General features: G+C 37.1%; 1 protein-coding gene across 1 annotated transcript; it reads right to left on the bottom strand.

Moving 5' to 3' along the window:
* Nucleotides 1-13816: 13816 nt before the first annotated feature.
* On the bottom strand, nt 13817-47125 carry LOC114256477 (beta-glucosidase 12). Its single transcript, XM_028196135.2, has 13 exons — nt 46849-47125; nt 46215-46284; nt 39278-39336; nt 33406-33481; nt 32869-32946; nt 32514-32601; nt 15418-15673; nt 15140-15255; nt 14819-15036; nt 14703-14734; nt 14501-14603; nt 14264-14372; nt 13817-14142 (listed from the first exon to the last, which is right to left on the bottom strand). The coding sequence occupies exons 1-13, from the start codon at nt 47026-47028 to the stop codon at nt 13965-13967; spliced, it is 1563 nt and encodes a 520-aa protein (XP_028051936.2). The 5' UTR covers nt 47029-47125; the 3' UTR covers nt 13817-13964.
* Nucleotides 47126-72089: the final 24964 nt, after the last annotated feature.

Raw genomic sequence — 72089 nt, 5'->3', positions numbered from 1 at the left:
AAATCCAAATCATTTTGAATCTCAAACTTACAAAGAGGCAGTTGTTTCCTCTGCTTGGGAAATTGCTATGGTTGATGAGTATGAAGCTCTTCAAAGGTAGGGTACTTGGTCTCAAGTTCCTTTACCACCTGAAAAAATGGTTATTGGGTGTAAATGGGTCTTTAGGCTCACAAAGAACTCAGATGGCTCTCTAGCTAGGCATAAGGCCAGGTTAGTGACTAAGGGATTTCTTCAAATAGAAGGTGTTGACTATCACGAAACCTTCAATCCTGTAGCCAAGCAACCTACCATTCATATTCTTCTTTGCCTTGCTCTCAATTTTAATTGGCATATCAAGTAGCTTGAATGCATTCTTGCATAGGGTTCTTGAAGAAGAAGTTTATATGTAGCAACCTCAGGGTTTTGTTCATCCTGCTCAATCTTCTCTTATCTGCAAACTTCATAAAGCTCTTTATGGCTTGAAGGAAGCTCTTAGAGCTTGGTTTTCCACATTTTCTAATTTTCTCTTGTCACAAAATTTATTCCTAGTAAATGTGATTCTTCTTTGTTTGTAAACAAGTCTTCTAGCTCCATCACTATCCTTCTCATTTATGTGGATGGCATCCTTCTTACTGGTAGTGATCCTCTTTATATTCAATCCCTCATTCAACAAATGCATTCTACCTTCTCCATGAAGCAGTTAGATTTCATTAACTATTTTCTTGGTGTTTCTGTTACTTTGTCTCCATTCGGATGTATGCTCTCCCAACACAAATATGCCAGAGAAATCTTAGCCAAAGCGGGCATGAGTGATTGTAAATCTTATTCCGCACCTATGGCTGTCAAACTTTCTCTTTCTCCCACAGATAATTGTCCATTTTCTAACCCCTCTCTTTACCGAAGCTTGGTTGATGCTCTCCAATATGTCACTATCACTCGCCAAATCTGGCATTTGTAGTTAATCATGCTTGTCAACTTATGCAAGCACCCTCCAATGGTTATTTTGTTGCTGTCAAGTGATTGCTTCATTATCTCAAAGGTATCTTAGCCCATGGTCTTCATTTCTTTCTTGGTACTCTTCACCTTACTATTTTTTCAGACTCTGATTGGGTAGGCAATGTTCTTGGCCGAAGATCCACAACAGGGTCCTATGTCTTCTTTGGCCCAATTTTGATTTCTTGGACTGCTAAAAAGCAACCTACTATTTCTCGATCTTACTCAGAAGCAAAATATCAAGCTCTTGCTCAGAACTCTGTCAAGCTCAGTTGGATTAACATGTTGTCAAATGAGATGCATATTTCTATCCATGTTCCCACTTTGTGGTGTGATAATTTGCCTGTCATAGCCATAACCAACAACCCTATTTTCCATGCTCGAACCAAGCATAGCAAGGTCGACTATCATTATGTTCGTGAACGGGTGGCTAACAAGAAGCTTCACATTTGTCATATTTCCTCCACAGATCAAATTGCTGATATCTTTACCAAGCTCTTGTCTATGTCCTGGTTTCAATATCTTCAAGGCAAATTTTTAGTCATTTCCAATCCTACAAGTTTGAAGGGAAATGACAGGCAAGTTAAGCAAAAGCCACAACAACATGAGCTAAAGCCACAATAACATGAGCCAAAGAAAGAATCTCAGCTTAAGCAACTCAGGCTGCAGCCAGACACAGGGCAGCCAAGGCTTAAGGTGGAGCAGACAAGGCCGCACCCTCAGCTGCAATCTCAACTATGTAATCTTTATACTAGAGATATTTTAGAGAGATTACACAACAGTTGTAACTAAGTGGTTAGGTTGTTAGAACTAAACCATGGTTAGGATAACAAGTTAGTTCTGGTTACGTTAGATGGATTGATAAGTCTTGTATAAAAATTGGAATGTAAATTTGTAATCATTCATTTGATTGAATACAATCATTAGATTCAAAATCTCTTTAGTTATATCTTTTCTATTCTTTCTTTACATCTCATCGTGTTATAAAAAAATAAAAAAACCCAAATCAAATACTTTTAGCTAAGAAACATTTTTAACTTAATTTTTAAAATTTTAATCTACTTACTAATTTAATCACATATAAAATTATGAATTTTTCACATACATATACAATTTTATATACACATGTTATATATATATATATGAACAAGGTATCAAATTTATGTATATATAAATATATATAGATATACTTGTGTATATATTAAGAATGGATGGTCAATTTTAATTGTTATTCACAATTTCTAACCTTTTAATCTAATTATCTTTTAGATCAAAATTAATCTTAAATATTTAATTATTTTTTGTAATTCCTAACATTTTAATTTTATTTTATTTTAAATCAATCCTTAATTATTATTCATCTTATGTGTTAATTTAATTATTTTTTAAATTAATTCTTAATTATATTTTATTTTTTAAATCAATTATTGATCATATTTTATATTTTGGCCGCTAAGTCTTGTATTCCACTCTTAGGAGTGGAACAGAAGAGAAGATTTAAGTGCTTGCAACTTGCAAGGAGTGGGTGAGAGTTCAACTCTCCTAACATCTAGTTACTAACTTTGGCTGATAAAAATATGTATATATATTTATTTATATATCTTTTTACATAGTTAGTTTTGAGGGAAACAATGATATCTCACATGCATGTCAAAATATGTCAAGTTGGACGAAATTGCTAACGGCATCAGTTTAGTCCGAACTACAGGAGGGGTAAGTATTTTTAATTGATAGGGGGTAAAGTACAACAAGCCTAAACCACAAGGGGTAAAGAGGACAATTAAAAAATCAAATTTACATGAAATTAAATTCAAACATAAGCCATGTGAAGCATGGGCAAAAAAGTAGCGTTACCCTATGTTTTGGGGACGAATTACAAATTATAAGAAATACATTATTGCAAAAATACATAGGGCACAAGAAAGAAATTTCTAATAATGGCTTGTCTTTGATCAGATCGGGCAGCGAATTAGTCAAGTTGCGTATAAGCTGTTCCGAACACCCCTTACCATTGAACGAAAATGTATATAAAGAGGTTTAAGTGGATTTATACTTTGGTACAAACAAAAATTATGGCCTTATTTACATCACAGAATAGATCCTTACTTGTACCTTCATATTTTTGCAAAGAATCTACCATTTTGGTCCATGAACTATTTGGCTTTTGCATTTTGATCCAATTATCAATGACAGCAATGATTAAAGGACAATTTTGATATATGAAAATTTTGGTATTTCAAAGAAAAGTTTTCGCCACAAACCTAAACCCAAAGCAACCCGACTCAACCCAAACTCACCATCTACATCCCTTACTCAAAAGCACACACATGCACACATAAATCATCATCATCATTTTTGGTTCTCATCATATTATTCTTCCCCTAACCCTTCTAATACCACCCTTCGACACTACCGACCTCCCACCCCACCCTAATACCATCCCTAAAACCCCACCCTCAATCTAATTCCTACCTTTACACTCTCCACCCCCACTTTATGTCACTAAACCCATCTAATCCCTACCTTCTCCCTAATTACATCTCCGTTCAGACAAAAGACAATGACAATAGTAATTTAGTGGGATATCAGCAAGCTAGAGTTAGGAGCCCAGGAATGTTCACCGTTTTTGTAGATAATTTACCAGAATCAATGGAACCAAGAGATTTGTTCAATCTATTTACCAACTATGGAGTGGTGAAGGATGTTTTTATTCCGAAGAAGAGAATGAATGTTTTGAGAACAAGATTTGGGTTTGTTAGGTATGATTGTCAGGTTGTAGCAAGTATGGTAGTTCAAAAAGCTGAAGGGTTGTGGTGTGATGATAAGGCACTGAAGGTACGGCTAGCAGTGTATGAAAGTCAAGATCATAATTTGAAGATGCAAGAGTCAAGAAAGGTGAATACCAGTCTTATCAAACAGAGGTTGCATTGGCAACCAACAGAGAGGGAAAAAGGCCACAGATTTTATACAGATGCAGTACGAGGGTTAAATAGAGATGTCAACAAGCTTTCTGTTCAAGCTAAAGAGGTTGGTAATGGTTGGCTTTATGAGAGTTTAGTAGTACAGGCTAAAGCATTTTTTACTTTTGTTGATTTTAAAAAGGAATGTCGGGAAAGAGGGTTAAAGGATGTGAATGTCAGAGATGGGGGGGTAGAATTGCACTGCTAACATTCAAGTCTATGGAACACATGAAGGAATGGAAAGTAAGATTGGAGGAATGGGAAAATGTGAGAATGGTTGAAAGTGAAATGTGTGTTTGGTTATTTTGTTTTGGCATACCTTTTAATCTATGGAATAGAAGAACTTTTAATGACATTAGGAGAGTTTGGGGCAACATAGTTCTGCTGGATGAGGATATAAGCAACCCAATTTCTTTTTAATGGGGTAAAGTAAGGATAATCACAAAGCAAAGAGTTTATTAACAAAGTGGTAACACTCGAATGCAAAGGGAATTACTCTCCAATTCGAGTGTTTGAAAAGATAAGTTCCCATTAGGGATAAACACAGGGTTGGACAATACTCAGTTTAATGAGGTTATGAATTCACATTCCGACAGTAGGCAGGATATGGTATTCGACACCATTATAGGGCGAAAGGGAACAGCAAAGGAAGGTGAAGGTGGTGATGATGTGTCACTTAGTGCTGAAGTGGCAAGCAAGGTTAAGGACATATTGGAGATGGGAACATCCGAGCTGGAAAGAAGGAGCAACATGGGGGGCAGCAGCATCATTAGGGCATTTAGACGAAGGCTTGGGAAACTCAACAGGTAGGGGCTTTGGTAGTGATGGTATAATGAAGATTGTGGAAAATTCAAGAGAGAAGGTGGTTGGGAGCATTCAAAATGTTGATGCCAATATGTTCAGATCAAGGTCTATGAAGAGCTTGAGAGGGCCTGAAATGGGTAGGCCTAATATTAATTTAGAAGTAGTGCTGCAGGGAGCCCAGAGTAAAGCCAATCAAAGTAGGCCCAATGGACATTCGTGGTCAAATTTGAGTGATTGTGTAGCCCAGACAGACACAATTCAATCAAGTAGGCTCACAAGTAGCCCAAAAGGATGGAGAGAGCAGTTGTGCACTAGTTTGAAGAAGGGTTCTCAGTAGAGAAAAGGGAAATAAGGGGAGTGATAGAGGAGTTAGGTTTAAAGGTAAGACAATGCCCTTACATAGAGGAAGAGTGCTTCTACAAAGCTTTAATAAGGGTGCTATTTTCATAGCCACTGCGGTGACTTTGTTGAATTCCCTATCAATGAATACTGAGTCCAATAGAAGAAGCAGAAGGTCGATTATGGAAGCTAAGGGAATAGTCCAGATGGGGCAGTTACTTGGCATAAATTTTGAAGGAAAAAAAGAAGAAGCTATAGACAAAATTATTCAGATGGAAAGACAAGATTTGGAAATGATTGAAGGCAGGGGAATGGTTGTTGAAGCTTAAGTAGCTAATGCATGGGGGGAGGTGTAATATTTGGTTCCTTGTGAAGATAATGACATGGAATGTTAGAGGTCTAACAAGACCACACAAAAAAAAATGAGGAAAATAAAGGTAATGATAAAATAGGGAAGAATGGATGTAGTGCTAGTACAAGAAACAAAAAGGAGTAACATGGAGGAAGAGTTCATTAAGCAGATGTGGCCATTTGAAAAGATGGAGTTCATGGGGGTGGATGCAGAAGGTACTGCAGGAGGTTTGTTATGCATTTGGACCAGATAGATTAAGACTTAAGAAGTGCTGCAGTTCAAGAAATTTGTTATGCTTTCAAGAATTGTTGGAGTGGCTTTTGAATGCACTATAGTCAATATATATGCCCCAAATGATGTAATTAAAAGGACGCAATTATGGGATGCTCTAGGTAGATTAAAAACCCATTACACTAATCCTTGGTGTATGGATGGAGATTTTAATGAGACTAGGTATATTAGTGAAAGAAAGGGACGCTCAAGAAGGGTGAAAGGCATGACTGATTTTAATGGGTTAATTGATCAGTTAAGTCTAGTGGACTTGCCTATGTTAGGAAGAAGTTTCACATGGTGTAATGCTCAAGATGTGGAGAGGTGGAGCAGGATAGATAGGTTCCTCTTGAATAGTAGATGGCTTGAGGAATACTCATTTAAGCAATGGGGATTGCCCAAAAGTATATCTGATCATTGCCCAGTATTGTTAAAGAAAGATGGTAGAAATTGGGGTTCAAAACCTTTTAGGTTTATTAATGTTTGGTTACTCCATTCTAAGTTCAAAGTTGAAGTGAAGCAGTCTTAGGAGGAAGTTGCTGATCCAAGATGGGCTGGATTTAGATTAAAGAGGAAGTTAGCTAATCTGAGGACCCATCTCAAAAGATGGAATTCTGAGGTTTTTGGAAATGTGGATGTTCAATTAAAGAGGGCAGAGGAAGAGTATCATGAACTTGATTTGGTAGCTGAATCAAGGACTCTATCTAAATCTGAAATGATCAGGAGGGTAGAAAGAAGTCTAGTATGGAATTTGAGTAGGAGAAAAAAGAGCTTATGGCATCGAAAATCTAGAATGGTGTGGGCTAAATGTGGTGATAAGAATACAAGATTTTTCCATATGATGGCAAGTTCTAGGCAAAGGACAAATATGATGGATTTAGTTGTGGAGGGGGAGAGTGAGGTTAGTGGAACCAGATGGAGTTAAACAGACAGTGCTTAATTACTTTGTAAGAAGATTTACTGAGGAGTGGTGTTCAAGACCTAAACTTTCTGGCATATTTTCATCTATTGACTATATATAGAATGATAATATGGTAGCAGTATTCACAAAGCAAGATATTTGGGAAGCTATACATGATTGTGATGGGAATAAAGCTTCTGGGCCAAATGGGTTTAACATGGCTTGTATTCAAAAGTGCTGGAAGATAATGAAGAGTGAGATTCTGCAGTTCATGACTGAATTTCATGAGAATGGGAAGCTAGTCTCAGGTTTGAATAGTTCTTTTAGCACTTTGATACCAAAGAAAGAGAACCCAAGTGATTTAGGTGATTACAGACCAATCAGCCTTGTTAATTCAGTCTATAAAATTTTAGCTAAAGTCTTGTCTAGAAGGTTAAAGAAAGTAATGTCATCAATTATTACTGAAGTTCAGTCAACATTTGAGGGGGAAGGTTTATTCTAGATGGCATATTAATTGCTAATGAAGTGGTGGATTGGTGGAAATCATCTAGAACGAAAGGAATTATTCTAAAATTAGACTTTGAAAAGGCTTATGATTCAATAAATTAGGAATTTCTTTTTTCAATGATGATGAATTTTGGTTTTAGGAAAAATGGGTGAAGTGGATCAAAAGATACATATCATCAGCTAAGATGTCTATATTGGTAAATGATTCTCCATCTGCTGAATTTATACCTCAAAAAGGGCTTAGGCAGGGTGATCCATTATCACCATTCTTGTTCAACATTATTGCTAAAGGTTTGAATTTGATGATTGAAAGGGAAACGGAGTTGGGTAATTTAAGAGGGGCAACTATAGGGCCTAATGAGTTAAAGGTTTCTCGTTTGCAATTTGCAGATGATACTGTTATTTTCTGTGCGGCAAATAGGGTGGAATTGGTTACTATAAAGAGAATCTTGAGATGTTTTGAGTTAATGTCTAGGTTAAAAATTAACTTCCACAAGAGTGTGTTGAGTGGGGTTGGCGTTAATGAGGAGGATATCAAAGATTTTGTCTCAATTCTGCACTGTCATAGCGAAAGCTTCCTATTACTTATTTGGGCATACCTCTTGGGGCGAATTCAAGAAGAAAAACACTTGGAAACCAGTGATTAAGAAAGTCAAGAAGAAATTGGCTTCATGGAAAGGAAAAATACTCTCTTTTGCTGGTAGAATCACACTGATTAAGGCAGTTCTATCCAGTTTACCATCATATTTCCTATCAATTTTTAAACTACCTGTGGGTGTGGCTAAGCAGTTAGAGAGGATTCAGGCAGCATTTTTGTGAGGAGATTCTGATACAAAGAAAAAACTTCACATGGTCAACTGGAGGGAGATATCAGTAAGCATTGAGCAAAGGGGCTTGGGGCTTAGAAATCTTGGAGAGGTCAATGATGTTCTTTTGCTTAAATGGTGGTGGCTGTTTAGGTTAGAGGACAGAGCCCTGTGGAAACGGATTATGTGCTGTAAGTATGGTGTAGTGGGGGACAGGTGGGTCCCATTTAGTTCTACTACTGTTTCAATGTCCAAGTGTAGACACCCCATTTTTGACCGCCCTTAAGACTTAGGCGCTTTATTCCAAACACCCTATAATGAAAGTTACACTATGTAATCTTTTGAATCCTCAGTGAAAAAATTTGGATTCAACCTCTAATCCCAAACCTTACACCCTATTTTGGCCAAACTATTTTAGACCTTAAAACCTTCATTTCAAAATATTTTTTTAAATGCTTCTACGGTGTTCCAAGGCTCGCATTTCAATTAAACTATTGCACTTTTTGGTAAACCAAGTAAGGACAAAGTGGAGATACATGGAAGGGAGGTGAAATCTTTGAAAAATCTTTAAAAACATCTTCTTTTTTTTGGTTTGGAGTTGAATAAAATTGGAGGGGAGGAAAGAAAACTAGTTAGGGAGAGGGTTGAGCATCAAACCGTTGAGAAAGAATGAGTAGCCTTCACTAAATTAGGCATATCTCTCTGACCACTTAGAATCTAGATGTGAGGCTTCCACCATTGGAAAAATATGTTGAGTCCAGATGAGGGAGATATATCCATTTGAAGTTGGGCCTGAATGCGGATTTTTAGACCCGGCCGAGTCCATTTAGAACTGGTCGTGCCTCATTGAGGCCAGGCTGGAACTCAATGAAAACTTTTCCAGACTTACTTTTTAGGCCCGGTCGTGGGTTTTTAGGCCTGGCTGGGTCTCAATGGCGCCAGACAGACAGCTGGCGGGAATTGAACAAATATTTTTGTTTGAAGATATTTTTTACCATTTTGGCTCAAATTCTATAAATTGGACCTCCCACTTCATATTTTAAGGTTAGAAAACCTTCCAAGAGGCTTAGGCATTGATAGAACATCCATCTTTCTTCCAAAGCCTTCCTTGACCTCATATCACCTTTTAGCTATACATACATAATACATACATCATTAGAGCTTGTTCTTGGAGCTTTTTGTTGAGATTTCAACCTAATTTTCACAAACTTGAGGGTGTTTAGGATCAAGTTTGTTTAACTACAAGCATCATCTCTTTCAAGAGGTATAACTTTTGCATCTTCTTCCTTACTTCTCTCTCACTCTTTTCCTCTATTTTCCTTGCTTTATACATTATTTTTGGATTGGTTTGAGGGGCTGAAATATGTGATTAAAAGTTACAAAGAATGAGGGGGTTAGCCACCCCTCCTTAGGCTTTATTCCATAACTTTTTCTCTTACTTTTGCCACTATTTTCTTGGCTTACAAACTTATTTTCAAAGTTCAATAAAGGTTAAAAAACATGCTTTGAGGTTCCAAAAAATGGAGAGGTTAACCACATCTCGTTGCTTTTGTTTACTAGCATTCACTTTGCCTTATTCCTTTCTATTTTTTTTCATGTTCTTATCATAATTTTTGGCCACTGTTTTAGCCTATTAGGGGATGTTTTAGGGATATCCTAATTTATTTAATTAATTTATGCTTTGATTAATTTGCTTGTTGTCTCACAAGTCCTTATGCATAGCTTGTTGTATTTTGTTCTAAGCTTTTCTTTGTCTAATTTCCATGTTTAAGAACCTCATTTTAATAATCAACTTACCATTCATCTCTTTCATTTGAGAGTTGTTTCAATCGGTTGACAATTATCCAAAACATGAACTAGAGATCTATATTTAATGGTTTAATCTTTACGGAGGTTCATTGTCAACAGCGTAGTCACTTTTTCATGTTGAGAATCATCTGCCGTTTGACATGTTTCTCAATTAGTGGACGTAATCTTTAGTGAACGTAACAATCATCTTGGACTTAATGGATTAAAGGATGGCAAAGACTAATGAATTGATTTAAAATGAACCAACCCACATAAAGAAAATGATTCATATTGCTTAGGTTCGGCCGGACATTATGTCGAATCCATTGTGTCAAGGGTTGTCTTACATTAATTCATGATGTTTTGATGAACCTTGAAGCGTCTCTACCTCCCTCTTTGAGTTAACTCTATGATAGGATGGAGGGGTGGTTGTTGTTCATTGCATTTATTGAATTTTGTCCAAATTGTATTTAGAATCATCAACCAATCAACTTGCTCATTGATGGTTTTAGAAACGATTCCAACCTTCTCTTGAGGCTTTCCCATGACAGAGAAGCGTAAGAGGGACAAACAGATTTCAGAATAACTTTGTCTGCACTATTTTCACTTCAGAGCACAAAACAAAATTTTGCATAAAATTAAGGCACGACCGACCTTATTTAGGCCCGGCCGGGCTTCATTGACGGTCGGCCAGCCATCAATGTTTGGTTAGTAGTATGTTTTGCAGAAAACAGAGGGTAGTGGCTAAAGGTGAAACAGAGAAGGCCTAGGCAGACAGAGTTGTTCTTAGACATTATGCATGCAACCCTTATGCATCCTTGCTTACATCAATGTTGTAGATTAATGCTCCGAGTGTTGTTATTTTTATTATTATTGTTATAATTAGTCCTATTAGTGTTGTAATTATCATTATTGTTTATTTGTAATTGTTATAGCTAATTAACCTAGATAGTTACTTTACTTCTCATTATTATCCTTGTTGTAATAGAGTAGTTAGCTAGTTAATTCTTTACTTATTTATTCATTTGGTTTTGTAATAATTAGTTTAATTTGGACTTTCAGACTTTAATTCTCACCCTCTTGCAAGAGGGCAATTATGTAATAAGTTGTATATCTTCTAACCCCACGTCTTTCTCCTTTTTACTTACTCGCTTACGATGGTTAGTATAGGAACATCATTTTTCAAATTAGCATTCTTATGCGTTGCATTCATTGTCTTGCATGCATACAAGGTTCGGCTCATCATACTAACCCAATATCAATGTTCAAATTCATTACTTGACTACATGCTTTATCATATGTCTTAAATGGAATCATATGCCATGCTCATAGCTGAGCTTATAAATTACATAATGTATGCGTTGCATTAGTCATATTGCATTAATTAGGAGCATGCATATTTTTCTAATTATTTTGCTTTGTTTGGCTCGGAGTACTAGGTGAGTACTTTTGTGTTTTAGCATCTTGCATCGAATGCTTGTGTTACCATGTCAAAGCATACTTTCATGAGGCTAATTGCTTAAATGATATGACTGTTTGAATGCCTGTGGATGAAGGTTAGTTGCTTGAATTGGGATAGTTTGATTAATGTCCATTTTAAGCCCATTTTTCAAGTGGCAAATTCACAAAATAATTTCAAATAAAACACGAAATCAAATATTTCAATCCTTGCAAATTAGTCTCTATTTGTATGTGCGTCACATAGTAGAAAATAGCTAATAATCGGAACAAGATCATATAATGTAAATAAAAATCATATCATAATTAGTAGAGGTCGATCTTTGATTGGACGAGTGGGGTGCTCAATTCATGACCTTCCCCTCTCGTACCTAAGTTCCCGAGCCGAGACACTTTGGTGATGATGGACTAATGGCCTTTGGCATGAGTCTTAGGTTTCCTAAATTTTCTGAAAATATTTAGGTGGCGACTCTGAAATCTGGCAAGCAGTCCATTTTTGGCATTTGATTCAAACATCAATTTTCCAAAAGAATTGCCAGATTTGGACTCTTTTCGTGTTTTCACTGTTTCATATTCCACTTGTGAAAACAGATTCAGAACCACAGGAGTCAGAACTGTAAGGATATTCATCTTCTAAAAGGAGCACAAAAAGTCGAGCTACACCAGGGTTTGGAGTGATATCCTCAAACTTGTTGATAGAAGACCTGCTATGGTTTAGTTTTATTTATTAAACCTTAAAATATCAGTACGGAATGGGCGTAGAATTCAGTTTTGGAATGATAAGTAGATGAACAATTTATGCCTAAATGAGGAGTTTCCTAGATTGTATAGCTTGTCAAAGGGGAAAGGTAGCACTGTTCAGCAGATTTACCAGAGGAGGGTTCATTCAAATGAGTGGAACTTAATGTTCAGAAGATCACTGTTATCATGGGAGGAAGAGGAGGTACAAAGATTGTATGAGTTGCTTAGGGTAGCACCTACTCTCTCTTTGGAGTCTGAGGACTATTGTCAGTGGGGAGCTAATCCAGAAGGGTCGTTTACAGTAGCAACGGCATGGGAGTGGTGGATGTCTTCAAAAGGTCCAACTCCCAGTGTTAATAAGGTATTGTGGAAAAATCTTGCTCCTCCCAAGGTAAAATTTTGTGGCTGGTTAGCTTGGAGAGGTAAACTTAAAACTGCCACTGTGTTAAAAAATTTAGGAGTGTTAAATGAGGAATCAGATTCATTGTGCATGTTCTGTAAATCAGAGGCAGAGATAGTTCATCATCTGATGTTGTTTTGCCCATTTGTATGGAAGGTGTGGACTGATATGATGAAGTGGTGGGGTCTGGTGTGGGTTTTACCTGGTTCAATTGAGGATTTACTGCTCTGGTGGACAGGAGTCAAATTCAGTAAGGTGATTCTTAGAATGTGAAAAGTGGTACCTTAGCTGTTTTGTGGTCATTATGGAAAGCAAGGAATGATGGTTTTTTTTATTGGCAAACCAGCAGATTGGATTGAATTAGTAGAGTTGGTGAAGGTAAGAGTAGCACTTTGGAGTAAATTGAATATTGCGAGGATGCAGTATTCAGTGTAGGAAATAGTCACCAATCTTCATCGGATTATGGCTTGTGCTGGAAGTAGCAGGTTGCCCCTTGGTTGATGTCTTGTGTTGAGCTAGAGAATGGTTCGAAGCCTTGCCACCACTACTGTTTTAGGAATGTCTGTGGTGATAGTGTTTCTTCTGGTCTGTGAAGAAAGGTGTATTACAAGGGAGCTTATGTGGTATTGCTACTGCTACTTTGCTAGTTGGGAGCGTTGCTGCCACTGCCCCTGCTGTTCTGGGAGTGTTTGTGGTGATTGTGCTTTCCTTTTGTCTTTGAAAAAAGGAGTTTTACAGGGAAGTTTCTGTTGTATTGCTGTTGCCACTCTGTTGCTTTGCTCTTGTTTTGTTTCGTTTTTCTGTTTCTTTTTGGGCTATTTCAATTGGTTCCTCACCAATCTTTTTGTCCCAGCTTTGTTGTTGTAAGGTGGCATGTTTTTTTCTTTCTTCATCGATAAAGTTTTTTGCTAATCAAAAAAAAAAAAACACAACAATTGTCTCATAGTGAGCCGACCTCAACAAAGATGATGAAAGATTTTGGCCTCTAAAGGGAAATCATGACAGCCATTAAAACCGAAAGAATCCATCATCGTGAGTGAGCTCAATCTAAGGTTTGGAGGTGGTGGGTTATAGATGACGATAGGGAAGTCCTTGGCAATTGGGTGTTATTGATGTCCTTTGTAATGGCGTAGGGTTTCTTTGGCTTGGTTTTTTGCTATAGTATGGTGGCCAATGAGATGGAATGTCATCGAATGGAACTAGCCATATGGGATGTGATGTGGTAAAGGAAACAAAAAACTGAGAGTGGAAAGAAGGGGTTGGTAGTAATGATTGCAGTGAAGTAAAAGACACATGAAGCTTTGAGACAGAGCAAGGGAGTTAGCGTGGAGAACAAAGTATTGAGGGTTTGGCCGTGAAGGGTGTGATGGGGTAGAGGAACCACTAACTAACCACAGCACAACCACCCAACTCAAGCCTAAACAAGTGCATACACCTCGAGAAATGTTCCTGCCAACCACATGTGCACAAAGGAAAATAATACAACTTAAAATTATAAAAGTGACACAATTGCAAAAATTGAAACAAACCGATCATTACACTTCCATTTTCAGAATTCAGCTAAAGAGTCCAGCACCAATGAGTCATGACGACTTGTCACCAAAAATAAAAAACCCAAATTGAAAATTTGGTCATTATTACATCTCGACTTTGATTGCTTAGAACGTTACATATCTCTTTTTTTGAGGAAATTCTTAAACCATTTGGCTGAAAGTTTAGGATATCTTTTCAAACCATTTTTGAAATCTACATAGTTTATGCCAAAACGAACTGTGTAACCTGAGTCCCATTCGAAATTGTCCAATAGTGACCATGCAAAATATCCTTTCACATTAGCGCCATCCCTATATGAAGAATGCAATAAACAACAGAGGTTAGATGCAATATTCTCTTATAATTTTTAAAGGTATAACTTTCGAGCACTCATAGATCTTCTAAATGCAACAATTTTCATTGGGAACTCACTTAATTGCTTGTAGAAGGAAAGAAAGATGGTGGTAATAGTAATGTATCCTCATGTTGTCGACAAGGGCTTCTTCAAGCGATAGTGTGGCATTATTCACTTCATCAATCCCTATAAACAAGAAGTTAGGGATGTTCAGTGTCAACTTAATGTCTAATTACAAATTTTTATATTTTGTATTTCTAAATAAAAATGGTCTTTTGACACTATTGAAAAATCATTAATGAGTTTATTATTACCATTCTCAGTGATGTAAATAAGAGGATTGTTATATTTTTTCTTCGTGTAGAGTAGAACATCGTAAATGCCTCTTGGATAAACAAAGAGCCAACTTGAAGCAGCCTGCATGATCACGTGAAGTTATAGACTTGATCATGAAAATCTCCATCTTTAGGCAAGTTACAACCGATAAGGAGAGCTGATTAAGTTTCTACTTCTTACCTTTGCACCAATTGGAACACCATTTCGCTCAGCTAGCATAACAAAATAATCATGTCTAGTTAGGACAATGCTATGTTAAGTGTGTAATTAATAATGGCACAAGACTATGTACTTACTTGTAAGGTTAACCCATGAATCTGTCAAATAGCTGACAAATACACTATTGGAGTTTGGATCGTATGCTGCATAATTAGCAGTGTAGTAGTTTAATCCAATAAAATCAAATGATCCTTTCAACATCTTGGATTGTTCTTTTGAGAACTTAGGGAGCCGTTTTGCCACAAGAGTTCGCATTGTACGTGGATAGTCACCAGTTGCTAGTGGCTCCATAAACCTGCAATACACACGGAAAAACAAAGTTGGGCCATATTATAAATTGGTAACTCTACTCATACCAATATTATTGACCACAAAAAGGACATATATAAAACACTTACCACCCAAGCGTGAAATCCATGGCCCTTAATGCAGCATTATGGTTGTGCCTTGCTTTCGAGAAAGGTACCATCCACTGTGTAATAAGTGTAATTCCAATCTTGCCCTTTTGAGATGCCTATTTACATTTTAAACATTTAATTCACAACCATCTAATAATATATTTGTATCCAAAATTTGTCTTATTTAGCATATCCTATCCTTAAACGTAAAATTGCTTAAGAACGCTTTGATAATGTGAATTATATATATGCAGTTGCATAGGGGTTTCATGTGCAACCTGATACTTCTGCTTGTACAAATTTACTGCAGCTGCATGAGCAAGAAGTTGGTGGTGTGAAACAATATATGGCTCAGTGCTTGAATCTCCGCCAGTGCAATTTAATTGTAGCCATGAAGAGCATCGCCCTGGTGCCAATTGACCAACTGTATACCCACCTAAGCTGTATGTCCATGGCTCATTTAAGGTTATCCAATGCTTCACCTTATCACCAAATTCTTTAAAGCAAAGTTCTGCAAAACTTTGATAGTCATCCCTGTAAAGTTGATCATTAATGTTGAGATTCAGCAATAATATAATAAAATGTCTTACAACTTAATTTCAAGATGTGATGATCAAACATTCAACTCGATGACTAGTTCCATCTCTAGGTTACCATAGGATGCTCATACATGGAATTCAAATTCATGTCTCATACAGAAATGTTAAGCAAATTTCCATAATATATGTGTTGTTGACACATCTATACTCTAAATTCTCCATCAAATTTTATGATTTTTATTTTTATTTTCATGACAATTAAATTCACCTACAAGGCTTTGTGATGAAAATAAAGCATTTAAATTGTTCGTCATAGTTGTTTGACTAAAATAAACGATTTGGCAAGCACAAAAAATAAAAAACTAAACAAACACACAAAAAAAGATATTGACCATCGCAAACATTTAGATTTATGCCCTTTTTTTATATTTAGTAAATTTTTATTTTATTGTTATTTATTTAATTATTTTGTTAAATTGATAGGAACTCATTTACAATATAATAAGAATTGCGTTTGGATAAACATATTCCAATAACTAAATAAGCCCAACAAAGAGCCCATAACAGAAAAGAAACAATAAACCCAACTGTTTATGTCACATTTTATTTTTCTATCAATTGTCGCCTATTAATTATGGTCAAAGTCGATTATGATATGTCGAAGGAAATCATAAACTATTTTCAAAAAATAATCTTGACCACATTTGTTTTTATTATTATTATTTCTGTCGACAGGCATGCTAACGTGACATGACAGATGTGTTAAGGACATAGCATGATGACATGTTAAATGGAGAGCTAGAAAGTTAGCAATTGTAGCAATTTGAAAGTTAGTTGGTGAGATCAATGAGCCAAGATCAAATCAAGCACGAAATCTGCAAAATGGTTCCTATCAAACATAGGATATGGATAGTGTTAAGGGATTCATGGGCTTGTTGAGGAAATCGTAGGCTTAGATTATCTATTTCTCTCATGTGGTTGAGTTTATAAATAGGTCAAGAGAGATACAAAGGTGAATCAATCATCAACAACTATCAATCACACTCCTGAAGAATTATTTAGAAGTAGTTTTAAATTAGCTATTTTAGGAGTAGATTAAATAATTTTCCAACCCCCACTTCTCTTCTCTTCTCACTGTCGACTGTTGTATTTTTTTTTCATTTCTTTGTTCTTGTTTAAGTTCTTGTAACTAGTAACAAGTGACAATTTAATTGAATAAATACATATTTTATTCTGTTTTGTTCCATTTCTTCTCCATTTAAATTATCTCCAAAGAAATCCTTAATCTATTTAAGACATAGAACTCAACCACAAAACCTAATTTTTATTTGTATTTACTTGAAATTTATTCAAGTCTGTCGATCAATCACTGTCGATTGGACTTGAACTAAATTGTTGCTAACACCAGTCCAACCATCAACCTAAGAAAGTGATAACAAAAGCAGCAGCTCACTCTCTAGTGTCAATGCCATGCTTCTCAACAGTGACAATGTAGACAGGTCTAAGTCTGCCAAGTCTAAGTCTAAGCAACAACAACAGCCCAAGGACTTGTGGTCTACGTCTGCTAAGTCTTAGAAGCAGCAGCTGTGCTAGAGCTCTATAGTGTGTGTAGGTTAAGAGTAGTTTAGTGCATCTTAGTCAAAGAGGTGTGTATGTTAGAAAACCCTCTTAACAACTATTTATTAGATTGTTAAGATGGTTATACTGCTATGTATATAAATCTAGAGATCTGCTCTTGTAAAGAAAGGTTGGATTCATTTTTGTTAAATAATATCTTTTCAATTTTTCTCTCTCTTTCTCTTTTCTCATCATGGTATCAGAGCTCTGAAGCTCTCACGAGCAACAATAGTGATTCAAATTGAGAAGCCATCATTGCCTTCAAATGTTATTCTACTTGTTTCCAGTCTTAACTATTTGATTACAATCAAACTTGAAGCTTCAAATTATTCAATTTAGAGAAGCCAGATTCAAAATTTCTTTGAAGCAACTGAGTTGTTTGGTTTTCTTGATGGATCTACAGTATGTCCATCTACTACAACTAGCGATTCTAGCAGCAACTCGGTCTCCAATCCTGAGTTTCTGCAATGGAAGTTGATCGATTCTTGTCTTCTCAGTTGCATAATTGTAACTCTTACTCCTTCTATTTTTTCTTCCATTCTTCACCTGAAGCATTGCCAAGATGTTTGGTCTGCTCTTGAGAAAAGATTTACATCAATTTCTTGTTCTCATATTCATCAGATCAAGAATCAATTGAGTGCTACTTCAAAGAAATCCAAATCTATGGAAACCTATCTTCAAGAAATTAAAGATCTTATTGAACAACTTGTTTTGGCATCATCTCCAATCTGTGATGAAGATTTAATTCTTCTGGTACTGAATAGCTTACCTGATGAGTATAATGCCTTTAAAACCACCATCGAGCCAAATCAGAGGTGCTTACATTGGATGAACTATGTTCTCTCTTGTGTTCTGAAGCTATACATTTCAAAAATGGTCACAAGCATGGCACTTTTGAGCTCACTGTTGCTTTCTTTGCTAATACGGGTTCTCATTCCACCACAGACAATGCTCCAGCTGCTTCACATGTTCTGTCTGATCAGAATCAGCAGTATTTTGGTCAATCTTCCTCTCATAATTTCTCTTTTCTAAATAGAGGAGGTAATAGATCTCAAGGCTATCAGTCTAGATGTGGTAGGTACAATAACCAAAGAGGCAAAAGATGAGGTAGACCTCAGAGCTATGGCTTGATCTGTCAAATCTGTGAAAAAGAAAATCACCCTGCCTTAGAGTGTAAACATCGATTGAATACCTCATTTCAACTTGTGTTTCCTTCTTATACCATGGGACCTTCACAAATGCCTTCCTTTAATCCTAGAGCCTTTTCTGCTCATGCTCATTTTTCTGCTATGTCCACATCTATGCAGTCTTCTTCAGCACCACGGTATGTTGATTCTGCTACTACTTCACATCTTACAAATGATCTGAACAACCTTCATCTTTATCAACCTTACCAAGGACAAGATCAAGTAATGATTGGTGATAGCAATACTCGTCCAATTCAAAACTCTGGCACTGGTATATTGTCCTCTTATTCTTTTCAATTTAGGCTTAATAATCTTCTTCATGTACCACAAATATCATCTAATTTGTTATTTGTTCATCAGCTTACTTCTGATAATAATTGTAGCATTACTTTTGACAATGAGTCCTTTGTGATTCAGGACAAGCTCACCAACAAGGTACTATGTAGAGGACATCATCACAATGGACTCTGCTAGTTTCCTTCTTCTTTATTTTCTCCTAAAACTTTTTCTGGTACTAGTTCTCTTGCTACTATTTGGCATAAGAGACTAAGGCATCCTTCTTCTACTGTGTTTTATACCATTGCAAATAAAAGTGGCTTGTCTCTTAGTCATAAGGATTGTAATACTTTTTGTCATTCTTACTGTATGTCTAAAAGTCATAGACTTCCTTTTGTACTCTCATCTAATAAAACTCATGCTCCTCTTACTCTAATTCACTCAGATGTTTGGGAGCCTTTCACTAAAGTACATGCTTTCTTTACTTACTATATTGTTTTTATTAATGATTTTAGTCATTTTACCTGGCTCTATCCTCTTTCTTATAAAAGTGAAGTATATTCTAAGTTTTTAGAATTTAAATCCTATGCTGAAAATCAGTTTTCAACCTCTCTTAAAATTTTAAGAACTGATGAGGGAGGAGAATATACTAGTGGGCAATTTGAGGATTTTCTCAAATCTTCTGGAATTGTTCATCAACTTAGTTGTCCTTATACTCTATCTCAAAATGGAGTTGTTGAGAGAAAGCATAGACATCTTATTGAGACAACAATTACACTGCTTGATCAATCATCAGTGCCTCTAAAATTTTGGTTTAAGGCACTTACTACTGCTGCTTATCCGATAAATAGAATGCATTCTCCTCAATTGAATAATCTCAGTCCCTATGAGGTTTTGTTTAAGATGGTACCAGATTATGATTTTCTCAAAAATTTTGGCCACAAATGTTATCCATGGTTAAAGCCTTATACTTCTCACAAATTGCAACCAAGATCCAAGGCTTATGTATTCATTGGTTACCATCCAAGCTACAAGCGATATTGATGTTTGGATCCTAGTTTTGGTATAATCTACATCTCTCGACACGTTGTGTTTGATGAATCTTCTTTTCCTTTTGCTTGTTCTGATTCTTCTTCACCACCTCTTCTCTCCTCCAAACCTGCTATTAAGTCATTCTTTTGGGGTACTACTTCTACTTTGTCTTCTTCTCAGATCCCTATCTCTTCCTCTTCGGTTTCAGCTTCAGATTGACCTCATGTTTATTTTCCATCTTCTCATACACCAAATCATTCTAATTCTGCTTCAATTCTTGTTCCTACCTCTTTACCTTCTGCTTCCAGTCCTGTCGAAAATAATTATGGATTTATCTCCTCTTCTTTATCTTCTTCTCCACCTAGTATTAATCTTACTATTCTTATTCATCCTCCTCCTTCTTCTCACTCTCTCAATTCTCATCTTATGCCACTCGAAGTAAGACATTCGTCTCTTCCCAAGTTGATATGCTTGCTACTTTTCTTGACACTGAGCCTCGAACCTATAAAGATGCTCTACTGTGTCCTCGTTGGCATCAATCTATGCTTGAAGAATTTCAGGCTTTTCAAACTTAAAAGACATGGACTCTTGTTTCTCCTCCTGCTCATCAGCACGTTGTTGGTTGTAAATGGGTCTTTCGAATCAAAAAGAATTTAGATGGCTTTATTGCTAAGTACAAATCCAGACTAGTTGCCAAGGGTTATCTTCAAGAGGCTGGTGTTAATTTCTTAGATACCTTTAGCCCTATAGCCAAGCAACCAACCATCAGACTTTTCCTTTGTGTTGCTCTTCATTTCCATTGGTCTATTAAGCAGTTGGATGTATCTAATGCCTTTCTTCATGGAAAGCTTAAAGAAAAGGTTTTTATGAATCAACCACTTGGTTTTGAAGATCCTCAATTTCCTACTCATGTGTGTAGATTAAACAAGGCTCTTTATGGTCTTAAACAAGCTCCCAGAGCTTGGCTTTCTACTTTTTCCTCTTTTCTGCTTTCACTAAGCTTTGTTACTAGTCATTGTGACAATTCCTTGTTTGTTCAAACTACTGCTACCACTATTACTTATCCCTTGGTCTATGTTGATGATATTCTTGTCACTGGTAGCTCTTCTTCTCATATTCAGTCCTTAATCTCTCAGCTCCATCCTATTTTTTCTCTCAAAGACCTAAGTTCTCTCTCTCTTTCTTTTTGGCTATTTCAGTTATAGCTTCTTCTTTTGGGTTTTTCTTATCCCAAACTCACTATGTTTCTAAGTTCCTTTAGTAAGTGTAGACACGCCATTTTTTACCGTCCTCAAGACTCGGTTATGCTTGCGGGTACATCCAGCCACAAGTTCGATTGCTCATCGGGTATTCGACTTTCATGGCAGAACGTCACAGGTTCGAGCTTTCCAGACCCTGTATCTTTTCTACCCTATTCTTGGACCATGACTTGGTCCTTTCAAAATGTGTTTCTTGGTGCACTGCCAGCCACCTTTTTGCCATGCCGGCCCCCACTTCGTTGCTGCCTACCATTGATTGAGCCTGCCGGCCATAAATGAGCCACTGCCGGCCACTGATGATGGCCGGCAGAACCCCTGTCTCAGCAGGTTTCACTCCAGATCTTTTGAGCCAGCTAAAATCCTTTTATCTCCCCTCCATACACGTGTATGGAGGGATGAAGCTCTTGCTAAGCTTCTTGAAGAAGCTTTGCATTGTTTTCCTTCTATATAAGGAGAGAGCCTCTCTCCTTAAGAGAGGTTGAGCATTTTTGGAGAAGAAATATCTCTATATATATATATTGTTGTTGATTTGTGCCTTGAAGTCCATTTTCCTTGCACTTTTACACTACAACACTTAAAGATACACCACCACCATTGGACTGAGGTTCTTGGGAGGGTTACTTGAGCTCTGAAAGTGAGGCTTTACCCCCTGAAGTTACTGGTTTCGAAATTGATCTTCAAGGGTAAGTATTTTCCCATTTTTAGCACTTTTGTGTACCTCATTTTGGCCATCCTTGCATATTGTTTTAGGCCTTGCTTTCAACTAAAAAAAAGTCTTTTATTTAAGTGCTTTTGGTGGTTGTTTAAGGTCTTTTTGCTGTTAAGGGTCTTCAACCCTCTAGTTTGCCTTGTTTGGCCTTGTTTTGAGCCATGCCTTAAGGCCTCCGAGCTAGCCTTGGTTTGGCCTTCTAACCACTGAAATCTAGTAGATTTTCAGTGGTAGGCATGTGGTTTTGAGGCCTCAAATCAGAGGGGTGACCCCCTCTCTTTTTGTTTTTGTTTGCTTGCATTATTGGCCTTCCAAAGGAGCTTGCATCTCTATGCTTTTAAGGCCTAGTTCAGGCACTTTTTTGTGACTTTTAGGACCAGCCTTAAGTCTGTCCATGGCTGGTTTGGTCACTTTTTGCATGCATCTTGTATGTGTAATGTAATCCCATTTGTGGCTCCTCAAAGTAGCATGTTTGCCTAGCTTATGTTGAGTCTATTTCAGCATGTTTTTGGTGATGTTTTGCTATGTCATGACTCTGTCCATAGCCGGTTTGGTCATCTTTTGCATGCTCCATGTACTTGTAGAACAAATCTTGCTTAGTAACTTTATGTGCATGATGTTTTGACTCATCATCCTAGCATATTTTGGCTTTGCTCCAGCATGATTTTGTTCTTATCTTAGGCGGTTTTTAGACTGTTTTGGGCTGCCATGGCCATATCACTCATGCTTTGTATAGCTATAGTGTAAATGCTTTAGCTAGTCTTGGGTTTTGAGGCCCCTACCATGCCATACATATGATGTTTGCATGCTTTGCCATCATTCTAAATGTTATTTCAGTCCATAAAATGTAGTCATACACTTGCATTTGACATGCTTTTAATGCCTTGGAGGCTTTGTTCTTTATGCCTCAAGAATGAACTTTTGTGCATGCCATTAAGCCTAAGCCTTTGGCTCATCATATCAGTGCATTTTTGGAGTTATTATGCCATGTTGTAACTCTAATTTTTGTCGGTTGAGTCATCCCATGCTTGGTCTTAATAGGTGTAGTGTAATACACCTTATTTGCCTTGTATGCATCATGCCCCATGCTCACCATGCTAGCTTGTTTTGGCTTACTTCCATGCATGTTTTAGTCTTATATTAACATGTACTAGGACTGTTTTGGATTGCCCTTGCCATATCCTTCGTGCTTTGTATAGCTGTAGCATAATTGGCCTTGCTAGCTTTGTGTTTTGATGCTTCATGCATGCTATGTTTAAGCTATTTAGATGATTTGGCATCATTTAATGTTTCATTTCAGAGCATGTAGCATTGTCATATTCCCACTTCAATCATGCTTTGAGTGTCTTTGAGTGTCGTGCATTGTTGCCTAGTTTATGGCTTAGCTTGTATGCTTACATGCCTCGTCTTTTGGTGCCTTTGTTTTGGTCTGATGGCCACTGATTTGGGCCTATTCGAGAGCTATCCATTTTAGTTTAAGTCCATCTTTGCATGTTGTTGCATGCTTGTCGTGCATGTTGTTGCATGCTATTCATGTTTGCATGTTTAGGATTGCATGCCTATTGCATGTCAGTCGCATTGCATCATGCTCATATATATGTTGCATGCTTGAGTTATTGCATTGCATGTTTGCATGCTTAAGTCATATCGCATGTTTGCCACGCTTGTGTTGCATTGTTGTTTGGGTTAAGTATTAATCCGGGCACGAGAAACGAGGAACGTTTCATACTTCAAGTGATGAAACGTGTCTCAATTCTCAGCCGCCGACGCTCTTGATTATCCATGATAGAGTTCTAGGCACTTATGTGTTTATTTGTGCATTCATTTCACATTGATTTGCACAAGTTAGATCTTTGACCACCATGCATCGGGATGCGTGACTGATGGTCGTGGATCTAACTATGCCCTCCCCCTTGATGTTTTGAGGTGATATGGGGTGGCATAGTGCGTACATACCCTTGGGAGACCCTCCATTTTCTCTATTTTGTGCTCTACTGCAGCTTGGTATCCCAGCACATCAGTGGCCGGCAGTGCCTTGTAGATGGCCGACAGTGCCTTGTTGTTGGCCAGCACCCCCTTAATTTTTGGTCAACAGTGGCTCCCCATGGCCGGCAGGCCATTGATGCACTCCCCAGCATGTTTTTGGTAAGGTTCAGCAGGAATTCCTTCAGGACACCCTGCAAACAGAGCCTCTAAAGAGCAACCGGAGAGCATTTCGAGGCGAGAAACCGAATGCGAGCATGCATACCCTTCTACTTCTGTGAACAGAGCTGGAGCAGCTTTATTTGTTGTTCTTCATTTTGTAATTAATTAATTTGTTAATTAATTAAGTTTTGTAATAATTAGTTTTAGCTAGTTATTTATTCGGTTTTGTAATAATTAATTAGCTTGTTAGTTAGTTAATTAGCTGACATGTATTATTTATTCGGATCCTCCGTCGAGAGGGCCAATTTTGTAATAAGTGTATGTGCGTGTGTGCATGTCTTCCAACCTCCATTTCTTTCTCCCTTTTACTTACCTGCTTTTGTTGGTTAGTTTTAGGTCATGTTTCAATTAGCATACTTATACTTTGCATGTTTGCATCCATTCATCTGTCTAGCATCCTTATGCTTTGCATGTTTGCATACATTCATCTATTTTGCATGCACCGGGCTCGGCGCATCATACTAATTGCATTGTAATTCGATTCCAAGTTGAATACATGTATCAATTATTGCATTTCATATGCCATTCTAGAATAGCCGAGCCTATTTTAATTACATTCTCACATGTGTTGCATTAGCCATCTTAACATGAACTAGGATCATGCATTGATTACTAACTAGTTTCTATTTTGGCTTGGAGTACACTGTAAGTGTTTATGCTTTAGCGTCTTGCATGAGTGTGAGTGCTGCCATGAGACTAACTGCTTATGTGATATAACTGCCTGAATGCCTGTGAGTGAAGGTTGGATTACTTGAATTGGAACAATTCATCAAATTCGTATTTTAGCCTACTTACGAGTAGCAAACTCCAAGCCATTTTCCAAACAAACGGATATGTAATGCTTTGTTCCAAATTAGGCGATCTAGTCTATACTTATTTTGCTGTGCACATCATATAGTAAGATTGGCTAATTAACGAGAATAAGAGCGCATGTGTTTTCAAAAATAAGATATCATGTTTAGTAGTGTTCGATCTTTGATCGGGCGAGCGAGGGTGCTCATAGCTGACCTTCCCCAATCGTACCCAAGTTCCCGAGCCGAGGCAACTTTGGTGATGACGGACACGTGGCCTTAGGCACGAGTCAGGGCTTCCTAAATTTTCCCAAAAATAAAATATTTAGGTGGCAACTCTGCATCTGGCAAAGCAGTCCATGTTTGGCACTTCTTTCTAAAAAAATGAGTTTTCCAAAATAATTTGCCAGATTTGGACTCTTTGGTGATTTATCCGTCTCGCATTGCACTTTGCAGGATTAGATTCAGAACCGTGACATTTGAGTCCGAACTGTAGCATGAGGCCCACGGGCGCGTCTACAGTAAGCAAGCATGATTGATTATAAACATGCTCCTTCTTCTCTTAGTCTTCCTTCCTCTTCTTCTATCTCTTCATTCTCTTCCCCAGCTTTTTCCAATCCTTCTCTCCATAGAAGTCTGGTTGGTGGCTTGCAATATTTGACCATCACTCGCCCAGATTTGGCCTTTGCTGTGAATCAGGCTTGTCAACACATGCAAACTCCTTCTCAAGATGATTTTGCTAAAGTTAAACACCTGCTCAGATTTGTTCAAGGGACCCTTCATCATGGTTTGCATTTTTCTTCTAGTTCCTTTGATCTTTATGTTATTTTAGATGCTGATTGGGCTGGTAATCCTTGTGATAGAAGATCTACTTCTAGCTTTTGTCTTTTTCTGGGTTCTAATCTGGTTTTTTGGACTGCTAAGAAGCAGCCCACTGCGGCTAGGTCATCTACTGAAGCTGAATACAAGTCCATGGCTCAAGCTGCAGCTGAGTTATCTTAGCTTCAGATGTTGCTTCATGATATACATATCTCTTTCTCTATTCTTGTGCTTTGGTGTGATGAAGAGAAAAGAAAAAGAGAGAGAAAAACTAAAAAGATATTATTTAACAAAAATGAATCCAACCTATCTTTACAAGAGCAGATCTCTAGATTTATATACACAGCAGTATAATTGTCTTAACAATCTAACAAATAGTTGTTAAGAGGGTTTTCTAACATACACACCTCTTTGACTAAGATGAAAAAACTACTCTTAACCTACACACACTATAGAGCTCTAGCACAGCTGCTACTATTGAGACTTAGCAGACGTAGACCACAAGTCCTTGGGCTGCTGCTGTTTCTTAGACTTAGACTTGGTAGACTTAGACCTGTTTGCATTGTCATTGTTGGGAAGCATGGCATTGACACTAGAGACTGAGCTGCTGCTTTTGTTATCAGCCCCCTCAAGCTGAAAGGAGGAAGATCAACTAGAAGCTTGGATTTGAGGAAAAGAAATCTGCTAATAGGGAGAGCTTTAGTGAACACATCAGCAATCTGATATGAAGAGGAAACATGCCGAATGAGAAGTTATTTAGCAGACACCTTTTCTCTGACAAAATAATAATCAATTTCTATATGTTTTGTTCAGGCACAAAATATAGGATTGGAGGCCAAAGATACTGCAGACAAATTATCACACCAAAGCACAGGAATAGATAAAAAGATATGCATATCATGAAGCAACATCTGAAGCCAAGATACCTCAACTGCAGCTTGAGCCATGGACCTGTATTAAGCTTCAGTAGAGGACCTAGCCACAGTGGGCAGCTTCTTAACAGTCCAAGAAACCATATTTGAACCTAGATTAAGACAGAAGCTAGAAGTAGATCTTCTATCACAAGGACTAGTAGCTCAATCAGCATCTGAAAAAAACATGAAGATCAAAGGAACTGGAAGAAAAATGCAAACCATGATGAAGGGTCCCTTGAATAAATCTGAGCAGGCTTTTAACCTTTGCAAAATCATCTTGAGAAGGAGTTTGCATGTGTTAACAAGCCTGATTCACAGCAAAGGCCAAATCTGGGCGAGTGATGGTCAAATATTGCAAGCCACCAACAAGACTTCTATAGAGAGAAGGATTGGAAAAAGTTGGGGAAGAGAATGAAGAGATAGAAGAAGAATAAAGACTAAGAGGAAAAGGAGCAAGTTTTCAACCAGTCATGCCTCCTTGCTGAAGCAGCTTAGAAGTATAGTGAGACTGGGATAAGAATAACCCATAAAAAGAAGCTATAACTGAAATACCCAAAAAGAAAGAGAGAGAACCCAGATCTTCGAGAGAAAAAAATATAATGAAGCTCAGAGATTAAAGACTGGATATAAGAAGAAGAGTTACCAATGACAAGAATATCATCAACATAGACCAAGAGATAAGTAAGAGCGGTAGCAGTAGTTTGAACAAACAAGGAATTATCACAATGACTAGTAATAAAGCCTAGTGAAAGTAGAAAAGAGGAAAAAGTAGAAAACCAAGCTTTGGGAGCTTGTTTAAGACCATAAAGAGCCTTGTTTAATCTACACACATGAATAGGAAATTGAGGATCCTCAAAACCAAGTGGATGATTCATAAAAACCTCTTCTTCAAGCTTTCCATGAAGAAAGGAATTAGATACATCCAACTACTTAATAGACCAATGGAAATGAAGAGAAACACAAAGGAAAACTCTGATGGTTGGTTGCTTGGCTACAGGGCTAAAGGTATCTTTGAAATCAACACCAGCCTCTTGAAGATAACCCTTGGCAACTAGTCTGGATTTGTACCTAGCAATAGAGCCATCTGAATTCTTTTTTATTCGAAAGACCTATTTACAACCAACAACATGTTGATGAGTAGAAGGAGAAGCAAGAGTCAAAGCCTTCTGAGTTTGAAGAGCCTGAAATTCTCCAAGCATAGATTGATTGCCAATAAGGACACAGTAGAGCAGCTTTATAGGTTTGAGGCTCAGTGTCAAGAAAAGTAGCAAGCAAACCAACTTGGGAAGAGATAGCTATCTTGCTTTGAGTGAGCATAGAATGAGAATTGAGAGAGTGAGAAGAAGGAGGAGGAAGAACAGGAATAGTAAGATTAATACCAGGTAGAGAAGAAGATAAAGGAGAGGAGATAAATCCAGAATTATTTTCGACAGGACTGGAAGCAGAAGGTAAAGAGGTAGGAATAAGAACTGAAGCAGAATCAGAATGATTTGGTGTATGAGAAAATGGAAAAGAAACATGAGAAGAAGTTGAAGCTGAAGTGAAAACAAAAGAGGAAGAGATAGGAATCTGAGAAGAAGACAAAGTAGAAGTAGTACCCCAAAAGAATGACTTAATAGCAAATTTGGAAGAGAGAAGAGGTGGTGAAGAAGAATCAAAACAAGCAAAGGGAAAAGAAGATTCATCAACCACAACATGTCGAGAGATGTAAACTATACCAGAACTAGGATCTAAACATCTATATCCCTTGTAGCTTGGATGGTAACCAATGAATACAAAAGCCTTGGATCTTGGTTGCAATTTGTGAGAAGTATAAGGCTTTAACCATGGATAACATTTGCAACCAAACATTTTGAGAAAATCATAATCTAGAACCATCTGAAACAAAACCTCATAGGGACTAAGATTATCCAATTGAAGAGAATGCATTCTATTTATCAGATAAACAGTAGTAACATGAGCCTTAAACCAGAATTTTAGAGGCACTGATGATTGATCAAGTAATGTAATTGTTGTCTCAATAAGATGTCTTTGCTTTCTCTCAGCAACTCTATTTTGAGATGGAATATGAGGACAACTAAGCTAATGAACAATTCCAGAAAATTTGAGAAAATCCTCAAATTGACCACTAGTATATTCTCCTCTCCCATCAGTTCTTAAAATTTTAAGAGAGGTTGAAAACTGATTTTCAGCATAGGATTTAAATTTTAAGAACTTAGAATATACTTCATTTTTATAAGAAAGAGGATAAAGCCAGGTAAAATGACTAAAATCATCAATAAAAACAACATAGTAAGTAAAGGAAGCAAGCACTTTAGTGAAAGGGCCCCAAACATCTGAGTAAATTAGAGTAAGAGGAGCATGAGTTTTATTAGATGAGAGTACAAAAGGAAGTCTGTAACTCTTAGACACATAGCAAGAATGACAAAAAGTTTTACAATCCTTATGACTAAGAGACAAGGCACTTTTATTTGCAATGGTATGAAACACAGCAGAAGAAGGATGCCCTAGTCTCTTATGCCAAATAGTAGCAAGAGAACTAATACCAGAAAAAGCTTTAGGAGAAAATAAAGAAGAAGGAAACTAGTAGAGGCCATTGTGATGATGTCCTCTACATAGTACCTTGCTAGTGAGCTTGTCCTGAATCACAAGGACTCATTGTCAAAAGTAATGCTACAATTATTATCAGAAGTAAGCTGATGAACAAATAACAATTTGGATGATATTTGTGGTACATGAAGAAGATTATTAATCCTAAATTGAAAAGAATGAAAGGAAAATATACCAATGCTAGAGTTATGAATTGGAAGAGTATTGCCATCACCAATCATTACTTGATCTTGTCCTTGGTAAGGATGATAAAGATGAAGGTTGTTCATATCATTTGTAAGATGTGAAGTAGCAGTAGAATCAACATACCATGGTGTTGAAGAAGACTGCATAGGTGTGGACATAGCAAGAAAAGAAGTATGAGCAAAAAATGCTCTAGGATTAAAAGAAGGCATTTATGAAGGTCCCATGGTATAAGAAGGAAACACAGGTTGAAATGAGGTATTCATTCGATGTCTACACTCTAAGGCAGAGTAATTTCCTATTCCACAGATTTGACAGATCAAGCCATAGCTTTGAGGTCTGCCTCATCTTCTGCCTCTTTGGTTACTGTACCTACCACCTCTGGACTAATAGCCTTGAGATCTATTACCTCCTCTGTTTTGAAAAGAGAAATTACGAGAGGAAGATTGACCAAAATACTGCTGATTCTGATCAGACAGAACAGGTGAAGCAGCTGGAGTATTGTCTGTGGTGGAATGAGAACTAGTATTAGCAGAGAAAGCAACAGTGAGCTTAGAAGTGCCATGTTTGTGACCATTTTCGACATGTACAGCTTCAGAACACAAGAGAGAATAGACTTCATCCATTGTAAACACCTCTGATTTGGCTCGAATGGTGGTCTTAAAGGCATTATACTCATCAGGTAAGCCATTGAGTACCAGAAGAATTAAATCTTGATCACAGATTGGAGATGATGCCAAAGCAAATTCTTCAACAAGATCTTTAATTCCTTGAAGATAGGTTTCCATAGATTTGGATTTCTTTGAAGTAGTACTCAATCGATTCTTGATCTAATGAATATGAGAACGAGAAAGTGATGTAAATATTTTCTCAAGAGCAGACCAAACATCTCGGCAATGCTTCAGGTGAAGAATGAAAGAAAAAATAAAAGGAGTAAGAGTTGCAATTATGCAACTGAGAAGACAAGAATCGATCAACTTCCATTACAGAAACTCAAGATTAGAGATCAAGTTGCTGCTAGAATCGTTAGTTGTAGCAGATGGACATACTGTAGATCCATCAAGAGAGCCAAACAACTTAGTTGCTTCAAAAAAAATTTGAATCTGGCTTCTCCAAATTGAATAATTTGAATCTTTGAGTTTGACTGTAATCAAAGAGTGAAGATTGGAAACAAGTAGAAGAACATTCGAAGGCAATGATGGCTTCTCAGTTTGAATCACCATTGTTGCTCGTGAAAGCTTCAGAGCTCTGATACCATGAAGGGAAAAGAGAAAGAGAGAGAAAAATTGAAAAGATATTATTTAACAAAAATGAATCCAACTTATCTTTACAAGAGTAGATCTCTAGATTTATATACACAACAGTATAATCGTCTTAACAATCTAACAAATAGTTGTTAAGAGGGTTTTCTAACATACACACCTCTTTGACTAAGATGCACTAAACTACTCTTAACCTACACATAGTATAGAGCTCTGGCACAGCTACTGTTGCTGAGACTTAGCAGACGTAGACCACAAGTCCTTGGGCTACTGTTGTTGCTTAGACTTAGACTTGGCAGACTTAGACCTGTCTACATTGTCACTGTTGGAAAGCATAGCATTGACACTAGAGAGTGAGCTGCTGCTTTTGTTATGATTATCATTTTGTCAGAGAAAAGGTGTCTGCTAAACAACTTCTTATTCAGCATGTTGCCTCTTCAGATCAGATTGGTGATGTGTTCACTAAAGCTCTCTCTATTAGCAGATTTTTTTTCCTCAAATCCAAGCTCCTAGTTGATCTTCCTCTTTTCAGCTTGAGGGGGGCTGATAACAAAAGCAGTAGCTCACTCTCCAGTGTCAATGCCATACTTTCCAACAGTGACAATGCAGACAGGTCTAAGTCTGCAAAGTCTAAGTCTAAGCAATAGCAGCAGCCCAAGGACTTGTTGTCTACGTCTTCTAAGTCTCAACAGTAGTAGTTGTGCCATAGCTTTATAGTGTGTGTAGGTTAAGAGTAGTTAAGTGCATCTTAGTCAAAAAGATGTGTATGTTAGAAAACCCTCTTAACAACTATTTGTTAGATTGTTAAGACAATTATACTGCTATGTATATAAATCTAGAGACCTGCTCTTGTAGAGAAAGGTTGGATTCATTTTTGTTAAATAATATCTTTTTAGTTTTTCTCTCTTTCTCTTTTCTCTTCAAAAAGAACCCATAGTAAAGAATAAATAAATAAATAAAACAATGAGCCCTATAATAGGAGAAACATATTAATCTTCACTAAATGCAAGATTGACCTAACCTTCCAAATATAAGTGTACTGGGTGGCCAAATGAGTTAACTTAATTAATTTTATATTCATTATAAACCATCAATTTAGTTTGTCATTAAATGACTCGCGAGCAAAAAATTTAGTATTACCCAACTCGTCCTATGGCCCATCTCAATCCATTTGACTTTTCAGCCCGTCTCATCTCATAGAAGATGATTTAGGGCTTTGAATAAAGGTTTGAAATCCAAGCCCGCCCATGAACCCGACCCGTATAAGCCCACATGGATATATCCAGTCTGACCATCCCATCAACCCAACTCAAATTATCCCATCCAAAAAAATAAATAAATAATATTATTCAAAAAATAACACTGTTAAATTTAATTTTAATCCATTAAAATCAATACTGCTCTATTTTTAAGAGGGAAAAAAAAAAGAAAAAAAAAAGAAGCCTTTATATATTACCCTTATAAATTGTACTTAAAAAATATATATATACAAATCACAATTTGTTAAAATTAAATTTGACAGTGATCGGTAATATCTTTCTAACTCTCAACTTTTTATATATAATATTATCATAATTTGTTAATTTGATGAATTTATTCTTTAATTTGATTGTTTTAATAGTATTAATTAATTTGATCATATGAATTATTTTTTTAAAAAAAAATGTGTAGAACTTAATAACACAAATCTAATAAAAATGTATAATCCAATTCAGTTTGACGTTGGCTTGTAAGATTTGGACTTACAAGTGAGATATGATTTTAATTTTTGTAAATAAATCTGATCCGTACTAATTTATTGACTAATTAAAACTTGAAAAACTCATTAATATTTGAGACGTGAACTCAATAATTATGAGGTGGGTAAGCCTGACCGTCCATTGGTGACCCCTATTTCAAACCAATAATAAGGTGACTTTGATATGATAAAATTTTGGCTAGATAAAAACGTGAATCACTATAGTTCCTTACACAATCTTTTGACTTAAGAAACCACCATACTCATCTTCCAGTGCTTGGGGAGTATCCCAATGGAATAGGGTGACAAATGGCTTTATACCTACAAATGTCAACATAATAACATAAGATAATTTTGAGGATAATAATCTCATACAAATAATGTGGCAAATTCAGGTCATAAATTCAATAATAAAACGAAAAAAAAAATATCATCATTGTGAATTATAATTTTAAAACTGCTATTACTAGATCAATTTGGTCAAGAATTTTATAAAAACTCTAGAAGATCTAAAATTTTCTTTTGAGAAGAACCTTATCCACATCAAACAAGATAATCAATGATGACATGATTGAGAGTTGAATCAACCTTTTTTCAAGAGCTCATCAATAAGGTTGTTGTAGTATTTGATTCCTTCCTTGTTCACACCACCACTTAGCTTTCCACCTAGAAATATTGCACGTATGACCCCAAAAATTAGGCAAATATAGGTAACAAGAATTAAAAAAAAATAATAGTTTCTTTGCCAAATGGTCTCTCTCACTCTCTCAGCAAAAAGAAAATATGTTGATATAAATTGCAGAGTACATAGCACAATACATCAAGTGCATGAAATCAGCTCAATCACTTCTCCCATTGAACATCAACTTGATAATACAATATCAATTTTTTGGGTCAAATGGTTAGGATTACTCAATCAAACCATTATAATCTCATTTTTAGTGTCACTTTCTTTCCTCTTACTTTTTTTTCTTTTTCGTTTACATCTTCATGTGAGAGCCCCCTTTCACTTATTATCTCTTACAATTGTGGGTTCATTTGCTTTGTATTTTTAGAAAGGATCCTTCTTCGTGTATAATGCATGTTTGATGGCATTTAGAGATATTGGATGGTTAATCATCTTACTTGGTAATACTCTAGACCATGAGATTGAGAATCTATAAGCATCTAAACCCATTTCTTTCATGATCGCAACATCTTCCTGTAATATAATTAAAAAAATAAATAAAGAAAATTAGTATCACCGATAAATAGTTACAATATATCAATTCAATCATATAACTACAATTTACTTACAAAAATCTTATTTATTTATTTATTTATTATATTTGTTAGTGTAGCATTATGTTAGTGTATCATTATGTTAGTGTAGTGCATTATGTTAGTGCATCATTATCTTTGTGTAGTGTAGCATTATGTTAGTGTAGCATTATGTTAGTGTATCATTATGTTAGTGTAGTGTAGCATTATGTTAGTGTAGCATTATGTTAGTGTAGTGTTATTTAATTGTTCATAGGCATCCAAGGCATCCTCTATAAATAGAGTGCCTTCTTTGTGTAATTAAGATATACAACATATAGAAACAATTGTGCCTCTCTCTCTCTCTCTCTATTCGCTCATCTCTATCTTCTCTTACTTTCTCCAATTATTATTTCATGGTATCAGAGCACAGTGTTACATTTCTGGCATTTTGCAATTTTGGTGTTTAGTCCCATCCACAGCGGCACTACATCAAACCACTCGGAATTTCCTCACGATTCCAACGGCACCAAGCCCGGCCTCAGAAAACCTTTCACGCGCCCACACGCGCCGCCAGTGTCCACTGCGCGTCACCATTTCTGCCACCACTCTCACACGCGCCCGCACGCGCCATCCGTTGTTTCTCCCTTCCGACACGCGCCTACACGCGCCCACACGACCCGCGGCTGACGTCAGGCCTGCCTCTCCCGTACGCCGCGCCTGCTACTGTGCGTCTCTCGTGCGCCGTTTCACTACTGTGCACCCGCGTGCGCCGAATCCGCTACCGTGCGCCGCGTCTGCGCCTGCCGCTACCGTGCACCGCCGCTTCCTGCTAACGTGTTCCTTCCTTCACTCTGCTAACGTGCGCCGCTGACATATTTGCTGACATCATCTCTGTCCAGCATACCTTTCCTGGCTATTTTCGACCTTCCGGACTCACTGGTACACTCTGTTTTACCTAATTTTGCTCCTACAGGTCTATCATATTACTTTAAACCCTATTCAACTAGTATTATGGATCGTCATGATGCCTCCCATCCTATTTCCGTTATTTTGAATGGTTCAAACTATGTTCTGTGGGCCCAAGCCATGTCCTCCTTCCTAAAAGGAAAGAAGCTCTGGCGAATTGTCACCAGGGATGTGACTAAACCGGTGAAAGACAGTGACACTAATGAAACTACTGTTCCTACTGCTACATTTGAAGACCGACTTGAGGAATGGGACAGTAAGAATTACCAAATCATTACCTGGTTTCGTAATACCTCTGTTACATCTATCAGTCTTCAGTTTGGTCGCTTTCAGCTTGACTCTGTAACTACTCCTGCAAAAGACATCTGGGATTTCTTGAAAGAACGATACCAGACTACTGGTCTTGCCCACCAATATCAACTTCAGAACCAACTTCACCGCATGCGCCAAGAATCCACTCAGTCCATTAATGACTTCCTTTCTCAAATGTATTCTGTTTGGGATCAGCTTGCTCTTTCAGAACCAACTTGGCATACCCCCGAAGATGCTGTTTTATTTACTATCTATCGCAACCAGCAAAGGTTGGTGCATTTTCTTATGGCTCTTACTTCCTCCTTTGAGCCCGTACGTGCCTCTTTGCTTCATCGCCATCCATTGCCCACTCTTGAACAAGCAATTTCTGAGTTGCTATCAGAGGAGACGCGTCTCGGTACTCTTCAAACTCATCATGTGGACTTTGTTCTGGCCACTCCTCCGTACCGGCCATCATTTACCCAACGGACCACTGCTTGCCTCTATTGTCAGAATCGGGGTCTTCCTTCAACCCATCTCCTGGTCAATTGCCCCGTCAGATCCTGCCGCTACTGCAACAAACTTGGTCCTGGTCATCTGCAACAGGATTGTTTTCGCAATCCATCCCGATCATCGTCCAATAGCCACTCCTTTCGCGGTGGCTATGCCCGGGGAAGCTTTCATCGTTCCGGGAATCAGTCTCATCACACTGCTACTACTGCTTCTAGGAATCAGCCTCATCCCACTGCTGCTGCTGCTTCCAGGAATCAGTCTCCCCACACTGATGCTGTCACCTCTGCGGGGTTCTCTGAGTCGTCTGCTCCGTCTACCCCTCGCTTTTCTCCAACGGATGTAGAGGCCATGCTCAAACAACTTCTCTCCCCATCTGGTACACCTCCTCCTACTGCTTTGTCTGTAATCCCAGGTAACTCTTCTTGGTATTTTGACTCTGCCTGTTGTAATCATATGACCTCCAGTTCTACTATCTTTTCTTCCTTCTCTTCATCTCCTCATATTCCCTCAATACATACTGCTGATGGTTCCCTCATGTCTGTCCGTCATGTTGGTACTGTTTCCACCTCTTCTTTATCTATCCCTCAAGTTTATCATATCCCTGCTCTTACCTTAAACCTTATTTCCATTGGTCAATTATGTGAACTTGGTCTAACTGTCACATTTTCTGCTACTGATTGTTTGGTACAGGACCCTCAGACGGGGCAGACTATTGGGATCGGCCGTAAGCATGGACGTCTCTATGAACTCATTCACCTTCATGTTCCTGCCTCTCCTCCGATTGCTGCTCCTACATCTACTTCCTCATTATCTCCCTTTCATCTTTGGCATTGTCGTTTAGGGCATATTTCTGTTAATCGCTTACGGTCTTTGGTTTCTAGTGGACAGTCGGGTCATGTAATTCCCGATAATTTCGATTGTATCCCCTGTCAACTTGCCAAACAACCTGTTTTATCATTTAATAAAAGTACTTCAGTTTCCCTTGCACCTTTTGATCTTATCCATTCCGATATTTGGGGGCCCTCCCCTACTACTACTATGGGGGGATCCCGCTATTTTGTTGTCTTTATTGATGATTTTTCCCGGTTTACTTGGCTTTTTCTCATGAAAACTAGGTCTGAACTTAAACACATTTATTATAGATTTGCCCAAATGGTCCACACCCAATTCTCCAAAACCATCAAAATTTTTCGCTCTGACAATGCTATGGAATATCGGGATTCTGATTTCCTTTCCTTGCTTCAGCATCATGGTACACTGCCTCATCGTTCTTGTGCTGGCACGTCCCAGCAAAATAGTCGTGCTGAACGAAAACATAGGCATATTCTTGACACTACTCGCGCCCTTCTTCTCTCTTCTTCCTGACCTGAAAACTTTTGGGGGGAAGCTGCCCTCACTGCTGTTTACACTATCAACTGTGCTCCTTCTCCTGTCATCCATAATCAAACTCCCTTTGAACGTCTACATGGCACTCCCCCTCCTTACGCCAATCTCCGGGTTTTTGGCTCTACCTGCTTTTTTCTACTTCAATCCCATGAACACACCAAGCTTGAACCTCGTTCTCGTCTTTGTTGCTTTCTTGGGTATGGAATTGAACATAAAGGCTTTCGCTGTTGGGATCCTCTCTCTAAACGTCTTCGTATCTCCCGCCATGTCGTTTTCTGGGAGCACCAAATGTTTTCCTCGCTATCCTCTTTTCACTTACCCGCACTCTCCACTACCGTACTGTTTACTAATCCTTCTGTAGATCTTTTCTCTGCTGATTTTGATACAGGTTCCTCCTCCATCGAGACGCCCTTGCTCACTCCTGATCCTGTCCAGCCTGCTCTCCCTGAAGGTCTACCTCTTATTGCCACACCTCCTTCTCCACCGGTTCTTCCTCCCACCGATCCTCCTACGGGTCGACCACGCCGGGTAACTCAACCTCCTATCCATCTTCATGATTATATTGTTGGATCTGCTGCCTTCTCTACTTATGAACCTACCTCCTATCGTGAGGCTTGTACTAATCCTCTTTGGCAGCAAGCTATGACCGATGAACTACAGGCCTTGGACAAAGCTCATACTTGGGATCTTGTTGATCTTCCTCCTGGCAAGACTGCCATTGGCTGCAAATGGGTTTACAAAATCAAAACACATTCTGATGGCTCTATTGAACGCTACAAAGCTCGTCTTGTTGCCAAGGGTTTCAACCAGGAATATGGTATTGATTATGAGGAGACATTCTCTCCTGTTGCTCGGCTAACCTCTGTTCGCAGTTTACTTGCTGTTGCTGCTGCTCGCCACTGGGGGCTCTTTCAGATGGATGTCAAAAATGCTTTCCTCAATGGTCATCTTATTGAGGAGGTCTACATGCAACCTCCACCTGGGTCCACTTTTCCCCCTCATCAGGTTTGCAAACTACAGCGTGCTCTCTATGGCCTCAAGCAAGCACCTCGTGCTTGGTTTGCTACGTTCAGTTCTACCATTCATGATTTTGGGTTCACCTCTAGCTCCTATGACTCTGCTCTTTTTATCCGGACTACTTCTCATGGTACCACTCTTCTTCTTCTGTATGTGGATGATATGATTATCACTGGTAATGATGAAGCTGGTATTCTCCACCTCAAACAGTTTCTCCACCGCCAGTTTGAGATGAAGGACCTTGGTACTCTTAACTACTTCTTAGGCCTTGAAGTCTCTCATGATTCTACTGGTTCCTATTTGTCCCAGGCCAAATATGCATCCGATCTTCTGGCTCGTGCTGGTCTGACTGATTGCAAAACTACCTCTACTCCAGTCGATCCTCAGATTCGTCTCACTCCTCTCGATGGGACTCTTCTCTCTGATGCTACTCTTTATCGCCAACTCGTCGGCAGCCTTGTCTATCTCACAATAACTCGTCCTGACATTGCCTATGCTGTTCACATTGTCAGTCAGTACATGTCGGCTCCTCGCACTCCCCACTATACTGCTCTACTCCGCATCCTTCGCTACCTCAAAGGCACTCTGTTCCATGGTCTTCACTTCTCTGCTTCCTCCTCTCTTGAACTGCGTGCCTTTTCCGATGCTGATTGGGCTGGGGATCCTACGGATCGACGCTCCACCACGGGATTCTGCTTCTTCTTAGGGGACTCTCTTCTTGCTTGGCGTAGCAAAAAACAATCCCTCACTGCCCGCTCTAGCACCGAAGCTGAATACCGAGCTCTTGCTGATACTACTCAGGAACTTCTCTGGCTTCGCTGGCTCCTTGCTGATATGGGTGTTTCTTCTTCTGATCCTACCCCTCTCTATTGTGACAATCAGAGTGCCATTCAGATTGCTCACAATGATGTTTTTCATGATCGCACCAAACATATTGAGATTGATTGTCATTTCAATCGCCAGCATGTTACCTGTGGTACTGTTCGTCTTTTCCCTATCGCTTCCGTCGATCAACCCGCTGATATCTTCACTAAGGCTCATCCTTCTGGCCGCTTCAATGATCTTGTTTCCAAACTCAACTTGGTTGATGCTTTCCCTCCTTGAGTTTGCGGGGGGATGTTAGTGTAACATTATGTTAGTGTATCATTATGTTAGTGTAGTGCATTATGTTAGTGCATCATTATCTTTGTGTAGTGTAGCATTATGTTAGTGTATCATTATGTTAGTGTAGTGTAGCATTATGTTAGTGTAGTGTTATTTAATTGTTCATAGACATCCAAGGCATCCTCTATAAATAGAGTGCCTTCTTTGTGTAATTAAGATATACAACATATAGAAACAATTGTGCCTCTCTCTCTCTCTATTCGCTCATCTCTATCTTCTCTTACTTTCTCCAATTATTATTTCACATGACATTTTCAAGCAAAAGAAGGGAGTAGAATTAGGCATAGAATACTCAAATAAGTATAGGCACTTCATTTTGATTGGCTCTAATAATTATGATTAATCCATCCTTGAATTATTGTCTAATGACAAGAACTGAAAAGAGTCTAATTTGATAGATGTAAGGATGTACATATACCTTATAACGGTGATAAGAATCAGTGGCTACATCTCCATTGCTCCCGTCTGTTATTTTACCTGTATTCATGCATGGTCCCGGAAACTATTTTTAGAATTGATATGTAAATTTAGAAGAAAATATAATAAAATTTAGTGGTATTTTTAAAAATTTAAGATTGCGTTTGGTAGGACTTTCTGAATATGATTTGAGAGTATGAGTTGTATTTTGAGTTTGTGAGTTTTAGAATTATGATTTGAGTGTGAAAATTTTGTTTGGTGGCTCCGTTTGGGAAGATAGGTTGTGGGCTTTTTTGGCTATTTTAGCCATAAAAGACAAAATATGATATTTTAGCCACAACAAACAAAACATTACATCCAACCCATAATCATTACACTCTTCTCTCACAAAAAAAGTCAAAAAAGTCGAAAATTCAAAAAGTCCTTCCCAAACCAAGCTTTTTAGCCCAGGTTAAAATAGCCAAAAAAAAGTCAAAAAGTCAAAAAGTCAACCCACTTTCTAAACCAACCCTGAAAAGAGTTTTGAATTGAGTGAGGAATTTTTGATGTGACATATGATATTTGATACAAAAATTTACAACTCATAACCAAATATACAACTCAAAATTCTACTAAAGCACATAAAAAATTTAAAAAAAATCGAAAATATTTTTTTCGAATATATAAAAATTAACATATGTCAAAAAAAAATTACACTGTTCCGATCAACTGGCCGTACGATCGGTGGGACGTCCGATAGAACATCTGGTGGGACGACCAGTTAAGTCAAATTTAAAAAAGAAAAATTTGAAAAACACACTTCACACAAAGTTTTCTGCAGAGTTGTGGAAATGTGATCTGAGAATTCGTTCCAAACATCATATTGGAATATGGGTGTAGAATCATTGTTTGGAAACACAACCAAACACAAGTTTCATAAAAAATTTTAAATTTTAATTATTAAAAATTATAAAATTTATTATTAATATTAAAATTATAAAATTTATTATTATTATGAATTTTTTTTAAAAAAAAATAGAGCTTGTTTTTGGTTTTCCAAAAATACTTTTTAGAAAATTTTATTTTTTTGTTTTCCGTATTTTTTGTTTTTACTAAATTTTTTTAACATTTTAAGCATTTTTTTTTAACTTTTAGACACATCTAACATAAATACACATAAAAGTATAATTTTTTGTAAAAAAAATCTTTTAAAAATTTACTAAATACCAAAAATATATAAATAAAAAAATTACTATAATTCAATATATTTTTCATATTTTTATGTATTTATTAATTTTTTAAAATATTTTTTCACAAATTTTTTACTTTTTAGATACACCTAAGTAAGGTATATCTAAAAAAGTAAAAAAAAAAATACTTAAAATTTTAAAAATATTTACTAAAAATAAAAAATTCAATTTTCAAAAAAAACTCAAACCAAACAGATTTTATTTTTCTTTTTCACAATGTTCAGGATGTCACTGTCACTAAAGGACATACTTAACAGGCTTTACATGGACATAAAACATGCAAAGATTCCACTTAAAAATATTGATCTCAATAATTTAGGGCTTTTATAAATTAGTATTCAATTTTTATACTAATATCAAATTTTATACTAATACCAATTTATAAATTTGCATCTGGAATCTAGTTATAAAAACATGACTTGTATAAGTTCATGAAAATTTAGGGCTTTTATAAATTAGTATTCAACTTACGTAATTTTGTGATAGAATTGTAGATGGTGTGGATTGCATATCGAAGAATGTTTCTTAATTTATATCAAACTAACAAAATAAAAAATTGTATTTAGATTTTAAATTTATGAAGAATTTTGTGAAGGGTGAATAAAGAAGATATTTTTTTCTCAATTAATAATATTATTTTTTTGGCAATATGAGAAAAGATAAAAGCCAAAATAAAAACCTTGGAAACACTATGGTACACATATGCAACTTTTATATATTTTTGTGCTAAATATTATATAATTTTGTAGTAAATATTTTTATTTTTTTTCATAAGAGTTAAGATAATTTGTGGTTCAAAAATAAATTTTGTGGTATTATTACATATTTTTGTAGTAATATGACACATTTTTTTATTCAAACGTTTACTAACCACAAAATGTATAACAAATACCACAAAATATGTAACATTACCACAAAAATACATAACTTTACATCTTAATCACAAATTGCCATGAGTCCTACCAAAAAAATATGTAATATGTAATATTAACTACAAAAATATGTAACACATACCACAAAAATACATAATGCATAAAAACTTTACATAAAATTGGTCTCAATAATCCCACTTGAGTCTTACAATTGCAATAATCAACTCTTCATACTTCTGGTCAAGTTATAATATCATTTAACCTAGAGTTTCTAGTTAAGAAGCTAACAAAAGTTTCCTTGTGAAAATCATATCCATTGCCGCGTAACTATTTTCTATTTGTTTCTTAAACGAAAATTCAGGACCAGTTGATAATATTATTACTTGACTAGAATTACAGAGAGTTTATTATCTTAATTGAAAGTATAATGCTGAAGTGAAATTTTATAAATATGCTAAATGTAATTAACTCTTAATCATTTTGTTGATTCCCTGTTGGATTTCTTTTCATGGAATAATTTGATTTTACAACGAACACAAGGTTAAAGCTGTTAATGAAATATAAAATCCATTTGAGTCTCTCATTATTATAATCATAACAAATCAAGAAAATCATTTTCTTCTTAGATTCCATAGGACCGATTAGTGTGAGCAAAGATCCCCTCCTTGCATCATATCTTACTTATAGGGCTATTGGGCCTACTTTTAGGCCCAATTTTGATAATCCGAACCGTTCATATTTTAAGATTTATTCAGTATATTATACCTGTTAAAAATCAAGTTGATCGGATATCAGAAAGCATGTGTTCGGAAAAATCGAACTAAAAACTATTTTTTTTTTAAATTTAATAAACAGTTTTCTGAACACATGCTTTCTGATATCCAATCAACTTAATTTTTTACAGGTATGATATACTGAACAAATCTTAAAATATGAATAGTTTGAATTATTAAAATTAAACCTAAAAATAGACCCAATAATCCTACACGTAAAAAATTCAATGAAAAAATGTAAAGAGGAGATCTTAGACTCCGATTAGTGTAACCTATTTGGCAGGCCACATGAAGTTGGCATATATGTTTAATTTTTTTTTTAATTTAAAAATTCTTCTTCATTATGAATCCTGGTCAAAGCCCGCCATACTTTAATTTTGTTTTACTTTATTTTATTTTATTTTATTTTATTTTATTTTTATGGGCCCTCGGGCCAACGGTCTGAATTCAAAATTAGAAATATTATATTAATAATTCCTATACTTTCACGTTTGTATCATTTAGTCCTTATAATTTTAATTGAATCAATTTTAATTATTTTAAATTAGTTTAATTGATTTTTGTGAAAAATGTGCACTTAAAGGGCATCTGTTGTATTGTAAGAGCAAAATTATAACTTTGATCAATTTAATGACTTTAATCTTAATCAATTTAGTAAAAAAATTGTCAAAACATTAAAGTTTTAGAAATCAAAATTTAAGGACAAAATTATTTTTTAAGGACTAAATATTTTTGTTACGAAAAGTGTCATTATATTTTTAGTAACGAAAATTGGCCATTAGTGATGAATTATTATCCTTTTAGGACCAAATTTTTTGTCTCAAAAAATAAATCATTTTCAAACCAAATGATTTTCTCTCTAAAAGCCTATTTATTAGTGATATTTTTAAAATTTTTTACTTTTCGGGACAATCTTTTAGCAACTATCCTCACGACGATAGAAATTGGTCCATAAATGTCTTTTGCAACAAAATTTTCACTTTTAGTGACCAAAATATTTAATCTCTAAAACTCAAATATTGTAGTGAAATCCTAACAACATTATTAACGGGACTAAATTAATACAAAATTTAAAATTAAAAGTTAAAATTGAATTAATTAAAATCATAAAAACTAAAATGGTATAAAAAAAATAAAATATAAGAATTATCGATATAATTTCCTCTTTAAATTTTTTGAAATGGGCCTGGATTTGGTCCAGTCCACCATCGGACTGGACCGTGCTGTTGGGCCCGCGAGGCTCACCACGGGTCCCGTTTTGAAAATCTGAACCGTTGAATTTGTAGAACTCGTCGAGTGTTATATGTCTGTGAAAAATCACGTTGATTGGATATCGATAGCTATGTGATCAAAACAGTTTTTATCAACCTTTAATTTATTCACCGTTTATTTTTTTATACAAAACTGATTTGATCACATAGTTATCGATATCCGATCAACGTGATTTTTCACAAACATATAGTACTCAACGAATTCTACACATTTAACGATTCATATTTTTAAAACGAGACCCGTGGTAGCCTTAATGAACCCAACAACACAGTCCAATCCGATAACAAACTGGACCAAAGCCAGACCCTTTTGAAATAATTATCTTAAATTTTATTCTTGTTTTTTGTTCATAAGAACAATAACAATTTGATAGAGCATATTACCCCACCTATTTTGTAGGAGCGGCCCAAGATTCCGTAAAGTCATAGGCTAATTATCAAAATGATGCCTTACTTTACTGGACTTTTGAAAAATTGGGGTCTCCAACAATAATTATTTTTTAAAATTTTTTTAAAAGTTTTAGGAGATAAGCTAAGTGATGTAATGATTAAGTCACTTCTATCTATTTGTCTCTTGGCCAGTAACTTTTTGGGTCACTTTCCAGCCTATCGCTAGCGGTGGAGGGCATCACAGATTGATAATAGTGCATAAAATTATAAGAGAAAATAGAGATGTAAAAAGTACAAGGTAAAGAAAAAAATACCGTTTAAAATAATATTTTATAGTTGTTGTCGATATATTTCATTATGTTCTTAAAATCAAAATAGATCAATTTAATACCATACATGCTCATAAAAGTGCATTTATCACCAATTATTCTTTTCTTTTTCTCAATGATTGTATTTTTTTTATCAACAAAAAATAGCTTTATTAATGATGAAAAGAAGTACACCAATAATACATCAATAAAAAAAAGATAAGTATAAAAAATATCATAACTAAACATACTCATTTCAACTAATAAGTTAATACCAATATGAAAGTTCCATCATATACTAGTATTAAGCCAAGTTTGGTGACGGACCAAACAGAGACTAGGGGAAGGAAAAAAATAACCCAACAAAAAACACACCCAAAACTCAACCCACCAAGAACAAACCATCAAAACTTCAGAACACCATCATTGTATTATTATTATTTTAAGGCAGTACAATGTGAATTGAAATATTTACATTATATTTTTATTAGTATTGCTATTTTTTCTAAGGTTAAATTCATTTTACTTTTTCGTAGTTTGAAACTAGAGCATTTTACCTTTTTGTCATTTAAATATAATCAGAAAATTCTTATATGATTTTGGATTAAAGTGCAACCATTAATACCATTATTTTACCTATAGATGCAAAATGACTACTACCCTCAAACCTATATTTTTTTGTTATTTTCTTTCTCTCTCCTATTAATATACATAATTTATAATGTCTAACGTTAATTCAATTAAATCACAATTAATTATAAATTCTTAATCATTTATTATAATTCTTAACTTTTTATTCTAATTTTAATTTAATTATTTTATATCATAATTATTTATTATAATTACTAACTTATTAATCTAATTTTAATTTAATTTAATGTTTTAGATCACAATTAATCCTAAATTCTTAATTATTTATTATAATCCGTAACATGTTAATCTATTTTTAATTTAATTATAGTCTAATTCAATTCTTAAGTATTATTTGTTGTATATTTTTATTTTATTATATTTTAAATCAATTTTTCATTATATTTATATTTTAGATAAATTCTTAATAATATTTTATGGTATTTTAATTAACATATTAATATAATTTTAGATTTGGAGAAAATTAGAATAAAATTATCTTTTTATTGTATTAATTTCACTAAAATTTTTAAAAAACCAAACTCACTCTAAAAATGATGTTTATAATACACTTTCCATTAATTTAGATAGAAAAATTAATGATAACACTTTAATCTAAAATCACATAAAGATTTTCTTACTATATTTAAACCAGAAAGGTAAAGTGGTCCAACTCCGGACCAAAAAAAGGTAAAATGAATTTAACCATTTTTTCTATTCTGAACTGCATAAGAGGATAAATGGCGGGCGGCAAACTTCATTACATAGCCACTTGCAATTGAACAAAAGGAAGCAAAAAAAGACATATACAATATAACAAGTTCATCAAATTCTCCATTCACCAAGGCATTAAAAGAATATTCTATTTTTAGAAATAGAGAAGAATAACAAGAAGAAGAGGACATATATATAGCGGCAATGTAAGGTATCATAAAAAACCTTCTAGAAGAATAATCATAAAAACTTTGTGACCTTTGAATTACACTTAGAATAAAGCACCACACACTAATCAAGGTAACCCAAGGATCATAACTCTTTCATGATTATTTTTATGAAAAAAATTTCACGATCCCTAACTTTTTCCTATATATAGAGAGGAAATTAATAATTTAACAGCTAATAGGATTAGGATGTTTTTGCAATAATTATACTTACAAATGGTTGTTTAAGCCTCATACACAATAAATGATTATTTAAGTTAAAACATATTCATTCTTGTAATAATCGTATTTCACATTAATTTGGCCAATAATAATGCTATATATATTAATTGATATACACACTAATGTACTAACAGATGATATGACATTATTTGTATGATTTTGGATATTTACAACTAGTATAATAAATGTGATCAATAATAATATCATAACACTAGTTGGTATACTAGTATGTACAGTAATTGGTGCATCTAGTACCACCGTTTGGCCAAAGAATTTGATGAGAGAGAGAGAGTGTGTGAGACCTGGATATTTGTGTGTGAATGTATCCCATATACTGGGACCTCTGCCACCTTTATTTGCTCCACCTTCGTACTAGAAAAAGTATACAAACACAAGCATGTAAGATTTCAAACATCAAAAAAACTTTACAATTCGTTTGGATGCCTTGGGTTTGTTAAGAGAAAAGAAAAATCAAAGATAAATTAAATTAATTCTGCATAACTGTTTTTCTTTTTCTTTTAGTTTATAGACAACCCTATAATTAAAAAATTAAATATGTATTCATTTTTCCTTCTCTCTTTTCTCACCTATTCAAATGAAAACAATCGACAATCATCATTTTCCAATTACTTATTTTATTTTTTTGTAGCGAAAACAGTTTTTGAAATGTCACAAATAACTTTTTGTTCTTTTCTAAAGATTTGGTAAAAATAAAATAAAACCGAAAACAATTCTCCTTTTTTTCTGAAAAGTAAAAGTAAAAAATAGCAACAAAAAAAAAAAAGGAAAAGCAAAAAAAAGCACAACCAAATATAGGATCGAGCACTTTGTTTTCTTTCTATCTATATATTTTTTTTCCTTTATCACAAATCCAAAATTTAAACACAGTTAGTAGCTCAAATATAAACAAAAATTACAAGAAATTGAGATATGAACCTGGTATGCAGAAGAGGCTGTCCCAAAGGTGAAACCAGGTGGAAAACTGGTGCGGTTGAGTGAGTCACTGCCATAGCTATGAGTTGAAGCTTCTTCACTACCAGTTGTTGTTGTTGTTGAGTCAGCTATTATAACTAGGAGACAGTACACGAAGATTGTATGACCCATCTGAAACCCCATAACTGATTTTGGTTACCCTGCCACCTCTTGCTTGCTTTATATATATAGTATTGGGGAGGGGGGAAGTAAGGTATTGGGTAAGTCTAACCAGTCGGTCGAGTCTAATTTAGATAATTAAAATTAATAAATTATTATTAAAACTAGGCAAATAAATTGTCAGAATATAATGGTTTTTTAATAATTTTAATTCGAAATTAAAGTGAGATTCAACCGTCGGTTGAGATGTGTTTGAGTGAGTTTGTATTTTCTTAAGTGAGAAGATTATAAAACAAAAATAATGAGCCAAAACTATTAAGTTGTAAATGAGAAATTATTTCATAAAGTGGGTATCAATTAAAGTTAGGTTTGCACTTGGACTTAGAGTTGGACTTCGTTTTGGTCTGGACTGGGCCTATGGTTGTGCATGTGCATGTGCATGTGCATGTGTTGTGTTTGAATTTAAAGTTGGACTTAGTCTTGAGCTTGAGTTGTGCTATATTGTGTTAGGTTTAACTTGTGCATATATTTAAGATTGGACTTGGATCGGGTTGTGACCTACACCTGTATTCATTTTGCAACCATTTGATTTAATTCTCAAACTTATGACTTATATACGCATTATGATTTACATAATGCTTTTAGAGTTTTGAACCTTTAGCCCTAATGGGTAGAGTTGATAGCATTTGATGGCCTTGGTTAATGGCAATTGATGCTATAGTCTTCATGGTTAGGAACTCCTCTACGAGTATAAAATAGGCTTTTCCCCTCCAACTTTGGTGAGAGATTTTTTAGATAAAAAATGAAGATGGTGTTTTGAGATAATAAAATTAGAGATAGTTTTTCATAAAATAAATTACAAATACACCCCCTGAGATTTGTTTAAAATATAGATTATCCATTTGTGATTTAAAAAATTACATATACCCCCTTGTCTAAATTTTTTATTTTACAGAATTAACTAAAAAAATAAAATTCATAATTACTCTTCTATACAATAATAAAATTACTTAAATTATTAATTGAAACATATTTTTAACACCATTATAAAATGGGTGATTTGTTATGAAATTAAAAACGTCAGGGGTGGAATCTAATTTCCATAATCACAAAAGGCGATTCGTATTTTAATCAAATCTCATGGGGTATATTTGTAATTTACCCTTTCTTACACTAAAATAAATTTTCCTTTATTCTTTTTGTTAGCCCCTTCTTTGTTTCTTGTTAGTACGAGAGTATTGCTGTTAGTCTATTCGCCGAAACTACTCAGAAGGTGCTCTTGTAATAGCTGATCGTTGTATCTTAGTAGACAGGCATCGACATTCCTCCAGCACCCATTGGCATGGCGGCGAATATGTTTTAAGAAAACTGTGTCATCACAAGTTTCAGTCTGCATCTCTCGTATTTTGTTCTTTAGTTCTTCCAGATTCAATTTATTTTTAGTATATTAATTTATATATGACCATGTTACTAATTTGTTCTAGTGATTTTGGTTTATACGAATCCATTATGTAATCTATTCATATGGTCATTGTTTATTTTGTATTTCATTCTTTAATAATAAAATATAAACAAAAAAACCAAGATTATTTTGTCATTTCTATTTAATTTTATTTTATATATTTTCCTAGTATTATTATGGAAAAATACCAACATAAATAATAATAAAAAATAAAAAAAAATCTATGTCCATGGTGATCTACATACAATACAACCCAAATTAAAATTTTATGGAAAGGGATACCAAAAGTGATTGGAGGTCGATGGTTCAAAGACATGGAGCAAAAAAAGTTAGGATGGAAGGAGCTAAGCTAGGGGATGGATTCCTGTTGTGAGACAAAGGGGAGGACATCGAATAGGACAAAGAAGAGGAGTGATTGAGGGACGCACAAGCTTCTTCACTGTATTTGTGGATAATATACCAAGATCAGTGAATCCAAAGGGGCTGTATAACATCTTCTCTGAGTTTGGTGTGGTGAATGATGTTTTTATTCCGCAAAAGAGAAGGAAGCTCACTAACACAAGATTTGGGTTTGTACGGTTTGACTGCTCTGTAGCTGCAACAGTAGCTGTTCAAAAAGCAAATGGATTATGGGTGGACGATACGGCAATAGAGGTGAAGTATGCAGCTTTTGACAAGGAAAAGGTAGAGGGACAAGGTGCCACAGGCCCTGTGCGTCTTCAAGCAACAAGATACAATGGCTACCAAAAGGATGGAAGAAGCAGGATTGGAGTATCTATAGTCCAAAAGTCATGTGCAGAAGCAGTGGTAGGACAAGGTAATGCTCAGAATGACAGATTTACTCTGAAGGCTGAGGAAATAGGGAATAGGTAGCTGTACGAAAGTGTAGGCTTAAAGGATGAGCACGTAAATGTCAACCTGAAGAAGAAACTTCAAGGAATAGGTATGGAAGGTGTGCTGATCCATGAGAGTGGAGGCCGAGATGTGGTGCTGACATTCAAGACAAAGGAGGAGAAGGTATTAAAAATACAGCCTATAAAGGAGCTGATTTTGGAGTGGTGCGAGGCTATTTTGAAAGGAAATGATGGACTGGTTCTGGAATAGGAAAGGAGTGTATAGATCAGCTGCTATGGTATTCCATTAAACTTATGGAACAGTACAAATCTGAGGAAAATCGGTGGGCTGTGGGGAAATTTTCTTTGCTTTGAAGATGATAGTGACCATCCTAAGTCCTTTGCGTGTGCCAAGCTTAAGATCTCCACCAAATGCATGGAACCAATCAATAAGGTTATTAAGTTGGAGTGCAAAGGTCTCTTGTATCCAGTAAGAGTATGTGAAGAACAATTGGTGATGGTAAAAACTATGAATATGGTGTGCAAGTGCCAGAAGGTCCAACTGCAGGAGAAGAAATGTAGCTCAAATGAACCAGTGATACAGGGCCTGGTTAGGAGCAACAATGAGGAGGAAGATGAGGATGACATGGAGGATGACTCAGACTATGCACTGGCCCCTAGAGTTGAAGAGATTGTAGGTTGTAAGGCACGTAGAGAGAGCTTGAGTGTGGAGGTAGAGCAGGTGGGGGATGGAAAGTGTGATACAGCAGTTGCAGAGTATAGTGGTGGCGTGAGGGTGGAGACTAGTGGTAAGGCATGCAAGGTCATGATGGGTGTTAGGAACCAACAAAGTAGCTCTACTGCAGACTCCAGCAAATGTCAGAACATTGTTGACCATGTCCTCACATCAGGCTTTGTTCGAAGCTTCAGTGGGCCAAGTCTTAACAGGCCTGGGATAGAAATTGAAGTGGTTTTGGCCCACAACAAGAGGATAAATAAAGGACATGGGCTGAACCAAGAGAACCAAGACCAACCTGGGCCTACAGGCCACATTGCTGCCATTATGGAAGGTTGTGGTGCTCTTGGGCCGGGTGTAAGAGAATCAAGTGTATCTGAAGCCCAGGAGATGAAGCGTAAATCTCAACCTGTAAAAAATATGAAGGGTACGAAGAAGGTTAGAACTACTCCAGCTGCCTTCTATCAGTTTCCAACTAAGGGCTCTCTAAGTCTTCTTAGGAAGTATGCCCAAAGAAGGGCTTCAACTAGTAAGGCAGCCTCAAAGGCTACAACTCAAAGAACAGCAATACTAGCAGTCTGCCTATCAACCTCTACCAACAATGGGGTTGATCAAGGGAGACTTTTACTGGAGGAAGCCCAAGCAACCCTGGAAATGGGGGAAATTTTGGGCGTGAAGTACAATATGAAGGAGGATGTTGTGATAAAGAAAATAATGGAGCTCGAGGTGAAGGATCAAGGAAGAATTGATACGGGAGCTTCAGCTGGGATATGAACTATATCTGCTAGGAGGCTGTAGAGGTGTATGGATGTGTTGTTATGAAGATATTATCGTGGAACATCAGAGGGCTGGGGAAGAAAGGGAAGCAAAGTAAGCTTAGGAAGCTCTTTCAGGAAAGAAATGTGGATATGGTGCTCCTCCAAGAAACAAAAAAAAAAAACAAAAAAAACAAAAAAAAAAAAAAACAAAAACAAAAATCTCTGAAGCATAAATAAAATCCATGTGGGTGAGAGATAAAGTAGAGTTTTTGGCTGTGGATTCTGAAGGCTCAGTTGGTGGTTTACTCTGTGTTTGGGATCCAGATGTTTTTCAAATTTCAGAAAGCTGTAGCAATAGGAGATTTCTCCTTCTGTCAGGTACATTTTTCTATTCTTTTGAGTGTGTTATATTAAACATCTATGCACCTAATGATAAGAGGAAAGCTGTGGGACTGTTTAGTAAAGCTGAAGGAGGAATTCCCTAAGCTTTGGTGCATGGGTGGGGACTTCAATGAGATAAGAAACATTGGTGAAAGAAAAGGGTGTTCAAAAAGGGATAAGGGCATGAGGGAATTGAATGAGTTCATTGATAAATGCGAAGTATCTGATCTGCCTTTGCTAGGAAGGAAGTATACCTGGTGCAATTCATGTGACGGTGAAAAGTGGAATCGAATTGACAGAGTTTTAGTAGACCCGAAATGGTTATAGTCTTTCAAGTTAAAATTATGGGGACTGCCGAGGCTACTGTCTGATCATAGTCCTCTTCTACTAATGGAGGATGAAAGGGACTGGGGCCCTAAACACTTCAGCGTCCAGAATGCATGGTTCCTACACAAAAATCTTCTCCCTTTTTGGGAAAACAGTTGGAAAGAGGCCAGAATAGAAGGCTAGGCTGGGCTGGGTTCATTTTGTTAAATAAATTGAAGACTTTGAAGGCAGGCCTAAAAAAATGGAATGTAGAGTTCTTTGGTAATGTAATCAATAATCTAAAAGTAGCTGAGAATGAACTGCACAACTTTGATCTTGTTGCTGAGAATAGAGATCTTGATGAATCTGAAAAAACAAGAAGAAGGGAGGTTAGAGAAGAAGTGTGGGGGTTGAGCAAGATGGTAGAGAGACTATGGTTTCAAAATTCAAGATTAAATTGGGCTTTAAATGGAGACAAGAATACAAGATTTTTTCATGTCATGACTAAATGTAGACAAATAAGGAATGAAATCAATTCAATTATAGAGGGGGAGGTGATGTATGAGGTCCTCTATCAAGTGAAGAAAAGAGTGTTTGAGTTCTTCAAAGCTCATTTTTCTGAGGACTAGGTAGGGAGACCTAAATTAGGAGGCTCATTCAAATCAGTGCAAGGATGTTGTGGTTTTGAAAGGCTGGAGAAAGTGTTCTCAGAAGCTGAAATTAAATCTGCAGTGATGGATTGTGATGGCAACAAAGCACCAGGGCCAGATGGTTTTAATATGGGGTGTTTCCAAAAATTTTGGAATGTCATGAAGAGTGAAGTCATTAATTTTGTGAATGAATTCCATAGAAATGAAAGGCTGGTAAAGGGCATAAATAGCTCTTTTATAACCCTGGTACCCGAAAAGGAGAATCCCCAAGGGCTAGCAGATTATAGGCCCATAAGCTTGGTGGGGTCAAGCTATAAGATCATAGCAAAGCTATTGGCTCACAGGTTAAAATTAGTGATGCCTCACATAATTAGTGAAACACAGTCAGCTTTTTTATCTAGTAGGAATATTTTGGATGGGGTACTAATTGCTAATGAGGTCGTGGAGGGATGGAAAAAGGCCAAGAAGAATGGGATAATTATAAAGTTGGATTTTGAGAAGGCATACGACTCCATCAATTGGGGTTTTCTGTTCTCTATGATCTCTAAGTTTGGATTTGGTGCTAAATGGTCTAGCTGGGTGAAAGAGTGTGTAACCTCTGCTAGGGTTTCCGTGCTTGTCAATGGGTCTCCAACTGAAGAGTTCAGCCTACAAAGGGGGTTAAGGCAAGGTGATCCCTTGTCCCCTTTCTTGTTTAACATAGCTACAGAAGGTTTGCATATTTTATTATCCAGAGCCCAAGATTTAGGAATGATCAAGGGAGTGAAAGTGGGCTTAAATGGGGTAGTCCTATCTCACCTTCAATTTGCAGATGATGAAATTTTATTTTGTGAAGAAGCTGTAGAAGAGGTGAGTCATGTGAAAAGAGTGCTGAGATGCTTTGAAGTAATGTCAAGGTTAAGAATTAATTACCACAAAAGTGTTGTGTGTGGGGTGGGGGTCTCAAAGGAAACAATGCTCAGTTGTGCTTCAGTGATGAACTGTAAGTTGAAATCTCTGCCACTTACTTACCTTGGGTTACCCCTTAGGGCTAATCCTAAGAAGAAATCCACATGGAAACTTGTGTTGGATAAATTCAGAGGTAGGCTGGCTGGGTGGAAAAGAAAGTTGTTGTCCTTTGCGGGGAGGTTGACACTTGTTAAAGCTGTGACATCCTCACTATCACTGTATTACCTGTCCCTGTTTAGATTACCTGAAGGGGTTGCTAAAGGAGTTGAGAGGCTTCAAGCTTTATTTCTTTGGGGTAGTTCAAATCTAAGGAGGAAGATTCACATGGTTCTTTGGGAGGATCTGTGTAAAAGTGTGGAGCAAGGAGGGCTAGGCATTAGGAAGGTGCGTGATGTTAATAAGTGCTTATTGTTGAAATGGTGGTGGAGGTTTGGCTGTGAATCTGGAGCTCTATGGAAAAAGATTATCTGCAGCAGATATAAATTGGAGGATGATAGCTGGCTGCCATCCCTTGTTGCTAGTAATAATTATTCGGCTGTATGGAGAGGAATCATAGCACTTGATGATTAGTCCACCAGTTTACAACAGATCTATCTAAATAATTACCAGTTGAAGGTTGGTGATGGAAGAAGAATTATTTTTTGGACTGATAAATGGTGTACTCACCTCTCCTTTAAAGATGAGTTTCCTGGCCTTTATAGGTTATCCTCAGCGAAAAGTGCTACATTGAAAGATATTGTTGACAGGAAAGATGCATTAGGTGTGTGGAACCTAGCTTTCAGAAGAGAGTTGTGTGACTGGGAGGAGACTCAGTTGCAGAATCTTATTAACCAATTAGCAGCAGGTCCTGTGCTAAGGCCTGATCAGGTGGATAGGCCTGTTTGGTCAGCTTCTAATTCTGGTGAGTTTTCTGCAGCATCATTGTAAAAGTTTGTGGTTGATAACCTTGGTCCAACCCTCAGTGTTAGTAAGTTGGTGTGGATAAAATTTATTCCTCCTAAGGTGCAAGTATTTGGGTGGATGGCTTGGAAAAAGAGGATCAAGACAAAGGAGTTTCTACAAAGGCTAAGGATCCTAAATGGGAATGGAGCTAATCTGTGTAATCTGTGTGTGTTTTGTAAGAGTGATTTGGAATCTGTGAATCATGTTCTAGTCTGCTGCCCTTTTGTCTGGAGTGTCTAGACTCATATGTTGAATTGGTGGGGAACCCAAGGGGCATTACCAGGAGCTGTGGATCAGTTATTACTATGGTGGGCAGGTGGGAAAGTGACGAAAAGGGAAAGGAAAATCTAGTCTGCTATCTCTCTAGCTGTATTGTGGTCAGTCTGGAAACTTAGAAATGAATGCATCTTCAGATCATCTACTCCAAGCAGGGCTGAATTATGTGAGCTGATCAAGACTAGGGTAGCTCTGTGGTTGAGGCCACATCTGAAGGATTTCAATTTCACAATCAATGATTTTATTTTTAACTTTACTCAGATCCAGGTGTGCTTGGGTGGAACTGTGTAGTAGCAGAAGTTCTGCTGCTGGGGTTCTCTGGTCTGGTGCTATGGGTGCTGGTGTGTGTGTTAGTGATGTGGGCTAGTAATATGATGGATCAGGTGTTCAGCTAGTAATGGGTGATATGTATACTATGCCTTATGGTTTGTGTGGGTTGCTGGTGTGTGTGCGACTGATGTGGTGGATCTGGTGGATGTGTGTTAAGTCTTGGTGTGGTTCCTCTATGGTTGTGAAATGCTGTTCTGATATGCTGTGCCTTTTGGATGCTCAGCTGCATGAGGCTACATGTTCTGCTCAGCTGCATGATGTCTTCTGGATGCTCAGCTGCTATTGGATGTTTGCAAAGGTTTCTTTGTTGTTTGACTCCAGCCCTGTCTGTTGTCATCTGCTGTCTGTGGAATTAGGATTGTTGTTTTCTTATGCTATGCCTCTGGTACTATTTTGGGGTTTTTGTGCTACCAAGCCTACTATTGGCAACTTAAGGAATGTATGCAACTGAAGGAATGTGATGATTGACTGATGGTGCTTTGGCTGGTTTGGTGGTTGGTTGTTGTGTGCCTCTGTCTTGGGTAAGTTAGGGAGTGGTCCTGCAGGTGGATGGGTATGGATGGCTGCTGTGTCCTGCAGTAGGCCTTCTTATGCCAACTCAAGGAATGTGATGGTCTGAATTGGTATGTGTGTCCTGGGTTTGTTTCAGGTAGAACAAAAGATTTGTTGGTTGCATAAGGAGTTCTCTATATAGTGGTGCTAATAGAGAGAGGTGGAATGTCCTGTGTTATGGCCTTTGTGCCTGCTCTGCTAAGGAGTGTAAAGCTAATCTGATATGGTGAATCAGTATGGATGTTGAACTGATATGGTGTAATGCTAGGATTGAATGTTTGTAGTGTCCTCTTTGTTTGTTTGCTGTGATATTTTGGTCGTTTCTTGTTGGTCTCTCACCAACTCTGGGGGTGCTATCAAATGATAGGATGTGCTAGATGGTGCCAACCTCGTTGGGATGATTTAGCCCATTGTGATGCCTTTTGTGACAACCCTCACCTCCGATTAATGCTAATCTATGATTAAGCATGATAAGTAATTGATTAAGCTGAAATTCTGAACTGATTGCCTGAGTGTATCGGTTTAAATGCATTTCTATCTGTTTGATTTCTGAATGATCAGTTCGTGTTTTAATTTCGAACTGTAAATTGAAGCCCTTATCGGCGACTGAATCAGAAATTGATTAGTGTTTATGCTAATTAGAATTTATGTGATTTTATGGTAGGTTTAATTAAAATTGGTTTTGGGATGATTAAATTAGCACTGTTAATGTTAAATTATTGAACTTAGTTATTTACCTTATTGCCATTGAGTGGGCCTTCCTCAAATTCATTGTTGAGACTTAATTTATGCACTTTGATGCACCTTTCTTCAGCCACTTTCTAGGCCTAACCGTGAGAGAGAGAGGGAGATAGGAGAAAATTGAATTCATCTAGAATTCTTGCTTGAATTTAGAAGACTTGAAGAGGAGATTGCAAAATTAGGCTTCCATACCTTGAAATTCAAGACCTAGGTAGGATATTCATCCTTTGGTTTATGTATTTAAGTTGTTACATGCTTGGTCCATGGTAAAATTGGTGATTAGAGTCTAGAATTGGCTCAAAGTGTTGTATTGAGTAGCTATGGTTGCATGCATGTCCATGTCATTGAGTTTTAAGGTCTTTTCTATAAAAATTTCTACATGCATGTTCATGTTTTTGTTATAGTCCATGAATTCACCTTGATTTTGAGCTCAATCTTACTTTTGGTCATGTTTTAGAGCATTGGAATTCATGTGAACTCATGCATGTTAAGTTCTTGCATTGTTCTTGAAGTTCTTTGAAATTATGTTCAATTGACTTACCCTTGGGCTTTGATTTTACAAATTGATCTTCAAGACATGTTATATTGTTGGTTTTCAAGTGCTTCCTAGATAATTGGCCCAAAAGGTTGAGTTTTGAGGTGTTGAATGCTTGGTTTGAGCTTGGGAGGCAAATCTGGAAATTTCAGATTTTGGTTCCTCGCTCGAGCGAAGGATTCCACGCTTGAGCAACCATCTTTTGTTCAGAGCTCCGCTCGAGCGACGGAATGCCGGCTCGAGCGTAGATTGCAAGCTCTCAGGTTTTTGTGCACGCAGACGCACGCTCGAACGACTAGACCTACGCTCGAGCGAAGAGCTGTGTCTCACGCTCGAGCGAGCATCAAGCGAGTATCGAGCGGGGATTTTCAACATCCAGTACTTTTGCATTTTTTACAGACCGCTCGAGCGAGGAAATATACACTCGAGCGACCCCTCTGTTTTGGTAATATCGCTCGAGCAAAGAAAGCCACACTCGAACGAGACCCCTGTTTCAACAAAATTTTGAAAAGTGTTTTAAAGTGTAACTCTTGCATCCTCATCCCATCCTAAGCATTCCTAGGCCATGTTTAAGGCATCTTAATGAGGATAATGTTATAGAACCACACCAAGTCATGTTAGGGGCTAGTTATTAATCCCGAGTGTGTGTTCGTTCTGCAACTGTAGGGTTGGCATCCGAGGACGCTCGTTAGCTTGTCTATAGCCCAGCACTCTGTGAGTAACAATGTTGTAAAGATACGTTCAATTATATCTATTTATGAACGATTGACTGTACTGTTTTCTAAAATGACAATGCTTACTGAATGAATGTTTGTCCTCTTTTTATGAACTGTACTCGTGGCATCCATAGCAACTTACTGTTACTGTACTGTTACTGTTACTGTTATTGTTACTGCTACTGTTACAGAGATCTCTGTCGGTTTCAATGATTGGAACTACTACTGTTTACTGTTATAATGGCCATCAACTGACTGTTCGGTCTGTTAAGACATACTGTACTGTTTTGCTATTGGATGTACCACATATGACTGCTTTGGTTTCTAAATGACTGATATGACTGTTTAATTACTGAAATGACATTCATTCTTAACATCTTTACACAGCTGTTATTCACTGGGCTTTAACTCACTGTTTACATTTATATGTAAGTGTCCAAGCACCGGACCGGAGCTAAGAGCGTCAGGTTAGCTTTTGTTTTGTCAAGCCAACCACTATGCCTTACTTCGAGGTTCCAAATCTGTCAAGCCAAGGCTATTTTTGGGGTGTCTCAGTTTCACCCTTCTGTCTCTGTTTGTAATGAATGTTTTAGACTTGAATGTACAGTTATGTTGGAGGGACTCGATCCCTAACTTGGATGTTATGTGCACTCGTTATGTAAATATGTTTTGGTTATGTATGTGAATATGTCCAGAAAAGTCTTTTTGCATACAGAATGTCACAGCTCATTGGACATCTTTCTATTACTGTTTGGCTTCCGCCAGCCCCTTGCTCTATATTACTGTCATTTCTGTTAAGCAGGCCTTTGGTAATCACCGATTACTGGCCGGTTGCAATGCTAAACCCATAGGACGGGTTTGGGTCGTGACACCTTTGCACCTCTCTTTTTCCTTTATTGATGTAATTCGCTTTGTACTATGTACTAGTTTTATTCCATTAATAAAGTTCTTTTTTACCGATCAAAAAAAAAAAAAAAAAACACGGAGCAAAAGGAACATGGAGTAGGAAGGATGGGTCAGTCATTCATACCATTTTTGTGGATGACATTCCAGATTTGATAGACCCAAGAAGACTGCATGTACTATTTTCCAACTATGGTGTTGTGAGGGATGTTTTTATCCCTTTTTAAGAGAAGGAAAACGACACGCACCAGATTCAGTTTTGCTCAATTTGACTGCCCAGTTGCAACGATATGGCAATTCAAAAAGCAAATGGCCTGTGGTGTGATGATAAAGCTCTAAAGGTTAAGGTGGCAGAGCTTGGAAAGGAGGAGGAAGGGAAGCAAAGATCAGTACAACTGAATGCTGTGACAGATGTCAGAGGAAAGAACAAAGTTGTCTCTATTATGCAAAAAGGGAGTAAGTCTTATGCTTAGATAGTCAGAAATGGAGGAGCACCATCCAAGACAACCATAACTGTTAAGGCATTTGAAAAAGGCAATGATTGGTTGTATGAGTGTGTGATTGTAAGGCTAAAGTCATCTTGATTTGTAACTAAGTTCAAGAAGGAGTTGGTGAACAAGGGCTTGGGGGATATCCAGTTAAAAGTAGGGGTGGTAGAGACATTTTACTCTCTTTTAATTCAGTGGAGATAATGAAAGATAAGCTCAGTTTGATAGAATGATGGACTAGAGAGTGGAGTGAGTCTGTTAAAGAATGGAAACAAGATATGGCCATTGACCAAGAAGGACTTATTTGGCTTACCTGCTATAGGGTACCTCCAAATCTGTGGAGCTACAATACATTCACGAACATAGGGAGGCTACAAGGAGAGGTTGTTAGTATAGGTGATGATACACTGAGGCTCAAAAGTCTTCAATGTGGCAAGGTGAGGATATCTACATTATGTATGGAATCCATTAATTTTACCATTAAGCTAGAGTGAAATGTTATAATCTACCAAGTGAAGATTTCTGAGGAGCAGGTTGTTTTTCTAAAGTGGTAACGAAGCAGTGCAATTACCATTCTCATCATGGAGATGGCAACCACCTGAGTTCAAACAATGAGGCTGATGATATCAGTACAGAATTGGGTAGCAAAATGGATGTTAAAGGTGATGATATGGCTGCCAACGTGGAAGATGGGGGGAATGGGAGTCGATGACATGGCTACAAAGGGAAAATAAGTGGTGCATGCTCTATCAGATGTCATGAGGAAAGATAATATAGGGCAGAGTGTTTCTATGGTGGAAGAAACAAATATTATTATGAATGTGTCATATATTGGAGACGCATATGATAACAAGTTTGCAAACAAAATGGTGGGCTCTATGCATGGCATGAATGGAGAAAGTCGCAAAGTTGATGATGAATTATTCACTCCAGGTTTGATTAGAAGTTTGAGTGGGTCTAAGTGTAATGGGCCTGGTTTGAACTTAGAGGTGGTGTTATGTAAGGCCCAAAGAATAGAGAATAGGGTTGGCTTAGCCTAGGGAGTAGGTGGCTCAAGTGGCCCAACTAATCCAATTATTAAGGACAACATTCAGTCTGTTAGCGGGGTTGTGGCCCAGGCCCAAGCACAAATTGATAGAGGTAGTGGTGTAAACAGGAATCAAAAAAAGGAAAGGGGTGAGAAAGAAGATATGGAATAAGAAATGAGGGCTGAATCTTGGTAACAATATAATTGGATCAACAGTAAACCTGAAGAAAGAAGCAGTGTTTAGATTTAGTTGTGGCTGCAATTTCACTCTCAATGGCAAGTGAGTCCAGTCGAGGAAGGTTATTACTCAATGAGGCAGAAGCTACTTTACAGATTAGGCAAACTCTTGGGTTGAATTGTGATGATAAAGAGGAGGAGGTAGTGAGCAAACTTGTGGAATTAGAAACTAAGGACAAGGAAATGGTGCACAAAAAGGGGTTAGGAGTAGCCAGTTAAATGGCTATTTCTAGAAGGCTTAGAAGGAATTTTATTTACAAATGAAGCTCTTGTCATGGAACATAAGGGGTATTAGAAGGCCAGAAAAATGAAGAAAAATCAAAAAGGTGCTTAAGGAAAGGAAAATTGACATGGTGCTCTTTTGCAAGAAACCAAAAAAGAGGTAATATGTGCAACGCTTGTGAATTCTATATTGGGTAGGAGACAAAGTGGAGTTTATGTCAGTTGATTTGAAGGGTGCGTCTGATGGTCTACTCTATATTTGGAATCCTGAGGTACTTCAACTTAATGATTGTTATTGCAACTGAAATTTTGTTCCCCTCTCAGGTATGATATTTTTTAACTTTAGTTGTGTAATTGTGAATGTGTATAAGCCGAATGATTATGTTAGAAGAAAAGAGGTATGGGATATTTTAGTGAGGCTCAAAACACAGTTTTTGTTCCTATGGTGTTTGGGGGGTGACTTTAATGAAATTAGAGGTGTTTTGGAGAGAAAAGGTTATTCTATAAGAGATGAGGGGATGAAGGAGTTCAATGAAATGATTGATCAGTTGGAGGTGTCTGATCCAACAATGTGTGGAAGGAAGTTTATATGGTGTAACTCACAAGAAGGTGAGAGATGGAGTAGGATTGACAGATTCTTATTAAATCTAGAATGGTTACAGGTGTTTAATTTTAAGCTTTGGGGTTTACCTAGACTAATCTCTAATCATTGCCCCATCTTACTAATGGAAAATGAGAGAGATTGGGGTCCTAGACCTCTAAAGTTTCTAAGTGTCTGGTCTTTGTGCCCAAAGTTCTTGCCTTTTGTGGAGAAAACCTGGTGTGAGCTAAATGTGATGGGTTGGGTAAGGTTCAAGTGCTTAGTAAAATTCAAAGCCTTAAAAGCCGCTTTAAAGAAGTGGAACATTAAGGTGTTTGGAAATGTGGACAACAAGCTAAAAGTCACTGAGGAGGAAGCACATGTCCTTGATTTAGTTGCTGAAGACAGGGCATTATCTGAAGTGGAATTGGCTAGAAAAAGGGATATGAAGGGAAAAACCTAAAAGCTGAGTAAAATGGTGGAGTGGATGTGGATCCAAAAGTCTAGATTCAATTGGGCAACTAAGGGTGACAGGAACACCTCCTTTTCCATTATATGGCAAGTTGTGGGAGCAATAGAAATGCCTTATGATTAATTCTTGTGAATGGGGTTAGCATTAAGGATATTCTAGGTGTTAAAGCAGAGGTGATAAACCATTTTAACAATCATTTTACTGAGTCCTAGAATGTAAGGCCTACCTTAAGAGGTCCCTTTAAATCCATTGATGATGGCCATGACATAGGCTTTCTGGAGGTAGAGTTCTCAAAGAAGGAAATCTTATCAAATCTTGCAAGGGGAATAAGGCTCCTAGACCAAATGGTTTTAATATGGAATTTTTTCAAAAATGCTGGAGTATAGTAAATGATGATTTTGTGCATTTTATGAGGGATTCACCATAATGCTAAGTTGGTTAGAGAGTTAAATAGCTCTTTCATAGCTTTAATCCCAAAGTTAGAGAATCCATCTAGCCTGAATGATTATAGGCCAATCAGCTTAGTTGGTTCCTTGTATAAGATATTGGCTAAGGTGTTATCAAACAGATTGAAATAGGTGATGCTAAGGATTATAAGTGAAACTCAATCAGCTTTCATAAAGGGCAGGAACATCTTAGATGGCATACTTATTGCTAATAAGATAGTAGATTTTTGGAAGAAAGCTAGAGGCCGAGGGATTATGCTTAAACTTGATTTTGAGAAAGCTTATGACTCAGTTAACTGGGAATTTCTATTTTTTATGCTGTCAAACTTTGGTTTTGGGACCAAATGGATGAATTGGATGAAGGAATGTGTTGTAACTGCCATAATTTCAGTGTTGGTAAATGGGTCACCAACCCCAGAGTTTTCCCCTCAGATGGATCTTAGACAAGGTGACCCATTGTCACCATTTCTGTTCAACATTGTGGCTGAAGCTCTTAACATTTTGTTGGTAGAGCTAAGCATCTGGGTCTGATTAGAGGGGCCTATGTAGGCTCAAGTGGCCTAAAGACCACACACCTACAATTTGCAGATGACACCATCCTATTTTGTGAAGCTGAGTGTGAGGACTTAATTAATATAAAGAGAATACTGAGTTCCTTTGAAATCATGTTAGGCCTTAGGATTGATTACCATAAAAGTGTGGAATGTGGAGTGGGGTTTTCTGATGAGCTTGGCATGGAGTTTGCAGCAAGTTTGAATTGCAACCATCAAAAGTTGCCTCTAAAATACTTGGGTATGCCATTAGGTGCCACTCCAAGTAAAGAAGTACTTGGCAACCAGTGATTAATAGATGTAAACAAAGACTTGCTTCCTAGAAGAGAAGATTTCTGTCTTTTGCAGGAAGGTTGACTTTGATTAAGTCTGTTCTTGCTGGCTTGGCTATCTATTATCTCTCACTCTTCAAGATGCCTGAGATGGTAGCTAAAGAGATTGAAAGAATTCAATCTGCTTTCTTACAGGGTGGTTCAGATCTTAGGAGGAAAGTGCATTTGGTTAAATGGAGGGATGTTGCTAAAAGTAAAATCAAAAGAGGGTTGGGTATTAGAAGAATCAGAATTATGAATGTGTGTCTCTTATTGAAGTGGTGGTGGAGGTTTGGAGCTAAAGGAAAATCTTTATGGAAGGAGGTCATCTGTGGGAAGTACATTGAGCAAGGTAGTGAATGGTTTCCATAATAGAATGTCCAAGATCTGGGGTGTCGTAATCAATGTTGTTGCTACTAGGGCTGAACTTCTTCATTTCTTTAGGAGTAATGCAACTGTTTTGATTGGTGATGGTAAAAGAGCAAAGTTTTGGTTTGACAATTGGTCAGGTGGTGTTTGCCTAAGAGAAGAGTTTCCTAGGCTCTATTCATTATCAGAAGACAAAGAGAGGTCTGTGAAATTGTTTCATCACAGAAGAGATGCTGTAGGGAATTGGGTCTTTAATTTTAGAAGGTCCCTTTTTGCTTAGGAGGAAGAGGAGTTGAGTAGACTGAAGGTGCATCTTAGTAGTTCCCCATTTCTTAGAGAAAATGTGGTTGATAGTTTTAGGTGGAATGCAGATCCATCAGGAGTCTTTAGTGTCTCATCTGCTTACCACTGGTTTGAATTGGGTTTTGGCCCCACTTGCATGGTCTCAAATTCATTATGGAAGGTTGCTGCACCACCTAGAGCTCAATTCTTTGGGTGGTTGGTTTGGAGGGGTAGAATAAAGACTGCTAGTTTTTTTAAAAAAGAATTGGGATCCTAAATGGTAATGTTGATGTTTGTTGTGTTTTCTGTAAAGAAGAGGAGGAAACTATAAACCATGTGCTACTTTATTGCCCCTTTGCTTGGCAGACTTGGTCTTATTTTGTTAACTAGTAGGGATTACAATGAGTATCACAAGGTTCAATCCAGAGTTTGTTTAATTGGTGATCTGAGTGTAGATTGAACAAGATGGAAAGAAAGATATGGAGTGTCATCCCATTAGCTATTTTTTGGCCCATTTGGAATCTAAGGAATGAGTGTGTATTTAATGGGAGGCAACTTGTTCTTGATGAACTTTGTGAAGTTTTTAAGGTGAGAATTGCTTTGTGGGTTAAGTACTCATCCTCTGCCATGGCCTATTCAGTGAATGGTTTGGTTCACAACCTTCAACAAGTAAGGATCTGCATTGGTGGGGGTTGATGTTTTGATTGCTAAAGAGGTTAAGTAATAGAGGTGATACAAGGGAAAGCTTGAAGTGAGGCTATATCTTGGTCCTTCATCTGGTTGCTATTGTTATTGTTTTTTTCTGGTTGTTGTTTTTCTTCTCTCTCTCTCTTCTGTGTTGGTTTCTCACCAACTTATCTAAGCTAGCTTTTGTTTGCGTATCTTACTTGGCACCAACCTAGTTGGGATTATGTAAGTGCACAACTTTGCTTTTGCTGTTGTCTCTTCCTTTATTGATGTATGGTCATATGTATTCATGTCAATTATCATCAATAAAGTTCCTTTTTTTTGCTAATCAAAAAAATATATATATTTCAAGAACTTAAATTTCAATGAAAAAAAACTATTCCAGGAACTTAAATTTCAATGAAATACCAATGAGAAGTAATATCACATAATTGATCTAGTATCTCAATAGTAATGAATTACATATCACACTGTGTACATGAAACTTTAAAGTAGTCTCAAACTAATAAATGAAGAGGAATCTTTATTTTTTTGCCTTTCGAGAAAAGAAATTGAGCAAAACTTTGATACACATTCCTAAAAGGTGCATATTGCATGCCCCATCAAAACTATGCTACAAAAATTGGTTACAATAAAATCACAGTAGCTAATAACTGTTGTCATCATAATAGTTTGTAATATTTTAATATTAATAACATAATTATAATAGTTTGTTACATAAAAATAATGATTTGTAACTAAAACTTTTCTTCTAGTGTATCCCTTCATAACATAACTACAATAATTTGTACTGATAAAAGTAAATAATGATTCTAGAAAATATAATAAATAAGTAAAAATATAAATTAATTTGGGGGTTAGATACAATTAAGTTACATAAGAACTATATAAATTACAAACACACATGAGTGTTCTGTAAAAATAAAATTAGTCAAGTACTAAAAAATATTGGATGTAATCATAACACTACGTAGTGATATCATTATTTAAGAAGTAATCTCTTTTTGTGGTAAGAATTACAACATTATTAGGGTTTGGCCCGATCATTTAGTAACCACAACTTTTTTTTTTATCAAAAAAAAAAAAACACTTTTATTAATGTAAAATTAGAGTACAAAACGAATGTTCTACATCAATAAAAAGGCAAGTGCAAAAAGTATCAAAATAAAGTTAACCAATCTCAATTAAGTTGACACAACAAAATTAATTCAGTCATTTACTAGCACACCACCATGTTGGAGAGAAACTAACCAACAAACAAAGAACCACCCACTCTGAACTGATACAATGAGGCAAAAAAATCAAAAAATCAACAAAATCAACAACTCCTGCAGCCCATAAAGCAAACTAATGTGGTTAGGACCCCTTCTCAACAAATCCACCCAGTAGCAAAGTTATGTGAACCTGTAGCACCTCCTAGCCCTTGATTCCCATCATAAATTGAAAAATCTAAAATTCTTGAAATATTGATTTGTAATTTTATTTCAATTTTAAACAATAAATACCAATCCTAATTAAAGAATCGAAGACAAATCGATAACATGATTTAACGTGAAAAAATCACAATTGGAGCACCTCCAATTGTGATAAAAAAAATCACGGGCCAAAACTACAAAACAATCCACTAAGAAGACAAAAAAAATTACACAAGTGTATCGTTAATTACCTAGCGAATCCACACCCAAATTGAACTGACCCCAATGTGCCTCTTCCATCGTCATCTTCGCCTCGGAATTGTCTTGCCCAATATTAAATCCACAACGTTGATGTCCACAATGATGAGCCACCCCAGAACCCACCAAAGTTTCAGGCCCAAATCCTCCAGAATCCACCAAAGAATAACTCTCTCTTTTGTATATAAAGGAAAACAAACAAATCCCTTAATGATGTTGATATAAAGTTCATGGATCTATTGATCACTTTTAAATAATCAAGGAAACACTCATAAAGCAACTTTTAATATAAAATGCTTTGTTTTAACCCTAAAACGAGTAAACAGCGCACTTTATAGTAAATTGGATCGCAAAGACTGCTCAAGTGCATATTTCACCGTTCGAGCAATGCAAGTAAAAGCGGTGCGAAACATATAAGCTGACCACTTAAGTGCAATTTTCACCACTCGTATAGCGATTCCGGTTTTCCTTTCTGTAATTGATGTATTCCGGACTTTGGTTCCGTGGAGTTGGTGGTTGTTTATCTTGTCGTCATCCTTTAATTCCATATATTTGAGTTATAGGATGTGTTGGGCGTGTTTCGAACAGGTAGGTTGAGTTTTGGTCTCAAGTGTAGTTGCCCAGGTTTTTGGTGTTACGCTCAAGCGGGTCATTATGCACTCGAGCGGAGTTTTGGTTTTTGGTTGTCCGCTCGAGCGGGCCTTCTTGCGCTTAAGCGGGATTTACAGGCTCCCAGTATCTCGTGTCCCTGCAAAAACTTCTGCAGGTGTGTTTTTCACGCTCGAGCGGGTTTACTATGCTCGAGCGGGTCGCGCTCGAGCGGGTATGTTGGCGCTCGAGCGGGTAGTGCTTTGTCTATGAAAGTTCTGGGAGGGAGAAATCTACGCTCGAGCGGACTGGTTTTCGCGCTCGAGCGGATGTATTTTATTCTTGTGTCTTGAAGCTCGAGCGGGCCTTCTTGCTCTCGGGCATGTCCATATTTTTGTGCTTGACACTCGAGCGTTCTATTCTCCGCTCGAGCGGGAGTGTCGTATATCAGTGGACAACTGGGCATTTTTGAATCACTTTTTACACTTCTTCTCTCTCTCTTACTTTCCCAAAATCGATTTTGAGAGCTTCTCTCTCTAGAATCTCCCTTCTCTCTTAGGATTGATCTAGTTAGAGTGTTCTCCTACCCTTTGGCCTTTACAAAAAAGTGTGTTGATCGTCTAGGGCTACATTTTGATCCGAAAAGTTTAGATTTTGGAGCACTTTGAATTTCTTCTTCTTCCTCGTTTGAGCTCTAACTTCGAGGTAGGGATATCCTACTCCTCTTTATGAGCTTTGTCTTTAAATTTTAACATTTTGATATGTTGGGGATTGTTGGGTAATTTTGAGAAAGTTTGGGTCTTTGTGTAATTTTACAAAAGATGGGGTTTTATTTATATAAGCCTATATGCATATTTAGCATGGAGAAATGAGATAAATGTTGGGTTATTGATAGAAATGGAACCTTAGGGTTGTTTTGTTAATTATGAGAAATGCCCTAATTACATTGATGAGTTAATTTGTGAAATTAATTTTGAGAAATGGGAAGTTGAATTGAGAATGTTGAAATTGGAAACGTATGGGATTAAAGGGTGTAGTTGGATCATTTATCACTCACCTAGTTGAAATGTTGATATTTTATCCATTTGGTGCATTTATTTTCTGTTTAGAAATAACTGCTTTGGGCTATCGGTGGAGGATAGTCTTGATTGTTGTAGACAATGCATGATGATTAGGCAAACTAAAACTAATCGATTGAGTATGCTATCGAATGTAGCGGTTGGAATAATACATTAACTTTATGTATTGATTGATTATGTATATGATCTATGTTTATATACATTGTGTGTGGGAGGAGATAGGGGATGTACTCCACGGTTTAGGGGAAGATAGGGGATGGACCTCTAAACCGGATTTTGTGTGACATTGATACAGCACCGAATTTTGTGTGACATTGATACAGCACTACAATGTGTGTCAAGTGTGGATTATGGAAGTGTTTGAATTGATTTGATATAGCACTAAAATGTATATCGTTATCAATTGTGAAGTATAGAAGTGTTTCTATGTGTTATTGATACAGCACCAAATGTGTATCCATCATGAATTTTGAAAGTGTTTAAAGATGAGTCTTAATCTCATTAAGTTATTTGGCTAGGTTCTAAGCCTTATTTTCAAACTCAAAGTTGAATAAGAAAGGGAAATTGAAGTGTGCCATGGGCATGATTGTCGTGAATATAGCGATCCCGGTTGTCCCTTTACTGTTCTGTTCTATTCCAGACTCGGTCCCGTGATGTTGGTGGTGGTATACCTTGTTGTCATCCTTTAATTCCATTTGATTGAGTTTTAAGATGTATTGGGCAGAGTTGTTACAGGTTGGTTGGGCTTTGGTTTCAATTCTTTGTTGCCCAGTTTTTAGGAGGTCCACTCGAGCGGGTCTTCTTGCGCTCGAGCGGAGATTGCACGCTCCCAGTTTTTCGTGCCCCCGCAAAACTTCTGCAGGTGTGATTTTTTCGCTCGAGCGGGTTTCTTTACGCTCGAGCGGTAGCGCTCGAGCAGGTGCTGTGGCGCTCGAGCGGGTAGTACTTTTTGGTGTAAGTTCTGGGAGAGAGAAATCCATGCTCGAGCGGACTGGTTTTCGCGCTCGAGCGGATGTACTTTATTCTTGTGTCTTGGCGCTTGAGCGGGCCTTATTGCGCTCGAGCGGACCTAGTTTTTTGTTCTTGACGCTCGAGCGTTGTGTTTTCCGCTCGAGCGGGAATGTCATATATCAGTTGGCAGCTGGGCATTTTAAAATCACTTTTTACATTCTCTCTCTCTCTCTCTCTTACTTTCTAAAAAGACATTTTGAGAGTTCCTCTCTCTAGAAACTCCCTTCTCTCTAGGGTTTGATCTAGTTAGAGTGTTTTCTTTTCCTTCGACCTTTGTAAAAGTTGGGTTGATCGTCGAGGGCTACACATTGATCCGAGAATATTGAGTTTTGGAGCACGTTGAGTTTCTTCACCTTCTTTCCTTGAGCTCCGAATTTGAGGTAGGGATTCCTACTCACTCTTATGGTCTTTGACATAGATTTTTGGTTGTTTTGATAAAGTATTGAAGTTGGGTAATTTTAGGACTTAGGGTTTCAAAATGTTATAAGAGGGTTTTGTTATTTTGGCTTCAAGAATGTGTATTATGAGTTTCAAAATAATGATATTGTTGTTGGTTGTTGAAATATAGACCATTGGGTCAATATTGGGAAATGGGGTAGAAAACCCTAATTGGTTGTACAAATTAATTGGTATGATTAATTTGAGAAAATGGTGGTTATATGGAATTGAGTTGGAAATAATGAAATTGACTCATTATATGGTTGAATAGTGGAGTTAGATTTATTAATCGCTCACTTTTGAAAACATTGATATTTTATCTGTTGGAGCTTTTATTATCTGTTTAGAAATAATTGTTTGGGCTAGCGGTGGAGGGTAGTTTTGATTGTTGTAGACAATGCATGATGATTAGGCAAACTAAAACTAATCAATTGGATATGTCATAGAGTATGACGGTTGATAGAATACATTAACGTTATGTATTGGTTGATTGTGTATATGACCTTTGTGTATATACGTTGTGTGTGTGGGAGGAGATAGGGGATGTACTCCACGGTTTAGGGGAAGATAGAGGATGGACCTCTAAACCGGATGTTGTTTGGGAGGAGATAGGGGATGGACTCCACTGATACAGCTCATATGCTTGTCAGATAATGTGTTGATATAGCTCATATGCTTATCTTTGGAAGTGTTGATACAGCTCATATGCTTATCTTTGGAAGTGTTGATATAGCTAATATGCACATCTGTTGAAATGTGGATACAGCTTGTATGCTTATCTGTTGAGATGTTGATACAACTAGTATGTTTATCTATTGTAAAAATGAGAAATGTTTAATATGAGTCATTGTCTCATATCAGTGGTTGGCCAGGTTCTGAGCCGTTGATTTAAATTGTCAAACTGATAAGAAATGGAAATTGAAATGAAACATGAACATAGTGGTCATGAAATGGAAATGGGTTATGAATTGGTTTATGGAAATTGAACATTTATCAATTGCTAATGTCTTAGTCATTGCTCATACTGTGTTTAGCATATCTCTACTGGGCGTTGGCTCACCCTTTATGGGACATTATTTTCAGGTACAGGTAGTATGCCACCTCCAAGGACATAGCTTGGATGGTGATGAGAGTTGAAGACTCTTTTTTTGTTTATTTTGTTTGTGTTACATGTATATCAAGCCAAGGGCTATTTTGTATAGAGTTAGTACTCTTCTTTTGTGTAACCAGGTGTTGACTTGGAAAGCTGTAAGCCCTTAGGGCATTTACTTTTGTTGTTAACATGTAATACAGTTGTAAGAATTACTCTGATGAATAGAAATTGTTGGTTTCTTTTATATCAATGCATGTCTAAAGTGATGGGTTTTATGTATTATTTTGAGGGCATTACAACTTGGTATCAGAGCGTACTGGGTTCGAATACTTTAGATACGTGGAAAGTGATTAGGATCACAATGGGTTTGTCTCGCTTGATAGAGACTTAGATGTAGTGTCATATGCTATGTGCTTAATTGATAACATTCTTATGTGACTATGTGGGTATGGGATTTAGTTTCTAGGATGTTGATTGGATACTTGGGTTTCTGTGAGTCTTGTTGGAAAAGTACTTGATCAATGCTATTTCTAACCGGAACTCTAGTAACGCCTCGGGACTATCATTATCCGGAAATGAAATTCATAAGTGCTTATGTGTTTATGTGCTTACGTGGAGTGAATTACAGTTGTCCATGTTTTAGGACGCGAGTGTTTAGTTTTGGCACATTTATGATTGTGCTAACGTTCTTCGTTACCTTTATTAGGATGTCAGGACGAGGACGTGGTAGACGAGGCAGACGTGGTAGGCAGGAGATGCCTTTACCGGATGATATTCTGACACAGCAGGAGGGGGTTGGCCAGGCCAATGTGGCCGAGCCAGCAGGTCAGGAGGCTATGGGCGCTTTAGCCCGAGGGATAGCCGATGCTTTGAGGGAGTCTATGGGTATTTTCCGAGCTGAGAATCCAGTTCAGGCCCAGGTTGTTGAGGCAGGGCCTTCCTTCTTGAAGAGGGAATTCTTCCGGTCCAATTCGAACGAGTTTGTTGGGGATCCGAAGGAGCCACTTAAGGCTGACGAGTGGTTGGAACAGATGGAGAAGACGTTCAAGATGCTTGGCATCGAGGACGGGGCTTTAAAGGTGACCTTGGCATCCTTCCAGCTGAAGGGAGATGCGGGTCAATGGTGGAAGTACGAGAAGGGCAGTGTTGGTGGTACATGGGAGGCATTTGTGAATGCTTTCCAGGAGAAGTTTTTATCTTCAGCTGCTAGGGAGAAGCTGAGAGAGCAGTTTTGCCAGCTTAGACAGCAGGGCTTGTCAGTGGTAGAGTTTGAGGCTACTTTTACTAGTCTGTCCAGGTTTGCACCAGAACTGGTGGCGTCCGAGGAACGCCGTTGTTTTGAGTTTGAGCGGAAGTTGAGGCGTAGACTCAAGTTGAGGGTTGGAGGGTCCTTTATCCGAGAGTACAGACGTTTGGTTGATGCTGCTGCTCATTTGGAGATTATGATGTTGTAGACACCCCATTTTTGACAGCCCATAAGACTTGGGCGTTACTGATGGTTTACTTGGTGATAAAAGGTGTGCAGGGCAAAGATCCAGTTTCTTTGGCAAGGAGAGAGACAAGTCTCAAATTCACACCCCGTTTTGGACCAAAGCTATTTTGGATGGTTTTTAGACCTTAAAACCCTCTCTTTCAAAACTTTTTTGAAATAAAGTTTCTGCGATGTTCCGAGGCTCGCATTTTGTTAAACGTTACGCTTTTCGGTAAACCGAGCAAGGACGAAGTGGAAATGAATGAAAGAGAGGTGAAATCTTTGAAAAATCTTTCAAAACACCTTGCTTAGGGGTTTGAAGTTGAAGAAAGGAGGGGAAGAGAGAAAAACCAAGTTGGAGGAGAAGACAGGCATGAATCTGGGTAGAAGGGAGTCGACCAATCCTTGCTGAATCGGGCTTATTAATTTGCATACTTGGATTTTAGCTATGGGGCCCCCACCGTCGAAAAGCTCACTTTCGGGGCTTCATTTTGCATTCAAGAATCTCTTAAAGCCAAGTCCGGGTGGGGGAGATATGATCAGTTGAAGTTGGGCATCATCCCGGTTGGATCGAATCTGCGCGGCTTCACCAAAAAGGGCATAACTTTTTGTACAGGAGGAATTTTAATGCAAGGTTTGTGCCATTAGAAAGCTAACTTCCGGGGCTTCAATCTGGACACCCACTGGCCATTTTTGGCAGCATCTATCGGCAATACATTTATCCGACCGGAAATTTATTGTGCCGACCGGCCATTTATTTTGGCCGACGACCTCCTTTTCTGGCTGGTTTGACCCTTTTGCATCCCTCAAGCATGGTGCATGCCAGTTGTGCCAGCTGGAGTGCACAGACCCGTCCCCCCATGCACGGGTGTGGCTATTTTGCACCTTTGACCACCTTTGACCCCTCTTTTTGCACCCTTTGCTCAAGGCTTCTTGAGGAAGCTTTGACCCCTTGTCTTGGCTTCCTCAAGAAGCTTACCAGCTGTCCTAT

Source organism: Camellia sinensis, chromosome 14 (assembly GCF_055761805.1).
Source record: "Camellia sinensis isolate YWXY chromosome 14, ASM5576180v1, whole genome shotgun sequence".
Lineage (NCBI taxonomy): Eukaryota > Viridiplantae > Streptophyta > Magnoliopsida > Ericales > Theaceae > Camellia > Camellia sinensis.
Note: the sequence above shows the minus strand (reverse complement) of the source record. Positions and strands in the feature narration are given on the sequence as shown.

What these genes read in the sequence shown, in the direction of transcription:
- LOC114256477 (XM_028196135.2), bottom strand. Translation starts at nt 47,028, where the DNA reads ATGGGGTTTCAGATGGGTCATACAATCTTCGTGTACTGTCTCCTAGTT. An exon ending in ATTCTTATCACCGTTATAAG is followed by an intron (nt 33,482 to 39,277) that starts GTATATGTACAT and finishes ATTATATTACAG; the next exon opens with GAAGATGTTGCGATCATGAA. An exon ending in TGATGAGCTCTTGAAAAAAG is followed by an intron (nt 32,602 to 32,868) that starts GTTGATTCAACT and finishes TGACATTTGTAG; the next exon opens with GTATAAAGCCATTTGTCACC.